This window comes from Bos indicus x Bos taurus, chromosome 29 (genome assembly GCF_003369695.1).
Source record: "Bos indicus x Bos taurus breed Angus x Brahman F1 hybrid chromosome 29, Bos_hybrid_MaternalHap_v2.0, whole genome shotgun sequence".
NCBI classification, from domain to species: domain Eukaryota; kingdom Metazoa; phylum Chordata; class Mammalia; order Artiodactyla; family Bovidae; genus Bos; species Bos indicus x Bos taurus.
Window position 1 is genome coordinate 48,339,627 of NC_040104.1, and position 72,089 is coordinate 48,411,715.

A 72,089-nucleotide genomic window follows, 5' to 3' on the forward strand; every position below is an offset into this window, starting at 1 on the left:
GACTGGTTGGATCTCCTTGCAGTCCAAGGGACTCTCAAGAGTCTTCTCCAACACCACAGTTCAAAAGCATCAGTTTTCTGGCGCTCTTCTTTAACACTAACTTTGCCTGGGAGGCACAGACAAAATCAAGGTGACTGAACTGCCTAGAAAAATGCTACACACAGCACCCTGTTGACTAAAATGAGTAACTTTACCACAACTTGATTCTGCCTCTAAAATCCCCACTCTGTATAAGATTTAAAGAGATCCTCCATCATAAGTATGACCTTGTTTTTTGACAGCATCCAATTTAGGAAAAATTCCTGCTTCTTTAGACCTTCCCCCTAAATCCCTCAATTAGATCCTCAGTTCAGTCAGTTCAGTCTCTCACTCATGTCCAAATCTTTGTGACCCCATGGACTGCAGCATTCCAGGCTTCTGTACTTTACCAACACTTGGAGCTTGCCCAAATTCATGTCCATTGAGTTGGTGATACCATCCAACCATCTCATCTTCTGTCATCCCCTTCTCCTCCCACCGTCAAACTTTCCCAGAATCAGGGTCTTTTCCAGTGAGTCAATTATTTGCATCAGGTGGCCAAAATATTGGAGTTTTAACTTCAGTATCAGTCCTTCCAATGAATATTCAGGACTGATTTCCTTTAGGAGGGACTGGATGGATCTCCTTGCAGCCCAAGGGACTCTCAAGAGTCTTCAACACCACAGTTCAAAAGCATCAATTCTTCGGCACTAAACTTTCTTTATAGTCCAACTCTCACATCCATACATGACTACTGGAAAAACCATAGCTTTGACTAGATGGACCTCTGTTGGCAAAGTAATGTCTCTGCTTTTTAATATGCTGTCTAGGTTGGTCATAGCTTTTCTTCCAAGGAGAAAACATCTTTTAATTTCATGGCTGCAGTCACCATCTGCAGTGATTTGGAGCCCCCAAAATAAAGTCTGTCACTGTTTCCATTGTTTCCCCATCTATTGGCCATAAAGTGATGGGACCAGATGCCATGATCTTAGTTTTCTGAATGTTGAGTTTTAAGCCAACTTTTTCACTCTCCTCTTTCACTCTCATCAAGACGCTCTTTAGTTTGTCTTCACTTTCTGCCATAAGGGCGATGTCATCTGCATATCTGAGGTTATTGGTACTTCTCCTGGCAATCTTGATTTCAGCTTGTGCTTCATCCAGCCCAGCATTTCACATGATGTACTCTGCATATAATTTAAATAAGCAGGGTGACAATACACAGCCTTGACGTACTCCTTTCCTGATTTGGAACCCGTCTGTTGTTCCATGTCCAGTTCTAACTGTTGCTTCTTGACTGGCATACAGATTTCTCAGGAGTCAGGTCAGGCAACCTGGTATTCCCATTTCTTTCAGAATTTTCCAGTTTGTTGTGATACACACAGTCAAAGGCTTTGGTGTGTCAATAAAGCAGATGTTTTCCTGGAACTCTTGCTCTTTCAATGATCATATAGATGTTGGCAATCTGATCTCTGATTCCTCTGCTTTTTCTAATCCAGCTTGAACATCTGGAAGTTCACAATTCACGTACTGTTGAAGCCTGGCTTGGAGAATTTTGAGCAATTAGATCCTAAATACTTTATAAGTACTTTCTAACATCCTATAATTGAGACACCCCACCGTTCCCTTCTCCTGTTCCCCTGTGTTCTCCCTCTAGATAACTTTAATAAACTCCACTTGGTCAATTTTGGGGTTCATGAGGATTTTGACTGAAATGCATTGATGATAGATTAAAGAGAGAGAATAATTCTCACTGGCATGTAGTAAGCATCTGAGTAGTCTTTCCTATCAGGATTATTATACGTACCTTGGGAGTATTAAGCACAGGACAGAGAAATCACGTGAGAAATAAGAACTGAGAAGGAGATCCAGAAGGTCAGACCTATCAGCCAAACAATAAGAATAAAGTATGTGTCTAGGACAGAAAGTCAGTCTGGAAATAATGAGATAACCATTGAAGAGCTCACGTGAATTTGAGGTCAGTAAACAAGACATATTAAAATCATTAGCACAATGCTTAGGAAACATGCAAAAATGTATCTATATTTTTCGTCATCATCAAATGCTTCAGAAGCCACCTGCCAATAAGATGATGCCTGTTCTCTTTGTACAGTGTGAGTCCATGGTGGACAAGAACACTCCTACTCTGAAATAGCACATGACAAAGTACTCAGAGCTTCTACATTCTTGCTGAAAGCTCTTGGCATTCTGTCTGTAACTGGAAAGCACAAATATGTTTTTTCACAGCCATCATGTCAGCATCATTTGCCACTTGGTAGTACGGCCCCGTGACAGTCATTTGCAGTGTAAATTCGAGTCACATCCCAGCAATTTTGCTATCATTCTTACTGTGAAGTCACCTTGTAGGTTTCTTCTATGAGGCTGTGATTATTTTTCAACTTTATTGCTATGCTGATTTGTTTTCCACTTGCTTATTGATGAATTTTGCTGTTAACCAGAAATATGTGTTCAGTGGCTAGTAGCATGCCCAGGGAAACTTACAGGACAAATCTTACAAGCTGGCAGGAATAATAGGGGAAACTAATGTGGATCTAGCTCACACAGTTTATTCTACAACCTGGGTTCCAGGAATTTCTCAGTTTATCCCACTGATAAGAACAGCATGCTCACAACAAAGTCACAGAGAGACCAAACAGTATATCTGCGTCCATTATTTATTCATGCCCAAGTCACATAGACAAAAAGTACTAACTGCTAAGACCAAAACTAACCAAATACTAACCGCTAAGACCAAATACTAACGCTAAGACCAGATAGAAGGAGAAATGTCAATAACCTCAGTTATGCAGATGACACCACCTTTATGGCAGAAAGCGAAGAAGAACCAAGGAGCCTCTTGATGAAAGTAAAAGAGGAGAGTGAAAAAGTTGGATTAAAACTCAACATTCAGAAAACTAAGGTCATGACATCCGGTTCCATCACTTCATGGCAAATAGATGGGGTAACAATGGAAACAGTGACAGACTATGTTTTGGAGCTCCAAAATCACTGCAAATGGTGACTGCATCCATGAAATGAAAAGATGTTTCCTCCGTGGAAGAAAAACTATGACTAACCTAGACAATATATTAAAAAGCAGAGACATTACTTTGTCAACAAAGGTCCATCTAGTCAGGGCTATGTTTTTTTCCAGTAGTCATGTATGGATGTGAAAGTTGGACCATACAGAAAGCTGAGTGCCAAAGAATTGATGCTTTTAAACTGTGGTGTTGGAGAAGACTCTTGAGAGTCTCTTGGACTGCAAGGAGATCCAACCAGTCCATCCTAAAGGAAATCAGTCCTGAATATACATTGGAAGGACTGATGCTAAAACTGAAACTCCAATACTTTGGCCACCTGATGAGAAGAACTGACTCATTGGAAAAGACCCTGATTCTGGGAAAGATTGAAGGCGGGAGGAGAAGGGGATGACAGAAGATGAGATGGTTGGATGGCATCACCCACTCAATGGGCATGAGTTTGAGTAAACTCCGGAAGTTGGTGAGGGACAAGGAGGCCTGGCATGCTGCAGTCGATGGTGTCACAAAGAACTGAACATGACTAAGCAGTTGAACTGACTGAAGACCAGAATAGCAATCCTTTATCTTATTTGTACTATATCTTTCTTTATGTTCACCCCCGTGCTGTGTTACATGCAGCAAAGGGGAGTTTGGTAATTAGTTCTGAGTGACCCCTCCTCCAGAGGATGTGGGTATCAGAGCATGTAGCACCAGACTTCCGATGTCCATCTAGTTGAGCCTAACACGTACAGAGTACAAGTCAGTCCAAACACCTTGCCACGGTTTATATCCTAGATTTGTAAAGTTATGTGTCATTCTAATGTGACATAGTATATTGAGAAAACAAAGTAGAAAAACATTAATTGTTTTATTGTTTCACATTATTCCAAAAAATAGTCATCATTAATATCTTAATGTATGTTGCCTTTTTCTAATGCCCAGGGTTTGTTTTACACATATACATAAAACTACACATGTATATGTATGTTTGTATGTTTACATATGTGTAGGAAATGGCAACCCACTCCAGTATTCTTGCCTGGAGTACAGAGTCAGACACGACTGTAGCAACTTAGCACAGTTGTCTTCATAAGTAACCACGTAAGTGTTAGTGGCCCATAAACTGTAGCTCACCAAGCTCCTCTGTCCATGGGATTCTCCAGGCAAGAATACGAGAGTGGGTAGCCATTCCTTTCGTCAGGGGATCTTCCAGACTCAGGGATCGAACCTGGGTCTCCTGCATTACAGGCAGATTCTTTAGCATTTGAGCCACCAGAGAAGCCCAGTTGCCTTTATGTTGTTACTGAATTCAAGTTTGTGTGCCTGATGCACAGTGAGGCCAGACAATACACTGAGACATCACAGTTTGAAGCAAAAAAAAGTTTATTGCCAGACCATAAACCCTGCACTCCCTAAAGGAGCGCCAAAGGGTTTTAAAGGCGAGATGACAGAGGGCTGGCAAGGTGACCAACGTTGCTGCGAACTCCCTGCTGTCAGAATCATCGGTTCTTGCAGCTGTCCACGGAGGTCAGGTCATGATGTTCCTAAACCTTCCATAAGACAAGTGTTAGTCTGTATTCTGCAACTTTTATCGCTATTTAATGGAAAAGTGTTACACCCTTAAAGATGAGAGCCTTGAGAATGGGCTGTCATGTATGTTTCAGGTCATTCTTAAAGCAAAAGCCATAGAATACCAAAGTTAAAGAAACAGATCTAATATGGATTCAGATTTGTTTTTTCATATTATGATATTATACATACAATTTTAAGAAAAAAAAAATATGGTCTGGCGTATTCTGGTCATACCTTTCAAGTGTTTGACTGGAGATGCAGGGGATATCAGTATTCAACCCAGATCTTTTTTAAATTAAAAAAAATTTTTCTTCATGTTTATTCTTATTATTATATAAATAATGCAATAGAATTTTACTATGTCCCTTTAATATTCTGTTATGTCCCCCAAACACATGTTGTCTTGTTTTTTAAAAAACAGACATAATTCTCACATTGCTTTTATGTCCTGTTTCTCCAAAAGCATTAACAACATTATGGGGGGATTATTCATATAATTTTCTACACAGCAGTGGTAATTTCAACACTGAAATTTTGTACTTCTGTGTGCCATAGTTGAAAGGCAGCAAGTGTTGTCTAAGTCTCTGCATGGGTAGGCACTCCCAAGACTTCAGAGCTCCTGTGACAAACACGTGGAGAATCACTTGTATCATTAAGCTAGAGATCATACGGCAGATGACGCCCAAAGAACAGGGGAGAGTGCAAAGAAAAAGGTATAACCAAAGAATCATTTCTCAAAAAGAAATCCATCCACCCAAAGGAGTGCTGTAGCTTGTCACACAGCTTCCCAGGGCTGGAAAGGATTAGAAAAGTTTCTGTATAATGAGGGGGCAATTACAGTGAGTTGAAAGCAGCCTTGTTATTTATGATGGAGCAAGGTCAACGTGATTAAGTCTCTTCCATTATTTATAAGTTTGTTTGTAATTACTCTAAATCCTAGATGTTTCATATGATATAATAGAACTCATGGTAATGTTATTTCAGGTTGTCTTGATGCGTGCATCTGTTTCCCCCAAATTTCAGTCATTAAACCAAAAATGCACACAGTATACTCTGACATTAATCAAGAGGAAAAGCAAAATAATTTTTGACACACTGAAATTTTGTTTAAATAACGTAGAATCATGAAAAGCATAGTCATTTTATTTCCTAGCATTTGCTTATGGAAAGCAATTTTAAAAAGAGTTTATATCACACTATTGGCTTAAATCATTTTTTAAAATGTCTTTTGGTAGCCACTTATAGTTAAACACACAACTCTTATGAGTAATGTCAGTGTTTGTGGTTAAATGAGTCAATTGTTAAATCAGCTATAGCCCTGAAATGCAGGAATGAACAATGAGGGAACTCTGTCCTCTAAATTTGCATGACTAACATTTCCACTTTGATGGGGGAGTTGGCTTATAGCATCTGTTTCAGACACATGAAAATTCAATTAAACTATCAGCTCTCAGAATTACCGTGGAGCAAATATCAACATAGGAAACCATGACCTAATTATATTATGAATTTTAAGCTGGAGATAAAAGCTACATTCCAAGTTAGTCACATTGACTGATTCATTCTCCAGAAAGCTAATAAATATATATTTTTTAATAAGATATAAAGGCAAAGGAGAAATCTCTTATTTATTACTCATTTTTGTCAGATGCTTCTAAAATGCAATTTAATGATAACTCAAAATATGAAAGTTTAGTAAAAGAAGATGTGACTTAGAATAAGAGACAGAAATTTACTTCAGAAGGTAGGACTGAAGTTTCTTCAGTTCTGCCCTAGGAAATAAGCAGGAAGTTGAGTGAAAAATGTCATAGCCTTGGAACTCTATTCCCACTTGCTCTCTGATGACCAAGGAGAGAAGTGCTCTGTGATTGGAACAGAGATCAGGTCAGAGAAAAAGTAGGTTCTGCCATGAGGGACTCTGCCCGTGCAGAGCTAAAGGCAGACAGCCAGTGAGAAGACATGCCACGACATCAGGAGCTTCTCTCGCTGGAACTGAACAAAAGAATGTCTGAGTAGGACCCTGTGGGGCTCCTGGGCACAAAAACCTTTATGGTTACAAGAAATAGCCTTCATTCAGCTTCCACAAACTTCTCTGAGTTCCAACAGGCAGGTTCAAAGAGTTGCTAATCAGGGAAGGGAGGGGATACAGAAACCAGGGAAGAATAATCAAGAAACGCTAGTGCAGCCTTGGGGCAAGGTCCCAGTGTCCCATCAAGGGACACACTCAACAGAATTTTTGAGTGTTTTGCAGATACTGAAACCCCCACCAGGTGGGAGAAATTACCTGTATGCTGCTCAGAAGCCTGCAGACGCCAAATCACTTGAAAACAAAAGGTTGAGATTGCTGACTCCCACTTACTACACCATCAACCAATCAGAAGAATGTCCATGAGCTGATCACACCCTCACTGAACCGTTACTATGACTCTTCATTACCCATCCAGGTCAGGACCCCTCATTTGGAGGGTATTAGCTTGCTCTGGCCCCCTTTGCCGGGCAATGGAACAAAGCTGTTCTTTTCTACTTCACCCAAAACTCTGAGATTTAATTCAGTGTTGGAGTACAGAGGCTGGATTTGGCTTCAAAGGATATTAAAAAGAGGTCATCTGTCACTCTTCCTATTTAAATTTTAAACTTGTAGTCATGGTCACAGAGGCATGGAGAAACTCTGGGAGATGAAAGTGTCATGCCAAGGCAGAGCCCCAGAAGCCAGCTGCCATCTTTAGAGAATATGCCAAGGAGGATGGCTCCTCCCAATCCTCAGGTATGACGTCCTTTCATTCTGCCTGACCCATAGAACTGATGAATTCTATCTTCTTTGCTAATTGATGCTCAGAGTTGATTAGCCTCTTATTAAAGAAACGACCAAAATAGTTAACTGAAGACAAAACCTTTGATGAAGTGATGTCTCGTGTGTCTCGGTTCAGTACTAATCCAGCAATAAGACGATAAGCCTCACTGCATGCACGTCCATCCTGCACACCCACTGTCCCAGCACATATGTCTGGCGCCACCTCCAAGCCTCTGTTCGTGCTTGCTGTCAGTCCCATCGCCACATGTGCTATGACTCTTGTCCATCTGGTCAACTACTAGCCTTGCTTGGATATCTAGTTCAAATGTCTGATGGTATTTGTTGCCTTCCTTTATGTCCCCACAGCCTTTTCACATACAAACTCAATCACAGTTTTTAACACAATATATTCCAACTTACATATGCATCCCTGGGCTCTTTTGCTTATGAACTTGATGACAAAAAAGACCGACACACAAAGATGAGTCAGTTACTGTAATAAGGTTCCCAACAGAGGTACCTTGAACTGCTCTGGCCTTTAATTAGAGGAGGTATATCTGAGGGAAGGAAAAGAAATTTCTATATCCTTGCTGAGATCCTTTGCTTGGGCCTGAGTAGATCAAGCTGCCATTCTAGCATGGAATGGAAGTGAACCCACAGGACAGTCCACTAAATGGACTAGACACACTTGGGGGCAATACTCACAGAGGCACTCATGTGTTCAATTTACTTCCAAGGACCCTACACAGTAGAAATAGCGAGTTTCAGACTAATGCCCGATCATTCACTATGGGCAGCTACTTAGAGCTATAAGAGATTGATACTTATAGCACTAATCTAAGGAAGAGATCCCATCCTTGGGTCAAATAGAATCTCTTAACTTTGTGACCATGACACAGACAGCAGGCTAATGAAAAGCATGCCTATTTCAGAACTGCCACAATAGCTAATGAAACTCAGGGCATTTTTCCATTCTTACACTGGTCCATAACGTCCTCTTTAAGCCCAATAAGCATAACAGGAGCCTTTTATTTAATGTGAAAGATATTAAAATAGCTGAACTGACACTGAACAAAGCAGTTAGATACCAGATTTCAGGGGAAATAGACTAGGAAAACCAGGAGACCCACAGTCTTCATGAAGACACTTGATATATTTCTGCCAATATGTTCATGGCAAATGCCATTTAAAATAAAATTCTTCTAACCAGCAAGCTTGTAGGTGGGTTGTAGTATTCTTAGCAACCATTAAAACCCATATGCTTCTTCACTGCTGCTCACGTACATTGTATTTTTGTTACTAGGGAATTGTTTTCATTGAAAAAAGAGTGATTCTAGTTCCATGGAACATTTAATATGTAAAAACTCAGAAAAATATCATTCAGAATTGGGTCAAAAATGCTTTTAAATACATGCTACAAGGATTATAGAAAGTGGTCTACACTTCCGGTCTAAAGTTCCTTTTTTCCCAGTCTCTCTTCAACCCACTCTACTCAGAGTCTTGTTCTGTCTTCCTTCATTCCTCCCAAACTCACCAGTGACTCCACACTGCTAACCTAATGGTAAGTTCTCAGCCTTCATCCCATGGCTCTACAAACAATACACATATTAAGCACAGAAAATCACTTGCTGCTCCTCAGTACACTTTCTTCACTTGAATTCCCAGACACCACTCTCTCCTGGTGGTTCCTACTCCCTCACTGGTGCTCCCATCTCACTCTCTTTGGCTGTTTCCTCCTCCCCTACCTTTAACATCGGAACATTCCCAACTCCCTCCTTATTCCTCTCCCCTTCTCTATCTACCCTCATTTGCTTGGGTGATCTTACCTAGAGCTGCAGGTATCATTTGTATGCCTGTGAGTCTCAAACATGTAGAATGTTGTACTCAAGGCACAGATTTATTTCCCAAAATCCAGACTCATCTATCCCCTGCCTACTCAACATCTCCATTTGCATGTATCTTAGCATAACTGCAGCTGAATTTCTGATCTTCTCCCCCAAATCTGTTTTATCTTCAGCCTTTTTTCTCCCTTTGGTTAGCAAATGCCATCTGTCCATTTGCTCAGGCCAGAACTTATAGGCATCTTTGACTGATTTCTTTTTTCTCTGACACCCACATCCAATTAATCAGCCAATCCCTTTGGCTCTAATTTCAAAGTATTAAACCAGAGAACCAACCATTCCAAAAATATTGATAGATTAAAAAAAAAAATAATACAGTTCAAGTTCCTGAAAGATAATTTAAGTATTGCCCCATGCCAATCCTCACATGGAGTTCTGTACAATGTCACAAACCTACTAAACAATCAGCATATGTCATCTGAAACTATGTTTTTGAGTTTCTTCTCTGAACATATTAAACAAAATAAAATTATGTTTTGGTTTAATCTCAGCTTTATTTTTTTCTAAATCTCTTTCTCCACAGATGCTGATGTCTCACAGCTAGTTCATTATTAGAAAGTAGCTATTTTTCCCCCAGAAGCACATAAGAGAGCCCTCCAGAGAGCCTATTAATACAATTCAAGGATGTACCATTTTTAGCTTACTGTGCCTGTATGGTAATTAGTGAAAAAAGAAATCATTTGTTTATTACCATCTCTTAATACTCACATATTTCTCTCTTCTGTTTCTGTTTCCTATTTTATCTGTATGTATAAAATGCATTTTACAGGAGACGGTATAAAATTGAAAACAGTACAAAGTAGCACAGTCACCTTCATGTTCTATAGATAAAGAATGAAGGAGCCTAGTGGGCTTGCCTGGTGGCTCAGTGGTAAAGATTCTGCCTGCAAATGCAGGAGACATGGGCCCAGTCCCTAGTCTGGGAAGATCCCTCATGCCCCAGAGCAGCACAGGCTGTGATCCAGAGCCCAGGAGCCCCCACGGGCCTTGACTACTGAGGCACGCGCCCTCTAGAGCTTGAACTCTGGAGCGAAAAGCAGCCCCCCGTCACTGCAACAAGAGAAAAGCCCATGCAGCCACAAGGACCCAGCAGAGCCAAAATTTAATTAATCATTTTTTTTTAAAAAAAGAACCTAGCAACATCCTCCCCTCTAGTGCATGTATTAATATGTTTCACAAATATACATAGCATGCCAGGCACTTTGCTAGGGACTAGTGATTCCACAATGGTCAAGACGAATGTAGCTCCTATCCTTTGTACAGTCTAGGGATTGTTATAGATAAAGAAGTGGGCTATTGCCCTCCAATGTAAAGCCTGCTGAGATAGGTGAGGAAGAGAGGGCCACAACAACACTAAATTCAGCACATCGGCAATGGCTTACTAGAGAAAACAAGTTGCAAGGTCTGGCCTAGGATGAGTAGGAAGAGTCAGTTTGTCAGGGAAGAGAGACTAGCATTTTGTAGAGAAAGAATGTCACATGAAATAGGTGAGAGAACATCTGAAAATTTCTAGAAGTTCAAAGTGTTCAAAGAGGAAAGGAGGAGTGAGGAAATGAAGCTTGAGAAGTAACCTGGAGCCAATGTTTTTTGTGGTTTTTTAGTACTTTCCTTGTCTTAGCTGGGGCACACGGGATCCTCACAGTGCTCAGGGTGGGCCCCGATCTGTGGCACAGGCTCTGGAGAGCGCAGGTCCAGTGGCTGTGGCAGAGGAGCTTAGTTATCCAGAGGCACTTGGTTTCTTGCTCAGGGATTGAACTGTGTCCCCTGCACTGGTGTGTGGATTCTTAACCACTGGACTGCCAAAGAAGTCCCTGGAGCTAATTCTAAGCGATGGCAAAGAACCTGCAGCTTTTAGTAAGGGAAGTAGAGGAAGAAAGCCGTAGACTGAGCGGCCTGAACACCAGCGTCTACTCCTCACAGCTCTAGAGGCTGGAGCAGACTCTGTGTTTGGGGACGGCCCGGTTCCTGTTCCATAGATGACCCTCTTCCTTGTGTGACCTCACGTGGCAGAAGAGGTGGAGGAGTTCCTTGGGTGCCTTTGATAAGGGCACTAACCCCACTCGTGAAGGTTCCATCCTCCAGCCCTAATCACCTCCTGGAGGCCCCAGATCCAAATAACATCACACTGGGTTTAGGACTTCAACATACAGAGTGGGGGGTCGGGTGGGGGAGGGAGAGAGAAATTCAGTCTATGGCAAAAACTTCAATCTTGAAAGTGACAATCAAGTGCGTGCTTCAGAAAAATCACTCTTACTGTGCTGTGGAAAAGATATAAACAGAGGGGTAAGATCAGAAGTAGGAAAACAGGCAAGTTGACATAATCATGGAGTGTGATGATAGTGATTTGAACTAAAAGAATGAGAAGAGAAATAGAGCGAACAATTTTATTTGTATGGTTGCCAAATAAAATTTTGGCTGCACAGAAGATTTTACATTCTACTGCACTCATTGAACAGTACTTGCTGATCTTCTGTTATCAAAGAATTCGAACCAACATCTGAAAACTAAGACCCAAAGAAGTTAATTTAATTAATTAAGGTCACAGGTAATTACTGATACAACTGAGTCTTCCAGTCCAGCATTAGTTATAGCTCAATGTTTTACACAGAAGGACGTTCTAGTTATCTCAGTAAAATGAATTCAGACTCATCCCTCTAAAATGCTACAAAAATAAGGCTATGGACTACAGTGTTTAAAATGAGCTTAATTCTGATCCTTAAAATTCACACTGTAGAAACGTAATTTGCTTGAGCACCTTCCCTCGAATAGTTTAGGTCCCCTTGAATTAGTCTGTACTTAAAATTGCATCACCAACCAAGAGCCTAATACTGTTTGCCAGAGACTGCTGTAGCCATGCCAGTCAATTGTTAGAGCCATTGGCAGAGAAAGTTACCATATGCATTAACCTGAAGCCTTTGAGTGGAAGGTTACTGGAAATAATGACTGGGAGTATCAAAATCATGAATAAAATATGGGGATCAGGGCTGCAAGTTATAAAGCTCTCTTATCAAGGCTGCAGACCAAGTGCTCGCAGAGGCAGTTCTCCCACCTTGGGTGACACAGATGAATGATGATGCTGATTAAAAAAAGGAGGCAAGAGCAAATTAGCACCTGAGGATGAATTCTGTTGACGTTGTTATCAGTAGGATCCAAATAAAATGTGTTAATTTTTCTGTGTTTTCTCAGAGTTCAGCTGTGAAAATAGAGGTGTCTCTTGGAGTAGAAGATAAGAAAAAAGTGAAGATAAAGTAGGTCCTTTCAAGAGATAATAAGAAGTATGGCAAGAGCCAAAGGAGACAATATTTTGATTAAAATCAAATACTTCTTAGGACTAAGATATATTCTCAGTTTGCTTAGGGAGAGTGAGGAACGGAAATTCCAAGGTACTTTGTTGGAATTACACGTGGTGAGTGGAGGAAAAGCGTAGCATAGGCCTATAAAAAGGGCAGGGATTTGTGTCAAGTTTAACATATAGAATATGTGTTGAGACTCCTGGGATGAATGATCAAGGCAATCCTTGATGAAGCCGTCAGTATTTTTGAGTGGTTCTGATAAATCTCTCCAAATTTAAGTGATTTAAACACAGAGAAGCTAGCGATTTCAAAAAGGCGCCAAGTATTACTGAAAAAGTTCCAAGTAGAAGGTAGTGTCCGGGTTTTCCGGGTGGTGCTAATGGTAAAAAACCCACCTGCCAATGCAGGAGACCTAAAAGGTGCTGGTTCGATCCCTAGGTTGGGAAGACCCCCTGGAAAAGGGAATGGCTACCCACTCCAGTGTTTCTAGTTTGGAGAATCCCATGGACAGAGGAGCCTGGTGGACTGGGTCCACTGGGTCGCAAAGAGTCAGACACAAGTGAAGTGAGTGAGCACATGGGCAGAGGGTACAGTCCAGGGGTCTCACATATCACAAGTCTTACTTCAGATGAAAACGTCACCAGAGGGCTGGCTTGCGAGTAACTCAGGTGATCCGTGGTTCTTCGTCGGGTATCTGGGTGAACTTGTGTTTACACAGGGAGGAAAAATTCACTAATTCTTTACTTATTTTGAAAATGGGATTATTCATCTTTGAATTGGTATGTTTGTACTTAGCAAAGAAAAGAAGCAGACAGGTAAAATAATCATGCACATAAAATAGTGAGGAAGAACTTTTCTATTTCTTTGGGGAACTAACTGCTTGAAAGCACTTTAAAAGCACCAATTGTGCATGAACATAAGAATATCAGAGTGGTTGTAGCCAATCAGAGGACTGCACAGTCTCACTCCTCATTAGATTCCTGACAATAGATAGCAAAAGAACTTGCTCCTTCTGCCATGTACCTCAACATTATCAATTAAGAACAAAATGTCCTAGCAAGCCTTTTTTCATCAGTCAGAATGTATTTCAGCCCTTTAAGAGTCTTACTATACACCCACCTATCACTTATCTTTTATCTATATCATTTAATCTTTACAGCAACCCTAGGAAGTAGGGATTACTTATTCTTGGGCTAGGAAACCAGTTAACTTCATCTGGGACTTTACTCATCCAATAGCTTTTTATTCATCTGCTTTGCTGGAGGTCAAGCAATGAATCATTGGTGGCACTGGAATTATTGCCAAATCTGGTTTGGGAGTCAGACTTGTGGTAGAATCTCCATGGCTTACTGATTCTATGAATTGGGCAAATTTCCCCAATTCATTGAAGTTCAGTTTGCTGCTGCTGCTGCTAAGTCACTTCAGTCACGTCCAACTCTGTGCGACCCCATAGATGGCAGCCCACCAGGCTCCCCCATCCCTGGGATTCTCCAGGCAAGAACACTGGAGTGGGTTGCCATTTCCTTCTCCAATGCATGAAAGTAAAAAGTGAAAGTGAAGTCGCTCAGTCCTGTCCGACTCTGTGCGACCCCATGGACTGCAGCCTACCCGGCTCCTCCGTTCATGGGATTTTCCAGGCAAGAGTACTGGAGTGGGGTGCCATTGCCTTCTCCGTAAATGTTGTCACTTAGTAGAATTAAACGATCCTTGTTCCTAGTAGGAATTCATTCTCTTCTCTAGCTTTTCCATTGCATCTGAGTGGGAAGAATATCCAGGGCTTATTAGCTTTTGTTCTCTTTCTCTCTGTCTGTCCCTCTGTCTGTCTTGCTCTCTCTCCCCAGCACGGCAGGGCAGAGGAAACAAGCCTGGGCCACTTCAGCCCACACACGAGGGAAGCCACCTCACCCTTCTGTCCTAGCTCCCCTTGCTGTCTCTGATTTGCTTCGGATGGCTTCTTTTCCCACTAAGAGGAAAGATGGAAAACTCCTCTTTGGACTTAAAAAGTAGCAAGACTAGGTCTTACATTTCACTTTCTGTGTACTTTTAATCCTAAATATCTTAGGAAAAAGAAACCCTCCTTATGGTCCCAGCTTAACTTACTGGACCAAAATCCTAAGTAATAAAGGGTAGCGTCCCCTGCAAGAGGGGACACGCCCTTTGTACATGGACCTCCCCCAGAGACTTCCAACCAAGGAAACAAAGCTGGGCCAAGACCGGACTCGTGCGATCCTTAGTGCTTGGCCTAAGACCACTGTGATACTTTCTCCCTATAATTTTGATATCTGTTATCAGGTTAATCAACTATTCCTCCCTTATTTTTAATTTCTATGAAATGTGGGGAAACTCAGTAGTTTAGCTTAGAATTTTAGTGACTGCTCTCACTTATAGGACCAACGTTGCATAAAATCAATTTTAATTCCAACTCCCTCTGTCTTATTATCAAATAATTTGCCAAGTAGAACACATCAAGGAAGATTTTCTCTGCATAATTTTATGTCACTGGAAATAATAATCTTGTACTTTTGTAATACATATTCAGATTTCACTAATTTACACAGACCTTTCCCCTTCATTAATCCAAAATAATATTGTATGGACGCCTGGGCTTCTCTTTGACCTATACTCATTTTAGTCTCAGTCTTATTTTTCTTTTACCCCTAAAGTAGAAATAATGGAGCAATGTACATTTCCCCATCCTTGGAATTCACTAAATTTTTTAAATCCTGTGTTTGAGTAAGATGTTTTACAGTAAGGCTTTAATGTGATTGAATGAAGCATGAAGAAATGGTCACACACTTAGACCTCAAGTAAACAAAACAATGTAGACATTTCAGTTCAAATCACCTTCTCATCAGAGAAACTCTGCTGACACAAGCTCTGTTCCAATTGTAGCAAACGTGATTTTATAATCGAGTATGAGCCGTATGGGTTTTCCAAGAAAGCTGCAGGCTTTCACAGTACCACTTTTGGCTATATAATCAAATGGCTATAACCCAAGACAGTCAAGCGGTTTGAAATGACATTCTTAATACAAAGTCTTTCTAAATTATTGTTTTCTAAGCAGATAACAGCTCTGGAAATGAAGGAGACTCGGGAGATAAGATCTAATCTGATGGTGAAGAAATTCAAATGCCATCATAAAGATAAAGTCATTGAGGTGCTTGGCATATAGCAGTGGGGTTCTGAGATTGAGACATCCTTTAACATAGCAAGCATTTAGGAAGTGCCCATAACATGGCAAACCAGAACTGAGCTAAAGATACAAGAATAAATTGACTATGACTCTAGCCCCTCAGGATTCCCAGTCTGGTGGACAGAGCTGGCTGATCATTCACTCGCTCCTTGTGAGGGTAGAGGATAAACTGGGCCCAGTTCAGAAGGATTTTTTTCTATCTTGAGTCAAATATTTCCAAACATGCTTTCCTGGGGAGCAAAAGAACTGCTGTGAAACTAAGTAATTGCTTGAGGTGTGGGTGATGAACATTTATTTCCTTTATCGCATTAATCCTCCCACCTGACCTCAGGGGCAAAGTTTACCCTTTTTTACAGAGGAAGTAATCCCTGTGGCTGAGAGATTGTCCTTCATCGCTGACTAACATGTGGCAAGCCTAAGATGCATTCTCAGATATGTAGGCTTTCTGTCACACCACATTGCCTAATAAGGGTGTGAATATCCAATATCCCGTGATTTGATTACTTAGTAAAGGACCCTGCAGTGTGAGGTATATGAAGGAGGTTGGCTGATAACAGATGGACCATGTGTACTGAATCATTATCCCTCCTTGTGCAGAGTGTTGCAATTTTGTGTGTGTGTCTGTGCTCAGTTGTGTCTGGCGCTTTGCGACCTCACAGACCATAGCCCGCCAGGCTCCTCGGTCCTTGGGATTCTCCAGGCCAGAATACTGGAGTTGGGTTGCAGTGCCCTCCTCCAGGGGAACTTCCCAACCCAGGGACGGAACACACGTCTCTCGCGTTTCTTGCACTGGAAAGTGGATTCTTCACCACTGAGCTCTCTGGGAAGCGTAACTCACTGAAGAACTCTAATTATACACAGAAGCAGAGCAATGACAGTCACTGTGCCCAAGACTGTCATCACGTGAGTGAGGACAGATGAAAGGCAGTGATGCTTTGTATCTCAACAGACACACCTGTATTCAAGTCCTTCCCAGGTTTGTATCTGGTTCAATGGTGTCAGCTCACCACTTAACATAGACTCTCAATTCAATAAAGAAATGAATGAATAGGGACTTCCCTGGCGGTTCAGTGGTTAAGACTTTGCGCTACCAATGCAGAGGGCCTGGGTTCAGTCCCTGGTCAGGGAACTAGATCCTGCATGCCATGGCACAACCAAATACTCTACTGAAAAAAGAGAAATGAATGAACGACAAAATAAATAAACGAATGACCACGGCATCTACCTCATTGCAAGTTACAAGCCACACTTTTCTCAGTCTGATGATGTGAGGCCAGAAGATAGGCCTGAGTGTGAGCCCTGGACACTGATGGAGAAGCTCCTATTTACCACCTGGGACCTATTTACCACCTGTTCACAGGGCAGCCTGATGCTTGCCTCAGAATTTAAATGCCCAGTGGAGTACACTCTGCAAGCTTAGCTGGGTTTTATTACAAGGAGTCCCCACTTTGTCTCAATGCACATCTAGCTTAGAGATCAGCGTAGATGAATCGATGGTGTAGTGCATTAGGGCAGTGATTCGGAACCTCCGTCAGCACGTACTGATCTGGAACCTCCAGCTTCGTCAGTTCCTAAGAATCAGTCTATCATGGTGAAGAATCACAGGATAATTGTAGGGCCCACCCGATGTGAAAGATGACGGGGATGCAGTCTGCGGGTGTTATACACAGGGTGTGGCGGGGGAGAGGTATGCAGGGGCACTGGGGAGTGTGCATTGGCCTCTGTGTGGTCAGGAGAGGTAACAATGTGAAAACAAACATTTCAAGATGCTAGTGTGATAGGGGAGAGCACAGACCTTGGTGACCAACAGACTTCAGTTTCCGTCTTCCACTCACATCGAGTATGTCGTATGACCTTGGGCTTGTGGCTTCACTTCTCTGTGCTTAAGTGAACTTCTCAGTGAAACAGAACAGTCCCATGTACCTTCATGCTGATGGTGAGATTTAACAGAGAGAATCACGCAAATCAAATGGCAAGGTACTTGACCTACAGCCAGCACCTCACAAACTTTAGTGTCTTTTCTCTTTCTCCCTTCTGAAGGGGGAAGCATCTCTCAGAAGTATACTCCTTAGTTTGAGAGACCTCTCCCCATTCACCCAAGGCCACTTTGCCATTACAGTCATTAAGAACCCAAACAGCCAGGGTTAGTTATTAGGAATGTCACCATCTAGCTGAGATTGTTTCAGAGATACTGACACAGCCCTTACCATAAAGCAATGTCATTATCATTTAGATTGTCAGATACCTTTGTGTGGATCTGGTCATGACAGTGTGTCTTCCCTGTACAGAGCACCAATGATGGAGGAAGAATTTTAGAGAAATTGGGTATGTGGATTTTGAAGTCAGAAATCTATAAAATTTCACTCCACTACCTTTCAATTATATGCTACACTGGGAAATTCATTTAATCCTTTTAAGCTTTGGTTAGGATATCTATGACTATCAATTTTGCAGGGTTGTTGTGAAGATTAAGTGAGATACTTATATAAGTCAACAATCAGAGTAGTACTTGCCCATAGTAAGGGCCGGTATGTGCCAACTCTGTGACCCCATGGACTGTAGCCCACCAGCGCCTTTGTCCATGGGACTCTCCAGGCAAGAATCCTGGAGTGGGTTGCCATTTCCTACTCCAGGGGATCTTGCTGACCCAGGGATGGAACCCTGGTCTCACGTCTCCCGTCTCCCGCATCGGCAGGCAGGTTCTTTACTACTAGTACCACCTGGGGAGCCCAGTGAGGGCCCAGCTTTTGCTACTTTTTATTGCTATCTAGCTGCTGTCATGGAGACTTTTCTAATGGAATCTTTCCAGCCCAGTGCAGCTGAGGCAGTGGAAATTCAGAGAGGTTAAGGAACTGTCCTAGGTTCCCATACCATCTTCATTTCTTTATGGATTGCGTGCCCCTCTAAGAAATTTCTTCAAAACTACCTGTAGGTGGGAGGTTCCCACAGAGTGGAAAGGGCACGAGATTGGAGCTGTAAGAGCAAGTTTAAGCAGGGGCAGCTCCACTTATCAGCTGCATAAAAGGGCAACTCACCTCCCCACGCTGTGAAGGAGGAGGTTTGACAGGGTGTCTGCTGGGGTCACTCTGGGCGCTGACACCTGGGTTCCGTGTGACAGGCTCGGAGGCCTAGACCCGCGCGTGCATCTCCTGGGACCTCTGTGGACCTACGCGATAGTGCTGGCGTTACCGGGGTCGCCACCCTGCTTCCTTACTTTTCCATTCACAAGGCGTGGAATGGGGTTCTCTTCATAATTGAGCGTCCTTATCTGCAAATGAATATTCCCAAACACCAGTCACGGCTCCAAACATACAAAGACCAGTTCATTTCCTCTTTTCCCTTCCTTTGATTTGTCATCTTCAGTCTGGGGTTGTCGCAAGATAGACTTCCTCAGCTGCTTTTCAGGCTGTTAAAAATGATCACAAGAGTCATGGGCATAAATATTGAAATCATAAATAGAGTTCTTAAGTTCTCTTTGTTTTCTTTTTTCTTGACATATAGTTGATATATAATGTTATGACAATCTATGCTGTACAGCAAGGTGATTCACTTAGACATGTACATGCACTCTTTTTTATATTCTTTTCCACTGTGGCTTATCCCAGGATACTGGATGCATTTCCCTGTGCTGCAGAGTAGAAGCGTGTTGTTAATCCTTTCTACATCCAGCGGTTTGCATCGCTCCTCCCAGACGCTCAGTCCTCCCCGCGTCCACTCCTGGCTCAGCCTGGGCAACCACACATCTCTTCTTTGTGTCTGTGAGGCTGTTTCTGTTCCCTGGATAGGTCCTTTTATGATAAATATCCTACTGAATCCTCATTCTAAGGGCAGACTTTGGTTGCATTCATTCTGGGGAGAGAAGTTTTCTACTTTTTGACTGAGATTACATGTGTAAAGATAGTATTAAGAGTAGATAAATTCTATTTAAATTTAAAATGCTGATAAGCTCATCACACTAGCACAACTATACTTCTTGCCTTGCAATATTTATTATGTGCTGGTCTTTTGTTATGTGTCAGACACTGGGCTTAGACCTTTATAGAACTTATCTCATTTAATCTTTAGAGCACCCTGAAGATATTAAAACTATCATTAACTCCATTTTACAAACTGGAAAACTGAGGCTTAGCATGGTCAAGGAAAAAGTCCTCAAGATCACGTACAGATGAGATGGGTCAAGTTTTGAACCCAGACGTGTCAGACTTACAGGCAAGTCTATATGGCCAAACTATTCTGCCTCCATTTGTAGTCATTTTTGTGACTTTTCAACAGTAGTGGACATCACCTTTTACTATTTTTGCTTAACAATTTTGTAAATATCTTCTGGAATCACTTGAAAGAGTTTTTAAAAATAAAAGGAACAATCAACAGCAACAGTCCCAGGTGCCGTGGCTAAGTGCATAAACATTACTCTTTCCTTTGACCTTCAAAATAATCCTATATGGTAAGGAATTACAAACATCTTCATTTTGCACACAAAGGCACAAGTTCAGGAAGGTTAAACAACTTACCATGGTCACAGAATCCAGACTTGGCAGAGCCACACTTTAATCTCAGATCTGCCTGAATATAGAGTCCAAGCTGTTAACTAAAGAGATGCACTGAGTACCAGCCTGATAAAACTGAAACATTCTCAGTTTTCTCAAGGAGATGACAAGAAGTAGCAGGACTCTTCAGAAGTAGCATTTCTTTCCATTGTCACCTCATTATTCAGAGACTCTGAGCTTTCAGTAAAAGCCCAGGTTCTCTGCAAAGCTACAGATGAGATATTGAGCAGCCATGGTTGGAAAGGGGGCTTCCCAGCTGGCACAGTGGTAAAGAATCTACCTGCCAATGCAGGAGACACAAAGACATGGGTTCAATCCCTGGGTCGGGAAGATCTCCTGGAGAAGGTAATGGTAACCCACTCCAGTATTCTTGCTTGGAAAAGTCCATGGACACAGGAATATAGTGAGCTACAGACCATGGGGTCACAAAGAGTCAGACATGACTAAGCGACTGAACACACACACACACACACACACACACACACAGTTGGAAAGAGGTTTGTGACGAAACCACTTCCAGCAATGCTCCAAACAAGTCCACCACCAACCATCCACATGGAAGCCCCTGGTAGGTGGGAAAATGTGTGATTCCTTTAGTTTGGGCCCCCAGTGACATCAGTTCAGTTCAGTTCAGTTCAGTCGCTCAGTCGTGTCCGACTCTTTGCGACCCCATGAATTGCAGCACACCAAGCCTCCCTGTCCATCACCAACTCCCGGAGTTCACTCAAACTCACGTCCATCATCTACCCCCAAGCCAGCAGCTGCTCCATGAATCGCCACGTGGTCTTTTCACATGTACCGGTTCTCTTCATTGGTGGAGATGGCGTTCCAATCCCTCGCTCTAGCAGTTTGACAGAAGAAAAAGGTCAACAGGGATCATCTCACACCTGTCAGAATGACTGTCATCAAAAACACAAATAACAAATATTGACAAAGACGTGGAGAAAAGGGAACCCTCATACACTACTGGTGTGAGTGCAAATTGGTGCAATCACTGCAGAAAACAGTACGGAGGTTTCTCAGAAAAGTAAGAGTAGAGCTACCACATGACCCAGTACTCCACTCCAAGTTATGTGTCAAGAAAAAGAAGAAAACACTACTTCAAAAATATAACACACCCCAATGTTCATACGACATTATTTACAATAGCAAGATATGGGAGAAACCTAAATGTCCATCCACAGATGTGTAGATAAAGAAGTCGTTGTATAGATACACAATGGAATACTACTCAAGCATAAAAAGAATGAACAATTTGTAGCAACATGGATGGAATTGAAGGGCATTTTGCGAAGTGAAATAAATCAGACAGAGAAAGACAAATACTGTACAATAATTTCATTTATATGTGAAATTCTAAAAATAACAATAGAGAATATAACAAAAAAGAAGCAGACTCACAGATACAGATATAGAGAATCATGTAGTAGACCAAAAAAAGTCAGCATATGTGCATTGGTGGAGTCTTGAGTTCCACAAGCGATATGTAAAGGAAACTTATGAAGTTATAAGGTCTTCAGTATCTGCCATAACACTTCCTAGGCATGTCACTTCATCCTTTGACCGTCAGTTTTGTCATCTATAAATCTGGGCAACAATGCCTCTCTTGAAGGTGGCTCAGACACTAAATAATCTCGCTGCAATGCAGGAGACCTGGGTTCGATCCCTAGGTTGGGAAGAGCCCCTGAAGGAGGGTATGGCAACCCCCTTTAGTATTCTTGCCTGGAGAATCCCCATGGACAGAGGAGCCTGGCGGGCTACAGTCCCCTGGGGTCACAGAGTCAGACACAACTGAGTGAGTAAGCACACGTGCATACAAGACTCTGTAGGGATTATTTGAGATAACCTAAAACAGACAACTGGACCACTCTGTGTCCGTGATGCGTAAGGAAAACAAATTCTAGACCTTTGTGCTATACCTGCCCTTCCTTGTGGACACACACCCTTGTAATTAGAAGACTTCCTAATCCAAATTGACCACAAAAGCTGACTCAGAGCTTTGAAAGCCACTGAGATATCCAGCAGTGCTAACCAGCCTATACAATATTATTGCAAGAAGCATGGCCACATTCTTTGTAAAATCAGCCGTCTAGGGTCTCTTTCCTAGCTCCTATTAATTTTCTTGGGCAGATGATAAAACTTCAAGAAAGAAAGCTCAGTAGTACCAGGGCTTCAGACAGTAAAAGCCAAAAGGCAAACTCCCTCTCAGCTGAATTCACTTACACACAGATTATGCTTAAACACTGGTCATTACACAGGCCTAGATAATATTTCCAGATGTGCACATTTGGGAGACCAATCCTGTGTGTGAGAAGACGGAAGTGAATTGTGTTTTCACTGATGATGAATGGTCTGTTCGCCCATGGAATAACTTTCAGGAAAGATAAAGATGAGCATGTCTGGTCTCCCCACGGCTAATCCCCTGTTTTTAGCCACACATGAGCCTCCTACCCTGGCTAAGGCAAGACCCCCATCCATCAGTGAGGGAAAACCTGTGCTCTTTAATACTTCGAGACACTTCCAAGGCTTGGCATGCAGACCTCAGAGGTGGGACACTAGAATTCTGCATCAGACCCTAATGTTCCCTTTCCTTGGGCAGACTCTGAATCATTCCAGAAACAAAACCCTACCCTTTATCTCCTCTGCTACTTTTTAATCCTGCTAATAAAACTGGAGTTGTAACAGTGATACCTGTGTCTAATCATAGCAAGGGAGAGGATTATGTAGCACAGTTCAGTGAAGATGGTAAAAGCACTTTTCAAAATACAGCCTAGCCATTCTCTCAAGTTTCTTCCATTCTCATAAGCCAGCTCCTGAATGCTAAAATTATTTTAACAGGCACAGCACATGATACATTAATAAATGATCAAAGGGTGTGCATTTGCTAATGTCCCTTTGGCCTTGATAAAGCAACCAGCAAATATTCCATTAACCACAACCCATGAAGTCATTTTTTTAGACTTGAAATATATTTTCCGCATCTCATGCTGGAGGTGGGTCACCAGGATTGCTTAGTTTATGCACTTGAAAACTGAATCCTTAAAGAAAAATGTTGAGATGGATTATTTATGAACATGCCTAAATTATGTAGTGATTTCATTGAGATTTCTGGGACTTGTATGAAGTAGAATGTCCCCTGAGGTGGCCACATCTCATTTAATCTGTCCGTTTCATCTTTTCCTCCACTTCAGAGACTTCCCATATTTTGAGGTTCACTTTGAAACAATAGCTCATTTTGAAATGTAATTTAGAAATATATTTATTATGTATTGCAGTGTAGCACAAAATATTGCCTTATAAAAAAAGAAAGCAAGCCACAGGACACAGACAAACAGAAAAGAAATTATACTTTAGAGTCACCACTCATTCATAAGATGGGAGGGGCCGCAAAAATACCCCAAAATTACAGTATAAAAGAACAATAAGAAAAATTTTAAAAATAATAATCATGAAAACTCTATGTAGCAACATACTCCTCTGTGCTTTAATACACTCTCCTGTCTTCCACAAAAGTTGGAGACAAGTATATTAGTAGTTCCATTGTATGAGTAAAACATTGAGAAACATAAAGTTATGTTCCTTACTAATCTTGCACAAATGAATCACTTACAAATCACCACCAGGAATCTGCAAGGAAGTATTATTTTCATCTGAGCTACAAAATTGGAAATATGTATCATCAGGGGCCCCTTTTGGTCAATGTTCCAAAACACTCATCAGTGTAAACAAGAGAAGATTTTAAACTGTACTTGCATGGTTAAACTCTATTTTCATATGTATATGTATGTACCCAGCACACAAAAATATCTAAATAGGTATAGCAAAAGTATGTGGATAAAATTTGTATTACAATTTTTAGAAAAGCTTCAATGTTTAATAATAAAGGATTTAATATTTAATAAAAAGGATTATATCCACACAATAAAATAGTTTTAAAAAGTAGAAATTTTAAAATAGCATTATAGCCAAATCTCTATTGACATGGAAAAAATGTTTTTGTTATATTGCTAAGAGAAAAATAAAACAGACTACAGGACAATTCTTAAATCATAGTACTTACACAGAGAAAAGTTATGGAAAATCCTGATAGATCATGAAGCAAATTTTAACATTTCAAGTATCTTTGTGGTAGAATTGTAGCTAATTTTTGTTTTCTTTCTCTGTGAATTTCCATGCTTTCTATGTATAATTTTACATATTGAACTTTCCAATCATTGTAATTAGGGGAAAATGCAAACCACAATTTTTACAAGTAAAAATAAAAAATACTTTACAGTCTACACTTTATAGTACTTACTGGTAAATATAAGGATTCTGGGGATTCTAGTCTAGAATCTGTTGAATTTTGAACCAGATACTTTGTTCTACGTACTTTGATGTCTTGTTCGTCAAGTTGAAAATGGAAAGATCAGCATCTGAAAAGACATCCTCCTTAATTTTCAAAATACACATAGAATCCAACAGAAAGAAAATTTAATGGAGATCTATCTGTGGTTCTATAACTTAAAAGAGTTCAGTTCTGAAACATTTGAGGAGACACGGCACAAGGTCTCGAGGTTATCACTTAGTATTTAAACTGAATCAATAGTTTAGTTTAATCCAGCTAGTATTTGTTGTATATACAGTATATGCCAGGCACTCCACTGAGTGAAACGCAAACAAAGATGAGTAAGACATAGTCCTTGAAACTCACAATCCAATGTAGAAGGCTGTGTGTGATACAAGACAGCTTGGGACATTTTGCTGAAACAGAGAATAAAGATCCAAATCATTTGGATTAGGATTAGGAGACTGAAGATTCTTGAAGAACATGAGGCTGAACTATGTGAAGAATCAACAGAAAATGAAGCAGGTAAAGAAAGAAAGGAAGAGGGCTCTAGGCATAGGCGCACAAGAAAAGAGAGAGAGGGAATTTTAAAATTCTCAAATAAGTGAGTCCTCCTAGAACAAACTTCACGAAGCAGGGAGTGGTGGGAGAGAAGGATGGGCAGGCAGGCAGAGGCCAGATTTCGCAGCTGTTGGGTTATGAGGGAGAAAGAGAGGCTTGGGGAAGATGGGGAAACTCGTGATGGCCTTTGATATTCAGGCTGGAGTATGTGGTCCCGGGATACCACTAGGCAAGACAAGAATCAGTCAGTTCAGTTCAGTCGCTCAGTCGTGTCTGACTCTGCGACCCCATGAATTGCAGCACACCAGGCCTCCCTGTCCATCACCAACTCCCGGAGTTCACTCAAACTCACGTCCATCGAGTCAGTGATGCCATCCAGCCATCTCATCCTCTGTGGTCCCCTTTTCCTCTTGCCCCCAATCCCTCCCAGCATCAGAGTTTTTTCCAATGAGTCAACTCTTTGCATGAGGTGGCCAAAGTACTGGAGTTTCAGCTTTAGCATCATTCCTTCCAAAGAACACCCAGGACTGATCTCCTTCAGAATGGACTGGTTGGATCTCCTTGCAGTCCAAAGGACTCTCAAGAGTCTTCTCCAACACCACAGTTCAAAAGCATCAATTCTTCGGCACTCAGCTTTCTTCACAGTCCAACTCTCACATCTATACACGACCACTGGAAAAACCATAGCCTTGACTAGATGGACCTTTGTTGGCAAAGTAATGTCTCTGCTTTTCAATATGCTATCCAGGTTTGTCATAACTTTCCTTCCAAGGAGTAAGTGTCTTTTAATTTCATGGCTGCAGTCACCATCTGCAGTGATTTTGGAGCCCAGAAAAATAAAGTCTGACACTGTTTCCACTGTTTCCCCATCTATTTCCCATGAAGTGATGGGACCAGATGCCATGATCTTTGTTATCTGAATGTTGAGCTTTAAGCCAACTTTTTCACTCTCCTCTTTCACTTTCATCAAGAGGCTTTTTAGTTCCTCTTGACTTTCTGCCATAAGGGTGATGTCATCTGCATATCTGAGGTTATTGATATTTCTCCTGGCAATCTTGATTCCAGCTTGTGCTTCTTCCAGTCCAGCGCTTCTCATGATGTACTCTGCATATAAGTTAAATAAACAGGGTGACAATATACAGCCTTGACGTACTGCTTTTCCTATTTGGAACCAGTCTGTTGTTCCATGTCCAGTTCTAACTGTTGCTTCCTGACCTGCATACAAATTTCTCAAGAGGCAGGTCAGGTGGCCCTGGTATTCCCATCTCTTGAAGAATTTTCCACAGTTTATTGTGATCCACACAGTCAAAGGCTTTGGAATAATAACACAGTAAATCCCCTACATGCCTACCCTCAAGTTTCAAACTCTCACAGATGCGAACAGGCATCACTGGATTGTTTTTCCAGAGTCTCGGTAGAATGGAGACCAGCAAGCCACGGGAGCCTGCGCCATTACCAGGCGCGAGTGAAACTGCAGCAGCGCTCCGCCTCCTACCGCGACGATCCTCCAGCTTCACCCTGCTCCAGGCGGTACCTCTTCTTGCCTGTTCGCTCAGTGCTGGCTGCTATACTCTTAACTTTTTTTATGTACTGTTCTGTAAGAACTAAAATGTTTTCTTTATTTTTTGTTTGTTTTTTTCTGTATTATCTGTTGGAAAAGTATTATAAGCCTACTAGGGTACAGGACTATATAGTCAATTGTGTTAGTTTTTACCTAGGCTAACTTCGTTGGACTTTTACAAACAAATTGGACTTATGAACATCCTCTCAGGACAGAAATTGTTCGTAGGTAGGGGATTTACTTCCCTCATAGCTCAGCTGGTAAAGAATCCACCTGCAATGCAGGAGACCTGGGTTCCATCCCTGGATTGGGAAGATCCCCTGGAGAAGGGAAAGCTCCCCACTCCAGTATTCTTGCCTGGAGAATTCCATGGCCTGTATGGTCCATGGGGTCACAAAGAGTCAGACATGACTGAGCGACCTTCACTTTCACTTTCAGGGGACTTGCTGTAGCAATAACAGACCACATCTGTTCAGATGCAAATATATGCCAGGCCCTGTGATAAACACGATCACATAGACTCACTTTACGCCCACTAGAAGCCTGTGAGCCAGAGAGTGACACTGAGAAGTTAGGAGATGGTGAATAAAGGGAGGTGAAGAGGCTGGGGTCAGAGGAGCAGACAGTGAAATCAATTTTTTCAGTTAATCTATTAATTTTCGGCTGTGCTGGGTTTTCGCTGTGCGCGCAGGCTTTCTCTAGTGGTGGCGGCGGCAGCTCCTCTTCGCTTTGGTGCATGAGGCTTCACTCCAGCAGCTTCTCTTGCAGAGGAGCATGGGCTCTCGGTGCACAGGCTCAGTGGCTGTGGCGCAGGGGCCCAGCTGCTCTCTGACATGGGGAATCTCCCAGGCCAGGGGTCAAACCAGGGTCCCTTGAATTACCAGGTGGACTCCCAACTGCTGGACCACCAGGGAAGGCCCCAGTTTTAAACGTGTTGAATTCAGAGAAACCTGCAGGCGCCAAATGGAGATTCATCATCAGAAAGGAGCTGGAGTCTTCAGGTAAGAGGAGAGATCAGGGGCAGTGATGTAGACTTGGGAATCATTTGCATACAAGAATTTTTTTCAAACTCATGCCCCAGTTGCTGCTACTTCAGGATTAATAGGTAGTATGAAGAAAGGTGGGTTACAGACAGAGCCTTGCTGGGGATGGGGGCATCAACCCTGGAGGGAATGAGAAGAGTGTCCTGGAAGGTATTGTGCAGGAGGGGTAAGGAGCTGGGGAAAAGAAGGTGCCACAAAAATCAAGACGAAAAGAGTTCTAGAAGATCAGCACAGTGTGCCAATGCTGCAAGAAGTCCAATGAGATGAGGATCAAAATGCGCCTGTTACATTTGACAACGTGAAGTCACTGTTGACTGCATTGTCAGTTCACAATGTTGCTGATGACTTAGGGTTGGAAACAAAAGGACGAAGTGAAACTAACAAGGTTTATAGAGATTCACACTTCCGAAATGCTTGCTTAAGGAATACGGAGTGAGATAAACTGGTAGAGACAGGCTAGCAGTAGCTAAGTTAAAGACAGAGAGCAAGGGTTTGCTTGTCTGTCTTACTAGACAAGCAGAAAACTGAAGAGGTTCTTGTTGGGAAGAGCTAGTATAGACACACAGAGTGGAGGCCGAAATGAAGTAATGTTTTAACAGATTTTATTTTTCAGTTTTAGGTTCACAGCCATACTGAGCAGAAGTACAGCACATTCCCGTATATTCCTGGCCACCACATGTACAAAGCCTCCCTCAATATCAAAATCCCAAGCCAGAACAGTTCATTTGTTATAATTGGTGAAACCACACATCATTATCACTCCAAAGTCCATAGTTGGTGTTGCATATGCTATCGGTTTTCATAAATGTATAATGACATATATCTATCATTATAGATACCTTTTTTTGAATATTCATTTATTTGGCACTCGGCTTTAGTTGCCCCAAAGCATGTGGGATCTTAGTTCCCTGACCATGGATCAGCCCTGCCACCCCTTCACTGGAAGGCGGATTCTCAACCACCGGACCACCAGGGAAGTCCCCTATCGTTATAGCATCTTACACAGTAGTTAAAAGTCCCCTGTGAAACAAAGTGTGAGGAATTCTCAGAAACACGTGGAGTTCCATATAGATAGTCACCACCAGACGTGACTTAAGGAATGACTGTAGAAAAGGCAAAAAACATTCATGAACATAATGAGCTTGTTTCCTCACAATAATAAGATATTTTGAAGAATGTGTGCTTTAGAAACATGATTTTGTTACAAAGAATAGAATGGAGGAAAACCTGGCATGTAGGCCTTTGTAAATATTTAATACAATAATCCAGTTGGTTAATAAAGCTTGACCTAGAGCAAGAAAGATGACCTAAGGTGGAAATGAGCAAAAGTAGACAAATGGGACCTAAACAAACTTATAACCTTTTGCACAGAAAGGGAAACCATAAACCAAATGAAAAGACAACCTTTGGAATGGGAGAATATATTTGCAAACAATGCAATTGTTAAGGTCTTAATTTCAAAGATATAAAAACCGCTCATACAACTCAATAACAAAAAAACCAACCATCCAGTCAAAAACAAAAAACAAAAAGGACAGAAAACCTAAATAGACATTTCTCCAAAGAAGACATACAGATGCCATCACCAAAAAGTCTACAAAATGAATGCTGGAGATGATGTGGAATAAAGGGAGTTCCTTTTCCACAAAGAAATGGGGTACAAGGTAGATTAACTGAGATTGAAGAATAACTAAGTGAGGAAGTAAAGACAACTTAGAAGTCAAGGGGAATATAAAAGGCAAGAGATGGAGATCTCTGTTAAAAGGTGAAGGATTTTCTAATGATATTATTTTATATTAATGGAAGGAAATGAACATTTTTTAGGCAGAGAGATAGGCAGTGGCCGAGCTTGAAGAAACAGGACAGAGGAATAGCTGATGAGTTGAGTCTCTGGGGAATAGAAGTGCCAGAGCCCAGATGGGCTTCACGGGTTGAGAAGCGGTAAAGAATCTCCCTGCCAATGCAAGAGATGCAGGTTCGATCCCTGAGTCCGGAAGATCCCCTGGGGGAAGAAATGGCAACCCACTGCAGTGTTCTTGCCTGGAAAATCCCATGGACAGAAGAGTCTGGTGGGATACAGTTCATGGGGTCGCAGGGTCAGACACGACTGGGCACACACAGACGGCAGATTTAATTAACCTCCACCTCTTGGAGCCACTGCTCATCTACCAAGATGAGAATGAGGTAAAGAAAGGGGAGGTGGCATGTGAGACTTTCCCCCCAGTTTACAAGTTAATCACTCTACATGCTGCATGGATTATGCCATGCTCACCAGACCCTGTGGGCTTTATAATTACTTTAAAATGAAAAGAGGTCTCAGCATTATATTTCTTAAAGGCTTTAACATGTTTAAATGAATTTATTAAACTACTTCCCCACCGCAGTGTATTATTTTAATTGCTAATAGTCTAAGGAAAAAAAAAAAGTCAACAAGTCAACATATCAAGTCTCTCATGAACCCTGCTGATCTTTATAAAACAGACACTTTCTGAGGCCAAAACAATAATTAAAATCATAAATATGTATTGCTACATCAAGTGAAACAATTGGAAAATGCAAGCTCATTAAGAATATTTTAATCATCTCATTACTTCTGTGGCATGGTTGTAGATAAATAATTTTAATTGTCCTACAGTTTAAGTAAAACATTTGAAAAGACAAGTTATTTTTGTGTGTCTTCTTTCCCCAAGGCAAAATCAGAACTTGACTGAAACTGGGCTACTTCCTATGGGATAAACCTTTCAACAAGAAAATAAGATATGGAAAGGCATATGGATCTAGTGACATTTTGGTTTAATTATTGAGACCACTGTACAAACAAGTGTTGTGAATAACAAAACAAGTCTAATTCCAGGTTGCTGTAAACAAAGAAATGAAAAACCCCATCCACAGATGATACCTCTAATATGAGATGCTGAAAGTGGCCTCCTCAGAATACACAATTAAACTGGTTAAGGAAGATTCTCTTACAGAAGACTCACAAGCCTCCAGGAAAGGAGTGGAAAATAGACTCATTCATCCAAACTGCATCAGAACCAGGAGATGGATCAAGGCATATATATACACCCCGACTATCTCTCTTCTCCCTCCTCATCACCGCACTTTCAGTTGATCATCAGTCTTGCTTTCCAGCCTCGGCCACAGGAAAAAGGAGCAGCTTTGCAAAATGCAAATAAATATTCATGTTAGAGTGTCAGTGTTTAACGTTGGAAGATGCTGGTTATTTTGCATTATTGGCCTCCAGTCTGGTGCGACAAGAAGCATGTTCAGAGCTGGTAGGCAACAGCAGTACTGGGAACAAGAGGCTTGCCTGGTGGTCCGATGGTTAGGAGTCCGCCTTGCAATGCAGGGGTCATGAGTTGGATCCCTGGTCCAGGAAGATCTCACACGCCAAGCCTGAGCACAACTGCTGAAGCGCATGCGCTCAGGGCGCCTGCTCCGCAACAAGGGAAGCCGCCACAGTGAGAAGCCTGCGCGTTGCCCGTAGCGAGGAGTGCCTGTTCTTCGCAACTAGAGATAGTCCACAGCCAGCAACAGAGACACAGCGAAGCTAAATAAATAGGTAAAAGACTGGGAGCAAGGCCTTGCTTCACACTTAACCAGGGAAACGAGCAAGATTCTTTGCGAACCCAACAGTGCCGTTGTCACAAAGCAGCAGGCTCTCAGTCTGTGCCAAGTGAGGCATTCATTCATAGGTGACGAGAGGTCAATATTTCACAGGACACATTGCCAACCCAGGTGAAGGCTGCTTCCTCTCATTTATGTAATCAGAAAAATTTAAAAAAAAATTTAAGCTATTCTCCTGAGCAGCCCAAGGACTGTTTAACAAATAAGCATATTTTAAATTTGCAGATTATAGGCTTAGAGAATGGGCCCCCAGGTGGCAGTAAAGAACCCACCTGCCAATGCAGGAGACATAAGAGGTACCAGTTCAGTCCCTTGTTCCAGAAGATACCCTGGAGGAGGGTATGGCAACCCACTCCAGTATTCTTGCGTGGAGAATCCCAAGAACAGAGGAGCCTGGCGAGCCACAGTCCATGGGCTTCCAAAGACTGAGAAACTGAGCACAAGCCTAGAGAATGAATTCTTTGTACATTGAGAACATAGTTGACCATCCCAATGATCATACCTATTACTAACAAGCCAAAAGAAACACAAAGGCTACCAAATTTCTGACCAGACTATGGAAAGTTGTTTGGCATAGAAAAATGTGTTCAAAAATGAAGGATCTCTACTTCCTAGGGAAAAAGAAAAAAAGAAAGATGATGAAATAGGATTTTAGCTTCAAGTGATGAAAACAGACTGCATGTGTCAAGTGGAGAGCAAAGGGACTTTTCCTTATGGCTAAAGTCACTGCAATGCTTGAGGTAAAGATGGCAGCTCTGCCCTGAAATGACTTTCAGTTCAGTTCAGCCGCTCAGTCATGTCTGACTCTGCAACCCCATGTACTGCATGCAGCATGCCAGGCCTCCCTGTCCATCACCAACTCCCGGAGTTTACTCGAACTCATGTCCATTGAGTCGGTGATGCCATCCAACCATCTCATCCTCTGTCGTCTCCTTCTCCTCCCGCCTTCAATCTTTCCCAGGGTCTTTTCTAATGAGTCAGACTTTAGGCCCAACTTTAATAGAAGCCCAGGCCCTCTGCCCATCCCTTCCCAAGCCTGTCTCTCCCTTTGTCCTACCATCAGAGGACACTCACTGATCAGCCTTAGACAACCTGCCCAGCAAGGGCTCATCACTCCTGAGACAGGTGAAAGTCACCATCATGTCCATCATTTTTTAAGAAAAGCCAGAAAAAACCTAGCCAGTGCCTAACACTTGTTCATTCATTCCATCAGCCAGTCAGCAGAAAACTGGTTTGAAAATATTTACCAAATACTTACATGCTTGGCTCTGTGCTGAGAAGTGATGGGAAAAAATGGACACAACTGCCTCCTTGATAGGGCTCAGAGTTTAGTGGGATTCACAGGAACTAAAGCAATAAAATAATCCAGGGGTTTCGAGTGCTTACTCTGTGGGCTCTGCTTTAATCTAGGATGAAGTGTCAGTGGTTGTAGCTTTGAAAGTGCTAAATTTGAACTGCAGTCTCAACAATGAACAGGAGTGAACTAGAATAAGTGTTCCAGGCTGAGGACAGAAAATATGGAAAAGCCTTGAGACAGGAGGGAGCAGGCAACAGTCAAAGAAATAACCCAAGTGACTGGAGAGCAGAAGGGCAGAAAGGGATCTAGACCAGACAGTCGGTAAATCTTTCTTATGAACAAATAATGGATGAGTGAACACGCGAGTGAACAAGTGTCCGGTTCCATAACCATCCAGCATTCCAGCCATGCATTCACAGAAGGATACTCAGAAAAAGCCCACTTCTTCATTCCTTATGCTTTCTCCCAGTTTACTATTTTACAATTCAAGTTTAGCAAAAGAGAAGACATGAGAGGAAAGTAAAACCCCAGAGTCATCCTCTCCAGGAATTTCAAACTGAGATCCAAGGCTTCCTGAATGGCCTTCATTACAGTATGAGAGAGACGTGCCCCCCAGCATTCATGAGGGGGTCCTGTATGCTTATCTTGTTTAACCCATACACTAGCCCTCTAAGGTAGCTAGTATCAGTTCTATTTTTTGAAGATAAATATCAGAAAGATTCAGCTACCTCTCCAACATCCTGAAACCTAGATCCTGCCTAAGCACTTGCTCTAAACTCTCGGCCAGTGATTCTCAGCCAGGACTAATGTTGCTCCAGGGAAATATTTGGCTGTGTTTGGAGACACTTTTGGATGTCACAGTTGGAGGGGTTCTCTTGACACATAGCGAATGGAAGCCAGAGATGCTGATAAACATCCCGCAACGCTTGGGACAGCCACTCACAATATAGATTCATCAGATGAGGAATACCAAGTTTAAAAGTTTAAAAGCTCTGCTTTATATCACTCTGTCTTTGAAAATACATATTCTTTTGTATATCTACTGAAGCATTTATCAGTGTCCGTGGGGAATTGTGAAACCTTTGAATGGTAGTTTGGTGTCAGACCTCTTACTCTCTCCAGGAATAGATATATTACATGGCACAAAGTAGACACTCACTTATCATATGTTCTTATTGCTATTGAAATTAGACAGTGCAAATGTGACAAAGAGAACTGGAGAGTTCCCAGTGGAGGAAGAATACGGGAAATAATTTCAAGGTTGAGTGGCGTGCAGTAGCCGAAGGCCTTGTCTCACTCTCTGGCTTAGGTCTTTTCTCAATATAATCGGACTGCCTATAAATGTTTATGAGGGGGACTCTGCCAAGGCAGAGGGAAGAGAGCCAGAATGGGTGAGGTTTAATACCCTCAAAATGTGATGGATTTTTTAAAAAGACACAGTTCTAGGACAACATGGTCTCCAGGGCAGAATAAACTTCTTCATCTACACAGGAGATTAAAAAGACATTATGTATTTATGTAAAATGGTGCAGTCACTTCGATGAAAACAGTTTGTCAGTTTCTCAAAAGGTTAAACATAGAGTTATCATGTGACCCAATAATATCACTTCTAGATATATATATGTATATACACCCAAGAGAATTGAAAACTTATATATGCACAAAAACTTGTACATAAATGTCCACAGCAGCTCCACTCAAATAGCCAAAAAAGTAGAAGCAAAAAAACAAGGTTTCCATTAACTGGTGAATGGATTTTTTGAAATATCATATATCCACATAACTAAATATTTTTAGCCATATAAAGGGAAAATGTACTGTGTATGCTACAACATTGATGAACCTTGAAAATATTATGCTAATTGAAAAAAGCCAGACACAAAAGGCCAGGGATTGTATGGCTCCATTTATATGAAATGTCTGGAATAGGTATATCCACAAAGACAGAAAATAGGTTTGTGGCTGCCAGGCACTGGCAGCAGACAAGATGAGGAACAACTGAACGTGGCTGTGCGTTTCCTTTCGGGGATGAGTGAAACTGTTCTAAAATTAGGTAGTGCCGGTGGTTGTACAACTTTGTGAATACACCAAAACACACTGAATCGTACACTTTTAAAGGGTAAATTTTGTTGTATGTGAATTATATATCATTAAAGCTGTTATTTTTAAAAAGACACTTTAAAATGTTTGACTTTCTTCAGTGGTGAGATCCACTAACTTTATTATTCACATCATTCTTGGTCCTGGATCTTAAAAGTGCTATTGCAAATACTTTGAGACTGAATTCATTTAGAGATTTCATTCCTTCTGAAGATGACCTTGCCTGACACTTAGGTCTGCAAATCCTGCAAAAACTTCTCTCACTGCCATGTATGGAATTAAGTATTCACTTGCTTTCTTCAGGAAGTTCACATCTCCAGTGATATTACCCATCATGAACTGGCCTGGGGATGTTACAGGATCAGAGCAGATAGAACAGAAAGCTGAACAACGGAGGATTTTATGTTATTTGATCAAATGTCATTGCATTTTGCCTGCTTGAGAGTACCTTCGCCTACAGTAAGAGTTTCTCTTTTATTTTCTGGTAACATCAATGCTCAAATCCTTTCAGGATCACCAGAAAGATTGTATTATGAGAAAAAGCCCATCTAGTCTCAATTTCAAACCAGCTCTAATTTCTTGATGTTCCCATCTTAGTTTTTCTTAACTATATCAGTGAGGAGAGCTTTAAAGATTAAAATTTGAAGGATGCTAGGATCCTTCCAATCTTCACTCTTCCTCAGGACCAGAGCTCTCCCTTAATTTTCCTCCCCTTACATTTGTCAGCTGAAGCCTGCCAGGAAGGGTAGAAAGAAGAAAGAGACTCTGCAACATTCCCTTAGGTCCTTACGTGGGCCCAGAAGGTTCGATCCTTTTACCCATAGAGAAGTCGATTTTGACATTTCCATAGCCAAGAGAGTTCCAAATAGGAGGTTCCAAATAGGAAAAGGAGTACATCAAGGCTGTATATTGTCACCCTGCTTATTTAAATTATGTGCAGAGTACATCATGAGAAACACTGGGCTGGAAGAAGCACAAGCTGGAATCAAGATTGCCGGGAGAAATATCAATAACCTCAGATATGCAAATGACACCACCCTTATGGCAGAAAGTGAAGAGGAACTCAAAAGCCTCTTGATGAAAGTGAAAGAGGAGAGTGAAAAAGTTGGCTTAAAGCTCAACACTCAGAAAACGAAGATCATGGCATCTGGTCCCATCACTTCATGGCAGATAGATGGGGAAACAGTGGAAACAGTGGCTGACTTAATTTTTCTGGGCTCCAAAATCACTGCAGATGGTGACTGCAGCCATGAAATTAAAAGGCACTTACTCCTTGGAAGGAAAGTTATGACCAACCTAGACAGCATATTAAAAAGCAGAGACATTACTTTGCCAACAAAGGTCCATCTAGTCAAGGCTGTGGTTTTTCCAGTGGTCATTCATGGTTGTGAGAGGGACTATAAAGAAAGCTGAGTGCCGAAGAATTGATGTTTTTGAACTGTGGTTTTGGAGAAGACTCTTGAGAGTCCCTTGGACTGCAAGGAGATCCAACCAGTCCATCCTAAAGGAGATCAGTCCTGGGTGTTCATTGGAAGGACTGATGTTGAAGCTGAAACTCCAATACTTTGGCCACCTGGTGTGAAGAGCTGACTCATTTCAAAAGACCCTGATGCTGGGAAAGATTGAGGGCAAGAGGAAAAGGGGATGACAAAGGATGAGATAGTTGGATGGCATCATCGACTCAATGGACATGGGTTTGGGTGGACTCCGGGAGTTGGTGATGGACAAGGAGGCCTGTAGTGCTGCGATTCATGGGGTCGCAGAGAGTCAGGCATGACTGAGCGACTGGACTGAACTGAACTGATAGCCAAGAGAATGACCATGGATAGACATCACGGGCAGTGGGAGTTGCAGTCCCTTGGGCAGCTCCGTGCTACCACCTGGACCTCTGGAGTCCTTATCACACCTGTGGTCTCACAGACGTCTGCAGATGTAGGGGCTCGTGAGAGTTGTGGTCATCTCTTCATGAAAATACAGACTCTCACAACTGAGATAAAACTAATTATGAGATTCCATTGTGTCTCCTCCAAAAGTCTTTGCCATGTGCATGCCACCATTAATGAGGAGCTCATTACATGGAAAACAATGACTTGAATTTTATACCGTATTTCAGGATCAATGCAACCAAAATACAGAGCCTGTTTTGGCATAGACTTTAATGGCAGTTTTATCTTTTACCAACTGTGACATTGACGTCACTATTATAATTCTCTGCCCTCTCTTCCCATCTTTACCCCCATCCTCGCTCTCAGCAAAACATCAGGAACCAGAGAGAAGAGACAGAAAGGCTGTTAGACTCACCTCTCCCCTCACATGCAGGATGCATCAGCTCTCTTATATACAAGCCTTCTGGTTGTGAACCTTCAAACATGTGAACATGCAGCTGATTCTAGCACGGGGCCAGAACCTGTGCCATCAGTGTCAGGCGTGAGTGAAGCTGCAGCTCAGCCCCGTCTCCTGTCGCTGACGACTCCCGGTTCCATGAGCTCCCACGTCCGCTCCCTCCTCCATCGGTCACTCTTCTCGCCTGTTCTCTCAATGCCTGCCCTGTGTGCCAGCTGTTGCACTGGGCTACTGTACTTTTCAAGGCCCTGCACTGTAAAATTAAAAATGTTTTCTTTATTTTTTGTGGTTTTTTGTTTTTTATGTATTATTTGTGTTAAAATATTATAAGCCTATTACAGTACAGTATAAGATAGCTGATTGCGTTAGTTGGGTACCTAGGCTAATTTTGTTGGCCTTACAAACAAACAGGGACTTCCAAACGTACTCTTGGAACAGAACTCATCTGTATTTAAGGGACTTACTGTAACAGAGCAGAGCAGCTGATCAGCAAACACTAGAGAGAAACACACATCCCGAAGAAAACCAAGCAGGGAATTTTCTCCCACCTAAAACATATCCAGGAAATTCAAGTCACCAGGCTAATGTTGCCTGGTAGTTTGCGGGCCACTCTTCAGAAGCCAGAATGCGATCCAGCCATCGACCTTGAGAAGGAGGCCTTGAGTGGATATGGAGCAGACGATGCTTGAGGCTGTAGAGCGGACCTGAAGTATGGCAGCAGCACATTCCAACCACTGTGTCTCAAGATTTCATGCATGTTTTTGGAGAGGGAGATTATTCTTTAACTATATATACTGTTAATATGCAACTAGTCCTAAACTGGTTGAGTGGGGGGAAAGGAAAGAGAAATCAATCTCAGTTTTATTGAGAAACTATGATATTCAAGACCCGATGCCAGACACACCACTATTTAGTGCTTACAAAGACAATGACGAAACCTATCAGGTGAAACGGGAGCCTGGGCATGGAGCCCAAAGCCAGGAGTCTGCTCAGTTCCTGAAGAGCTCCCCAGTGCTCACTGCCCCCAGAGGGACCGCCACCCCGTGGCTCCCTCAAGGTTTCTGGTTGTAGAGCCCATTGCAAGCAAAATGACTTATGCAAGCCACCTAACAAGAGCTCTAATTCTGAGATGAAGAAACCCAAGAGGAATTCATTCCACTTGCTCATAACACTGAAATGAGGCACAGAACCCAAAACAAGCCACATCTTGAATCAGCGAAAAAAACACCACATTGAAAACCACTGTTCTGTCTGCAGGACACGCTGTGCTCGTGAAGTCATTCCGTTAACATCTACTGAGCCCCAGTATGTGACAGGTCATCTACTGATAAATAACTGTTAGTCAGTGTCTTAAGGAATTCATATCCTTTGAAGGAAGGTAGGAACATACAGCTAGCTATGTGTGTTGAGAGGTCGCTGGGTACTGTAATAGAATATAAATGAGGTGTTGGAAGGATGGATGAGATCAATTCTGTTGAGGCATTTCAGAAAGCCTCCACAGATCTGACCACTAAAAAGACCAAAGATCTTGAAGCAGTGTAGAACATTCCATGTGTAAGGAAAGCACAGAAGTACACAGCATGCTTGGGAAATCATGTGGATGACTTGGTTATAAAGGACTGCAGCCTGCCAGGCTCCTCTGTCCATGGGATTTCCCAGGTAAGAATCCTGGAGTGGGTTGCCATTTCCTTCTCCAGGGGATTTTCCTGATCCAGAGATCAAACCCAAGTACCCTGCACTGCACTGAGCCACCAGGGAAGTCTGATTATAAAGGGCATGTCTGTTAAAATGTTTAGACTTGATTCACCAGGGAAGGAAAACCCAACAAAGTTCTTGAACAGTATTTTAACATGATCAATACTATATCCAAAAAAGAGTGATGAGGCAGCAGAATCAGGGAGGGCTTACCAGAAGAGGTGACATTTCAGCTAGGTCTTGAATACTATTTCAGGAAATAAGAATACTAGTCAAAGGAAAAGTAAAGATCGTTTTCCCTCAAAGATGTCTAAAGACACAAAGGCAGCAGAACCCAGGAAACATTTACATAACATCCTGGAATATGGTTTATCCAGAAACTAGGCAGTACAAATCATAAAATGGTTAGAAACAGGTCATGATACACCTTGAATATAAAAGCAAAGTATTCAGAGTTTCTCAAGAGATGCTGAAAAGCTAACAAATGTTTTCTTAGATTTTGTTCAGTAAAATTTTGCTTAATGAGATTGAAACTGACAGCCAGAGATAAGAGAGCTTAGAAAAAGACAAAGAAAGAGAGGAGCTCAATGGAATTTTAAAATAACAATAGCTAACTTTTTTTGAGTACATAATTCCTTTTATGTGCATTATTTCATTCACTATTCACCTATGAGCTCAAAACTTATTTTATCTGAGTTGAGGAAGCAGAGCATTTGAGAGATTAAATAATTTTTACTAAAGCTCACAACCAGAAAACAGCAAAGCTGATATACGATCTCATTCCCTCTGAAACTGTATCCCTAGGACTTAGGATAGCCCCTGACGTCTGGTAAGGATATAATGGAAAACACTTGAGCTACTTTTGCTGAATCATCTTAACTCTGGCCTGAACTCAGCATCATCTTCTCAAAGAATATTTTCCTGACACTTTCAGCTCAAAACTGATTTATTTTTCTGCATCCCAAATTCTATGGAATATATTCATTTAGGAGTATTCTGTATTCCAAATTTTGGGAGGAAGTCAGGGAATGCATCTCATTTATCCTGTTATCTCTCACAAGATGTCCAGCAAAGCATCTACCACATGAGATGAATGAATGGATGAATAAATGAGTTATATTTTCTAAGCGGTCTCTTCTCCATTTCAGCACAGGTAAATTTCAGTGACTTCTCGTGGAACACACAAGGCATGTAATTGACTCAGAGTTCTCAATCAGATAACTCCTTCCATTTTCTTTTCTGATGAGAATCTTTATTGGCTGTGACTTAATTTAATCATTGCATTCATATTCTCTTTAGAGAAGCCCAGGAGCTCTAAGGTGGTGGGTTCTGTTTAATTAAATTTGATCAAATAATAATGATCTTTAATTTCCTAAAACTCAGGATCATTGAGGATATGAGAGGCATTATTTAATGCACTATTATGATAATGTTCTTATTTCTGTGTTAACAGAAACACAGATGGACTAGGTGTGACATTTAGTGAAACTGGAGTGTCTCCTGACTTAAAAATAATTCTCACAGTAATTCTCACTCCAGTCTGCCTTCCTCTCTAAAACTCCATGGTCAATATTTTATTCCTTTTGGTTTACAAGGGATCCCTTTTAAAATGCAAATAATTTGCATCAAGATAAGAGAAACATTTGTGTATAAGAGATTCATTGCATCTCTTATACACAAAGAAAAAATAATCAATATTTACTGAGCAACAGCTATATACTAGGCATTGTAGTAGGAATTTTGCACTCATTATTTAATTTAACATTCACAGCTCTGTGAAATATTCCTTCTGGTGTGTGTAGTATATCTTTATCTACAGATGAGAAACCCCAAAAGTCAAAGGAGATAAGCAAGTGAACAAAATCAAACAGGAAAGAGCAGAGTTGAAACTCAGGCTTTGGTTTCTCCGATTAAGTTGCTCTTTCTGCGTTTTTATGTAGAAAATGGAGCTGTGAGGGTAGATGGGGTATCTAATGCTGGAATACAAAGAAGACGTTGCACACCGAAATGAGTGTCAGGGCGGCATGAGAGACTCTGATTGCCACTGGACAACTGTGGGAATTAATGGGATTCTATGAGAATGGGGAGTGGCCATAGGACTCACTGGCCTTAGACCTACTCTAGTGCAGCTGATTTTATAGGCTGGCTAATGGACTGTTAACTTTTACACATGCAAAAAAAAAAAATCATAAATTGGAAAAATACATTTAGTAAGGCACTTTAGCCATTTAATCTCTGTTTTTGAAGCCATATACTGAGAGATTTTCCAACATTGTTAACATGTTTGCCATCATCCATGATGAAATAAGTGTATGGGGGAGAAAAAAATCTTTAGAGATTCACAGTGTAGATTGTGAAAAGACACAACTCTAAACTCTCCAGCCATATGAAAAAGTCACCGTGCTTTTGACTTGACTCAGAGTCATGGACCTCTTAACCTGTTTCTGAAAGATTATGACATTTGGTCTGAGTCTTACAGATTAAACATGACCCCCAAAAGACTGGCCTGGGTAAAGCTCATAAGATGTTATAACTCTGTGTTCTCTTTAATGCCTGTAGAGCCATGAGTTAAATCAGTCTACATTTCTACCAATTGCAATTTCTTGGTGGCTTTTCACCTTTCATTTTAGAAAAAGTCACTTTGGAAAAGCTGTGATTTTATTTTTCAGTGTAAATTAATTCTTCACTCTTAATTTTTATACTCACCAATAATTGTTGTAGGACTTTTGGGAGGGATTGTTAAGAAACTAGTGAAATCAGCAAATTTAAAAGAAAAGGAGAGCATGGATAAAATGCAGAATAATCTCATCCTTGACTTACATTCTACATCCGAATGGATTGCCTCAGCTCAAGCCCTCCTACAACCTGGCCCACTGAGTGGGAGAGGGCTCTGCTGAAAAAGCACGTCCATCATTTGGTGGCAAATGCACTGTGAGCTCTTGCTTATAGAAACACCACAGGATCGATGCAACAGGGCACCCCATGTACTGTAGTATTGTTAACATCCTGCTGGCTAGAATTCAGATTTCCATTTAATTGTGTTCTTATTTAAACTGTCTGCTGCACCTGCAGTCAACACGATCAGTATTAGCTATTTGTCTGGTGTCAAGTACATTTATGAACAATGAAAACTTTAGAAAAAAATGGCAGCCGAGATGCATAGTTCACAAATAACAAGATGATAATATCTCACATGGAAAAAAAAAGGCTCACATGAAAACAGCCCCAGTGACATAAATATTGAGTTTACCAGCAACGCCATTTCCTTACAGAGGCCGGACAATAGGCCATTTCTTAAATGGCAAAAGGGATGAGCTCTCTTCTTTATCTGTATTCACTTTTCCTTTTATTTCATTCCTGGGAAAGAGAAATGCCAGAGGAGAAGCTTAAAACAGATTAGGCTGTGAGTACCGTATATAGGCTATTACATCATAACTGTCTTTGAAAACTCTCAAACAGCTGACCTGTTTATATTACAAGACAGGGTCAATTTCCATTCTAGCGACTCTTTTGATGTTTGTGAATACTAATGCTCTCCCCAGAATGCTGGCTTTAGGATAGCAGCAATTGAACCATTCAGCCTTCTCTGATGCAATCTTTCTGCAGCTAGATAGGATTCTATACATGGATTTCATTGAGCCACACAGCTTGGCATGATCAAAAGCTTTGCCGGAGCCGTCAGTAAATGATGTTTCAAATAATAGAGTCACGTTAATACCTACAGTTTCTACACTAGTCACTGTGGCTGTGTGTATGAATGTGTGTGTGTGTGTGTGTGTGTGTGTGGATATATGTAACACAAGCCACAGTTTTCCTTCCATTGGAACTCAGAATGGTTAAACATCAAAATGAAATAACAGGGTCATTTTAAAGGCAAACGTCTGAGAAAACAAGAAAGGATGCTACATCCACATGGAATACCAAAGAATCTGGAGGCTTTGGTATGAGAAAGACATAGTCAAACACTTTCATTGCTACATCTTTCTAACTACAGGAACTCAAGCAGTTTATTTGACATAGAGGCCTCTACTGCCTTATTTTTTAAAAGGTGATAACATCATTAAGCTCACAAGGTTATAACATAGAATAAGTTTATATATAATAACAGCAACAATAATAATAGTTAGCACTTATTAGTGAATTATGATGTGCCAGGTTCTGAACACTTGACATGTGTCATCTCAAATTCCCAATCGCCTTTTGAAGGATGCACAGTGGTTTTCCCATTCTATGTATAAAGAATCTGAGATTTAGAAAGCAGATTTTTAGAAAGGAGTAAAACGGCTTTAATGGCCTTCCCCAATGGCTCAGCAGTAAAGAATCTGCCTGCAATGCAGGACCCACAGGAGACATGAGTTTGATCCCTAGGTCGAGAAGATCCCCTGGAGGAGGAAATGGCAACCCACTCCAGTGTTCTTACCTGGAGAATCCCTTGGAGACAGGAGCCTAGTGGGCTACAGTGCACAAGGTCACAAGGAGTCAGACACAACTGAAGCGACTTAGTACAACACAGCACAGAAGGTCTTTAATATATTGGAGGAGGCAATGGCATCCCACTCCTGTACTCTTGCCTGGAAAATCCCATGGACGGAGGAGCCTGGTGGGCTGCAGTCCACGGGGTCGCTAAGAGTCGGACACGACTGAGCGACTTCACTTTCACTTTTCACTTTCATGCATTGGAGAAGGAAATGGCAACCCACTCCAGTGTTCTTGCCTGGAGAATCCCAGGGACGGGGAGTCTGGCGGGCTGCCATCTCTGGGGTCGCACAGAGTCGGACACGACTGAAGAGACTTAGCAGCAGCAGCAGCAGTTACTCTTGAGACAAGTTAAATGAGTAAGCCATTGCGTTCTGCTTAAATGGATTCAATCCTGTCTATTTTAAATGGAAAGACAATTCCTATCAACATGTTATCTTTGAACATTAACAATAGAAGAGACCTTAAATTTGGGATAGTCCAAGAAATGGCAACTCCAGTGTTCTTGCCTGGAGAATTCCACGGACAGAGGAGCCTGGCAGTTTGCAGTCCATGGGGTCGCAAAGAGTTGGACACGGCTGAGAGACTAACACAGTGACACCACACGCTGGAAAGCAAGATTCAGACATCAACACCGCTGGTCCCCACCTTTAGCCCACGGAGCCCCACGTCACTGACCAGCCCGTTTCATGCTTGGGTAACGCTCCTTGTTACTAAGGGTTTTTAACTGCTTTCCTTTTACAGTCTCCTCACGGGCCCTCTGAAGGTAAATATTTACCCTTCAGATACTAAAAAATCATTTATTTCCTCTGAGCCCTCCTCAGGCTGATCATCACCAGCTCCTCAGCTGTGACTCTTACAACAGGGTCTTCACAACCCTAAAATGTTGCTCTGGTTTGTCAATACCATGCTGAAACTATGGTAACCAATTTCTAGTCTCAATACAAACTGCATTCTCTGCGCACTTTAATTTTAAGTTAAAGCCGTTTGTAAGCCGTTAGTTTAGAGATTTAGAAAGGAAAGATATCAGGTCCCCTTGTCTGCCAGTCTACTTGGAAAATCAGATTCCAAATAGTCTTCCTCTCCTAACTCAACCTTCTATTGAAGACTGTGCCACTACTTCTTGCACTATAGAAGCTTTGCTATTCAGAGGGAGGCAAATTATGAATTATTTAAATTTTATTTAAATACCTTTCCGGAGTTTAATCTTCCTCAGCCAGCTGGGCACCAAATGTTTGATAGCTTCAGTTATGTACTGGCAGGTGAATCAGACACAGAGTCTTCCAATGGAAATACTGACTCTAAAAGCTTAATCACTGAAATTATAATTTGCTCCCTTTAGGGCAGTAAGGGGATTTGAATTAAAAACATTTCTTCCTGCAAGGTAAGGGATTCTTTTTAATGGCAGTGGTTCCAGGGTTCAAATTGATTAAATTTTTATAATTTTTCTTCCACTTCGATATAGTAAAAGAATACTCCAACTCTATTGTTAACTGGATATATTATTTTGAACACCTCTGTGTGTCAATTCCTCATCTGTGAAATGGACATAATATGTATATAACCAAGCATGGTCCGATGATTAAACAAAATATTGTATATGAGAACACAAATGTTTTAGCATAATACCACTGGAAAGGAAAAGGAACCGTGAAGTGGGCAAAAGAGGAGGAAGAGATTAACACTCAGGAAAAGGGAAAAGCAGTTCTTTCTTTGCAAAAAGTCATGAAGTTCATTTCTTCCTTAACAATGAGTTATATTTGTAGAGTTGTTTTGCTTTCACCCACTTCTCTCACTGAACCTTAAAACAGTCCAGGGGATGGGTTTAAATCAAGAGCCACTGCTACCACACTTGACACATGAGGAAAGGGAAAATGTGGGAGGCTGGGACCAAACCTCTAAGATCCCTTTACCCAAAGAGATAAGGTTGGACTAAAGAGGCTTTCTGACTCAGAAAGAGTCAGCATTGCAGAGCAGAGAGCAAGATCTGTTTACCGACCTGGTCTAACACTTACCTCCTGGGTGTTCTGAGATCAGTTACTTGCTAACCTTGTCTATTTTCCATAAAATACTAATGATTGCTACCTTTTCCAGTCAGGGTGCTCCAGAGAAATAGAACCAACAATATAATGTTACAGGGTGTGTGTGTGTGTGTGTGAGTGTGTACACTGAAAGGCAGAGATAGAAAAAGATTTATTTATGACCTGGCTCATAAAACTGTGGGGGCCAGCACGTCTTACAGCCACAGGGCAGTTCAGTGTGCTGGAAATTCAGAATTTTTATATTATACTCTTTTTGCTTATTTTAACCATTTAAAAATCAAAATATAGTTAATTTACCATGTTCTGTTAATTTTAGGTGTATGGTCAAGTGATTCAATTATATGTATATATATCAGTCAGTTCAGTTCAGTCACTCAGCCATGTCGGACTCTTTGAGACCCCATGCACACCAGGTTTCCTGTCCATCACCAACTCCCAGAGCTCACTCAAACTCATGTCCATCCAGTTGGTGATGCCATCCAGCCATCTCATCCTCTGTTGTCCCCTTCCCCTCCTGCCTTCAATCTTTCCCAGTATCAGGTATGTATGTATATATCTAGATATAGATACATGAATAGTGAGAAAGCCAGTCACTCAGTCATGTCCAGCTCTTTGCGATCCCATGGACTGTAAGTCGCCAGACTCCTCTATCCGTGGAATTCTCCAGGCAAGAATACTGGAGTGGGTAGCCCTTCCCTTCTTCAGGGGATCTTCCTGACCCAGAGACTGAACCCCAGTCTTCTGCAGATTCTTTACCATCTGAGCCACATGGCAAGCTATTTATCTTTTATTTATATATATTATTTTTAAGATTCTTTTGCATTCTAGGTTATTCCAAGATACTGAATATAGTACCCTGTGCTATACAGTAGCTTATATTACACTTGAGGCAGAATTCCTTCATAGCCAGAAAACCTTACTTTTGCCTTGAAAATATTCAGCTGATTACATGAGGTCCACTTACATTAATCTCCTTTACTTAAAGACAAGTGATCATAGATACTAATCACATCTACAATGTACCTTCACAGTGACATTCAGGTTAACATTGAGCAAACGACTAGGCGCCACATCCCAGCGAAGTTGACACATAAAATTGTGTATCGCACCACCTCATAGAATTGTTGTAAGCTTTAGGAGAAAAAGTATGCATCTGGTTTGGAGTGGTGAGCTCTAGAAATCAGCGCAGGACAATTTGGAAATCAAGAGTGCTCAACCTGGGCTTAAGAGCCCCTCTCCCCCAAGTCCTGACAGGAATGAATCCAGTTAGAAATGAGACCCAAAGCTTCTGTAATTTGGATGTCCTTCTTTCTTTAATAAAAGGAAGCATTCAAAATTTAGGTATATTTTTATAATTTCAAGATACTTTATTTTTTTAAAGATGAGTTGCATTACTAAGTTTCTGGCCCATTCTCCCAATAGACAAGCTGTGAGTGTGCTTCCTTGCTTGGCAGTTGAGGGGCGCTCTTTAGCAGCAGGTTTGAAAAGTGAGTGAAAATCCATATAAAACAAACATTCAAATAATTTCTATGGAAACACAGTTAAGTGTGACCGCATCTCCCAGTCTTCCACATTGTTGCATCTGGGCCAATCCTACGCACATAGGCATATCAAAACTCGCAGTAATTAAGTGGTCTCCCCAAAACCCTACTGCTGTGAATAAAAGCATTCAAAATTAGATATTTTTTCTTTCTTCTCTACAATGAGAAAAACATCACAATCATTAAAAATTTAAATCAAGTGAAAAATTACAGTCTGGTCAACACGGAAGCATACCTTCTTTGTTGTCTTATATTTACTTATTAACAATTGGAGAAAAAATCAAATTAAAAGTTAATGAAATATGAAAGGAAAGCAAACAAGATAAGCACTGAAATCAATAGAAACTGTTTTGACATGAAGAGGAAAATTGTAAAAATAATTTTGTCAAATCGTACCCAAGGTAATAATTTATGGAAAGGATGAGATGGATTTTGAATAGCGTTAATAAATAGACTTCGGTGTTGTTTGGTAATCCAGTTAATGAAGAGGAGTGAATCATATAAAAACATTGCAAGTGAGTTTAATTTCTTGCTGACTTGATGCTTAAATAATAAAACAATCATGTTATTCTTCCTGATTTTGAAATGCTTGAGCTATTTGTCAACTTTTAATCATATGCATTTAGATTTGTATACACTGTATTAAGAAATGAGTATCCCCCTGATGGAAGAGTATTTCTCTTTTGACCAGGTATCAGTGAGAATGGAATCCAGGGCTTGCAATTCCATGTCTTAGATTGAGAAGAATTTTCCACAGATCAGCTCCTGGCCCCATGTATATTAAACATGCTTCTCTCTAACTGCTAATGAACTTCCAGTGCAAGCTATCTCACAACTTCAAGTTCTGAACTTTTGTTTCGCGACTTTGGTTGAGTCAGGACAGTGGGTAGCAGGAGTATTCCTGGAAACCATTCCCACACCAGGGTGACTAGCAATAATTTAACTGGAATCCATGTTCACATGACCCACTAATGTCAAATCAAAAGCCTCCTCTTAGAGGATACCATAAAGGTCATGACGCCTCCAACACCACGCAACAGGAGGGGAGGAACAATGGGGGAGAAACCGGAGCAGAAAGAAACATGAGCTGTGAGGATGAAAAATGTCACCTGCCACGTCAATAAACAAAGGATGCTGCCGTCATCAAGCCAACGATACTGTAGCCTCTGCCAACATTGAGCCCTGAGGGGGCCCAGGACGGAAAACAACAGGATGGGACACTGGGCCTCGAAGGTTACGGTGTCTCAAAAGAATGATTTCAACGAGCCCAAACTCTTCCCGCACAGAAAAAAGCACTGAAATCCTTAACTTGAGATATCTGGTTTTCCTTAATTAACAGTAACCTTCTGATGTTCCAACCACCTGGTTTTTGTTGCAAAAACTGTGTATCCTAACGCCTTTCTTACCTCATCAGAGCAGTCCCTCAGAGCTATCTGAGAGGCTGTCTTCCAGGCTTACATGCTCGGAAAGTCCGTGGAATAAAGCACACTTCTCAGCTTTTAAGTTGTACATCTTTTTTTCAGTTAGCAATTTCAAATGCTTTCAGCTAAAATATCTTACTTTTGCAAATTATACTGTGTATATATATATACATAAATATAGGCATATATACATACGTACATAGTTATATATATATATATATATTTTTTTTTTTTCCCCAAAGGGAGAAGAATAGCTTGGTAAATGGATGGCATCTTTGTACCACGTGGCTCTTCTTTATATACCTGTAAGCCTGTCATCCCAGGTAGGCTCCAAGTGTCATGACATCAGGGACTGTTTTTGTTTCTTCATACCCCTTGCAATTAGATCAGTTTGGGCAATGAGTAGGCACTCAATAAATATTTTATTTATTAACAAAGTGATTAAAGCTAAACGTTCTAAGCAAAATGGAATAAAACACTTTTAAAAACAGCTGCCATGATAATCTTATATCAAAGCACCTGGGGCTCCACAGATGTTCTAGTTTTTATAGCTGAAAACAAAATTCCCCTAAACTTAGCAGCATAAAGCAACAATAATCATTTCTTTTCATTCATGATTACTGTGGGCTGGCAAGCTGTGTAGACCAGCTCCGTGGTTCTGTTCTCTCATAAGGCTGCAGTCAGCGATGGTGGCTGGGGGTCATTTCAGAGTCTTCTTATCTCGAGTGTCTGGGGCCTGAAGTGGAAGGTTCCAGTAGCAAGGGTTGAAACAGCTCAGACTCAGGTCTGTCCACATCATCTCTCCAATAGGCAGCTTCTGGAGGGCTAGACTTCTAATATTAGATGAGATTCTCAAGATGCATGTGCCGAGAGGGGGAGTATTTTGCCTTTTATCACCCAGTCTGGGGGGGAAAAATGCAGCATCACTTCCACTGTGCCCTATTGGGTGAGGCAGTTACAAAGTCCCTCCCCAAGTTTTAAGGGGTAGACTCTACCTCCTTATGGAGGAGTATCACGATTACACGGTAAGTAGGTCATCTGAGATAAGATATACATTAGTGTGGCCATCTTACTATAGGAGATAGAGGTTTCTAAATTTATAAGCATTTGTTTAAATAATGTACAATATAATTCTTGCTCCTGCTAGTAGCTCCCAGCTACTGTTCTTCATGTGCCAGACCACTAAGTTCCCCTGCTAAGGAAATGAACGTCACACTTGAATACCTGTAATGGCCTTGCCTTCAGAAACACATTGGTAGATGATTTTGTTTCTCAGAGGATCTAACACATGTCAGCTTTTGTGATTTTGAAAGTGCCTTCTAGAGTTCCACTCAGCAGTCCGTCTTCCTGTTGCCACCACTATTCAATCCAGGATGGATGAAATTTACTAACTAATATCAGTACAGCCCACCTATTATAGACCGTACTGTATTTTGTGTGTCCCCAAATTCGTATGTTGAAATCCAGTCCCCAGTGTGACGGTGTTGGGCTGTGGGGCCATGAGAGGTGATTAAGTCATGAGGCTGAGCTCTTATAAATGGGATTAGAGCCTGTTTAGAGACCCCAGAGAGTTCCCTTGTCTCTTCTGCCTTGTGAGCCGACAAGAAGACGACCATCCTCTATGAAGCAGGAGATGAACCCTTACCAAACTGAATCTACTGAAGCTTTGATCTTGGGCTTCTCAACCTTAAAAAAAGCTATGAACAGATAACAAAGCTGTCAACAGGTAACAGTACTCTTGCCGGGAATATCCTATGGATGGAGGAGCCTGGTAGGCTGCAGTCCATAGGGTCGTCAAGAGTCGGACACGACTGAGTGACTTCACTTTAACTTTTCACTTTCCACTTTCATGCATTGGAGAAGGAAATGGCAACCCACTCCAGTGTTCTTGCCTGGAGAATCCCAGGGACAGGGGAGCCTGGTGGGCTGCCATCTATGGGGTCACACAGAGTTGGACACGACTGAAGCGACTTAGCAGCAGCAGCAGCAACAGCCTATTCTGTCGGCAATAGGAATAGCAGCCCATACTAAGCAAGCCCTGTTGCCCTCTGTGGATGTAACAGGCCCATCTGGAGACCCTCCCCAGACCCCTGGACCCCTGGCTGCTTTACCCTCACTTGGGACAGCCAGGGCAGAGACCGCTGTGTGGGCCTTGGAGATGCTGCCTCCACAAACTGACGAGTCGCATTCCTGTAGCTGCTCGCTCTTCCACCACTTCTGCTTCCAGATTCTGCTATGCTGCCAAGTGAAAGAAGGTGAGCTCTGATTCTCTGAGCAGCTGTCAGAGTTCGCTCCCTGTGGGATAAGGTGTGGCCAGCTGCAGACAAGCTACCTCTCTCCCTCCTCTCACCGATGGCAGGTCTGGAAGCACAGTGCTGTTTGTCTGGAGACGTCCTACAAGGCACACCTTCCAAGTGACTGGCTGGGTCTGTGTTGATCATGCCAGAGGGGCGGGCATACTGCTTCACCCTGTTGCCTATTTTAATTTCACTTTCTTACCTGCTATACTTCTTTTTTCACTGGGAGTGCCCTGGGATGGCATCAAGCAATTAATCCTTTACTCAGGCTCTGCATTTTAAAGCACCGAGGCTAAACCTGAAACCATCCATACTGTCATCACTACCTTCATTTTAAACATGAGGAAACCAAGATTCACAGGTTTCCAACTTCTTACAGATTCCTAAAAAACCTAAATTTGCAAACAAGGATTATTTTTTTTTTCTCAGCTACAGTGCCTACATTTTTTCCTTCTCTCCACACTACTTTCTCAAGAAATATAGGATTCAGGAAAGCTGGAAACAGGGTTGTAGTCTTACCACCACCAGTGGATTAAATAAACCTTGAAAGTTAAGAAATATAATAACAGCTAATATTTGTTGATTCCTTACTATGTGCCAGGCTCTGTTCAAAGTAATTTATATGTAATTTCTTTAATGAATTGCATAAATTCCCTTCTGATTTAATAGTATCCTCATCACTACTTTATAAATAAAGAAACTGAGCCATAGGTTTATAGCCAAAAGTTCCACAGGTACTATGTGGTGGAGTCTATTTCTTTTTCTCTTTTTCTTAAATTAAATATACTTAAATTAAATTTTTTCTTGGGAAGGTATTTTATTTTGAATACAGTGGTGTGTACATGTCAATCCCAAACTCCCAATCTATCCTTCCCTCCCCATTAATAACCATATGTTCACTCTCTAAATCTGTGTCTCTGTTTCTGGCTTGTAAATTAAGTTCATTTGTATCATTTGCTTTTTAGATTCCAAGTTTACAATAGCCAAGACACAGAAACAACCTAAATGTCCATTAAAGATGAATGGATAAAGAAGATGTGGTACATATATTCAATGGAATATTATTCAGTTATTAAAATGAATGAAAAATGCCATTTGCTGCAATATGAATGGACCTGGAGATGATCATACTCAGAGAAGTAAGTCAGATAGAGAAAGGCAAATATCATATGATGCCATTTATATGTGGAATCCTTGTCTCCTAAATGTATATAACTCTGTGTCTACCTCACAGTATTCTCATAAAGACTGATGATGATATAAAATGCTCAGAAAAGAGCAAGTGTGAAGTATCTTTAATATTATATCTGCCTTTTTGATAAATGAAGGGAAAACCAAGTCAATACATATGCAGCATTGGAAAAAACATCCTAAAACATGAGCCTCAGCAAAAGACAGGCTCTAGCAATGACAGCTACACGCTTAGTGGTCCAGATGCCCATGCCTGTGATGAGGACAGGGTCACTACCCTCCTTTCCACCTTCAGATCACACATACTTGGGCAGCAGAACTCTTGAGCCTTCTGCTCCTTCTCCAGCTCATCCTACCCATTTCCTGAGATTTTTAGGTATTCTAAAAATTATCTTATATTCTTGGAGTAGGAAATGGCAACCCACTCTGGTAGTCTTGACTGGAGAATTCGATGGACAGAAGAGTCTGACGGGCTACAGTCCATGGGGTTGAATAGAGTCAAACACGACTGAGCAACCAACACTTTTCTAACTCCCCTTGATCTGATGTCATCATTATCCTGTTTTCCCAGCTTTGCAAGTTAATTATTTCTTAATTATGCTCACTGTAATTTCTATGAGAACAAGAAAGTCTTGTTTTGTCCTACCTATGCTTTTACAAAACACCTGAATATGTCTGATACTCAAAAAATCACTTCTCTAAACCTTAGAAATCACTGAAAATCTCATTGCGCCATGTTTCACATGGAATTTCCCTATTAGGTGCATCACCCAAGAGCACTCAGGGCGATGATTAGTTCACATTAAAATAAATACGTGGGCTGATTATATAAGAAAAGAAATTAACTTGAAATCACTGCTTAGTTGCATCTCCAAGTCCATGATCTGGCTTTGGTGGCAGTTAACTACAGTTTTCCATTCAAAAATTGAAAATATAACATTCTAACAAACATGAAAATTGTTATTTACATTATTGTAAGCCTTTGTGTGGATCAAAATAAACTGTGGAAAATTCTGAAAGAGGTGGGAATACCAGATCACCTGACCCGCCTCTTGAGAAATCTGTATGCAGGTCAGGAAGCAACAGTTAGAACTGGACATGGAACAACAGACTGGTTCCAAATAGGAAAAGGAGTACGTCAAGGCTGTATATTGTCACCCTGCTTATTTAACTTATATGCAGAGTACATCATGAGAAACGCTGGACTGGAAGAAGCACAAGCTGGAATCAAGATTGCCGGGAGAAATATCAATAACCTCAGATATGCAGATGACATCACCCTTATGGCAGAAAGTCAAGAGGAACTCAAAAGCCTCTTGATGAAAGTGAAAGAGGAGAGTGAAAAAGTTGGCTTAAAGCTCAACATTAAGAAAACTAAGATCATGGCATCTGGTCCCATCACTTCATGGGAAATAGATGGGGAAACAGTGGAAACAGTGTCAGACTTTATTTTGGGGGGCTCCAAAATCACTGCAGGTGGTGACTGCAGCCATGAAATTAAAAGACGCTTACTCCTTGGAAGGAAAGTTATGACCAACCTAGATAGCATATTCAAAAGCAGAGACATTACTTTGCCAACAAAGTTCCGTCTAGTCAAGGCTATGGTTTTTCCAGTGGTCATGTATGGATGTGAGAGTTGGACTGTGAAGAAATCTGAGCACCGAAGAATTGATGCTTTTGAACTGTGGTGTTGGAGAAGACTCTTGAGAGTCCCTTGGACTGCAAGGAGATCCAACCAGTCCATTCTGAAGGAGATCAGCCCCGGGATTTCTCTGGAAGGAATGATGCTAAAGCTGAAACTCCAGTACTTTGGCCACCTCATTCGAAGAGTTGACTCATTGGAAAAGACTCTGATGCTGGGAGGGATTGGGGGCAGGAGGAGAAGGGGACGACAGAGGATGAGATGGCTGGATGGCATCACTGACTCAATGGACGTGAGTCTGAGTGAACTCCGGGAGTTGGTGATGGACAGGGAGGCCTGGCGTGCTGCGATTTATGGGGTTGCAAAGAGTCGGATAGGACTGAGTGACTGAACTGAACTGAACTGAATCGAACTGTTATTACATTGCAGAGACTGTTTCTCTACTCTAAAATCTACTTTATCTAATATTGGAACCTCTCCTGATTCTTTTTTAAATTATGGTTTGCATAGTGTTAATTTTTCCATTCTTTCACTTTCAATACACCACTGTTGTCATATTTGAAGTGAATTTCTTGTGGACAGTATATTCTTGGATCTTGTTGCTGTTTTTGGTTGTTTTTTTGTTTTTTTTTTTTGTCCACCTGGCTATTTTTTTCTTGTATTTTAATTAATTCAGAAACTTTTATGGTCATTATTAAAAAGCAGAGATATTATACTACTTGGCCAACAAAGGTCCAACTAGTCAAAGCTATGGTTTTTCCAGTAGTCATGTATGGATGTGAGAGTTGGACTATAAGGAAAGCTGAGTGCCAAACAATTGATGCTTTTGAACTGTGGTGTTGGAGAAGACTCTTGACAGTCAAGGAGATCCAACCAGTCCATCCTAAAGGAAATCAGTCCTGAATATTCATTGGAAGGACTGATGCTGAAACTCCAATACTTTGGCCACCTGATGCGAAGAACCAACTCATTGGAAAACACCCTAATACTGGGAAGAATTGAAGGTGGGAGGAGTAGGGGATGACAGAGGATGAGATGGTTGGATGGCATCACCAATTCAATGGACATGAGTTTGAGTAAACTCCAGAGATTGGTGATGGATGGGGAGGCCTGGCGTGCTGCAGCCCATGGGGTCCCAAAGAATCAGACACAACTGAGCAACTGAACTGAAACTGAAACTGATAGGGTCTGACGGTCATTATTGATACAGCAAGGTTTAAGTCTACTGTTTTATGTTGGATGGTTTGTTTCCTCTGTTTCCTCCATTCCCCATTCTTGCTTCCTGTTTCTACCTTCCTAGGAGTTATTTGAACATTTTTCACTACGTTTTGATTTATTTTTAGTGTTTTTGAGGATATCACTTTGTATAGTTTTCTTAGTGGTTGTTCTAGGTACTTCAATATACATACATATATATTGCTGTCTGTGACAGTGATATCAGTGCTTCAGCACTTCAAGTAAACTGTGGAAACCTGTTCCCATATAGGTGTCTTTACATTTCCTACTTTTAACATATAATTATCCTCAGTATTTCCTCTCCATACATTGAAAGCCACAACAGATGTTTATAATTTTTGCTTCAGTCATCAAATGTTCATTTAAGAAACTCTCGCAAGAAGTAAGATGACCTGTTACATTTTTGCCTGTGTGTACCCATTATGGTGTTCTTTTTTTCTTTCTGAAATTTCAAGCCTCTTTCTGCTATCATTTTCTTTCTGCTCAGAGAATTTTCTTTAACTATTCTTCAGAACAGGTTTCCTAGCAACTAATTCTCTGTGTTTCTCTTCATCTGAAAGATGTCTTTTCCCTCCCCTTCATACCTGAAGGCTATTTTCGCTGAATACGGAACTCAGACATGACCGTGCCTTTTCCATCGGTCCTCAAAGAATGCTGCGCCCCTTCCTACTGGGTCAAGGTAAGAATCATGGGTCGAGATAAGAAATGTACTTCCATTCTAATTGGTGTTCTCCTAAAAAGGAATGCATCACTTCTATTTCTTTTTTTTTTTTTTTTTGGTTTCAGAAGCTCAATTTTGATGTGCCTTTCAAGGATTTCATGCTTTGACAAACTCGGAAAGTTTTCGGTCATTATTTCTTCACATACTTCTTAAGTACCACTCTTTCCTCTCCTTCAAGCTCTCCAATGGTGAATGTTAGCAATTTTTTTATGGCCTCACAGGTCCCTGAGACTGTTCATTTTTGTTTCAATCTGTTTTCTCTCTCATATATATTCAGAATGGGTAAATTGTATTGATCTATCTTCAAGTTCACTGCTTCTATCTCTTTCATCTCCATTCTATTTTGTGAGCTCATTCAGTGAGGTTTTATTTTTTTACTTCAAATATTGTACATTTCAATTAAATTATTTATATCTGGTTCTTTATAACATTCATTTCTTTGCTTAGATTTTCTAATTTTTATTCTGTTCCAAGATCACTGTTGAATCATTTCTATGATAACTGCTTTAAAATACTTGTCTGATAATTTTGACTTCTGATTCGGATTGTCATTGCTTTCTGTTTATTATCTCCTATCATTCTTGTGGTTTTCCTCACCCTTGGTGTAATAAGTGATTTACCTGAGCATATGAGATATTATGAGACTGGACCTTATTTAATCTTTTCCTTGTTTTATCAGTTTGCCCTTCTACTGAGCTGTTGCATGAGGGCCAGGAGGCCCACAGCACCATCCAGCAACAGAGGAGTGCTGACTCACCCCGCCCACTTCAGGGTGGAGAAGACATTCAGCCCCCTCTTTGCTCCTCTTTTAAAAACACGGCATCGATGATCATACTCCCTTGTTGTCTCCAAGGAGGAGTGAAATTTAGGTCCTGCCTCTGGGCTGCATACAGGACAAGCAGAGGGTTGACTCCCAACACTTGGTTGCTGCAGGTCAGGCTTGGAGGCTCAGGTCCCCAGCAGGCCCCACTGACATGGGCTGGGAGTGGGGAAATCAAGTGGCTACTCTCCACTTTGACCACCTTGTCAGCTTTGTTGACGCCAGGTAGGGGTGGAGGCTCAGCTCACCAACAGACAGGCAACAACACTAAGCTGGTGCGAGAGTCAGATACTGCCAGGTCTGCTGGGATGTGGATGGAGGGCCAGCTTCCCACTCAGCCTGCCAGTGTCAGCTGGTGGGGAAGCTGGGCTGTTGCCACCAGCTTCTGGCAAACAGGAAATGGAGAGGCAGGTCCCTGCCCCACCTGTGACATCAGCCAGTGGGGGATTGGGGCACACCTTCTACTCCCAGAGGATAAGGACTAAGAGGGAGCATTAAAGATCAGCTCTTGGCTGGCCAGCAGAAGTGGAGGGAAAGCATGACAGGATTTTTTTGTTAGTATTTGACTGGACTAATGTCGATATTGCCACAAGGCTTTCTATTGTTAGGACACTTTTTCCCCTGTCCTTTGACTAAAGGGAATAAGACTTTCTTAGAGAATTTTATTTGTGCTTGTTGATGTATCTGGAACAGAGGCTTCTTCAAAACTCTGTTGGGGATATATTGGAGGCAATAAGGAAACCTTAGGAACTTATCATTGTGCTCCTTCCCAAATCCCAATATTAATATGCAGGTCACCTTTTTCTTTCAATCTTTCAGAATCTCCCTGGTCTTTTTGTTGTTTTATAACCTGGGAGGACTAGGGTTACTCCATCTTGACAGAACCCAGGAAACTATTCACTATTCTGTGGGTTTTCCTATCTTTTATGAAAGTGCCTGGTACAGATAGTTTAAAACTATCCAAGGCAATCTGTAGATTCAATGAAATCCCTATAAAAATACCAACAGCATTTTTCACATAACTAGAACAAATAATCCTAAATTTTGTACAGAAACACAAAAGACTCAGAATAGCCAAAGTAATCCTGAGAAAAACAGAGCTGAAGATATCACATTCCTTGACTTCAAACTGTACTACAAAGCTACAGTAATCAAAGCAATATTGTACTGGCACAAAAACAGACACATAGATCAACAGAACAAAACAGAGCCCATAAATAAACCCATGCTTATAGATCAATTAAGCTATCACAAAGTAGGCAAGAATTTACAGTGGACAAAAGACAGCCTCCTCAGTAAATGGTGTTGGTAATATTGGACAGCTACCCTCAAAAGAATGAAACTGGACCACTTCCTCATACCAGACACAAAAATAAATTCAGGATGGAGAAATGCAAACCTTGAAACAATAAAACTTTTAGAAGAAAGCATAGGCAATACCTCTTTGACATTAGAAACAGCATTTTGGATATGTTTCCTCAGTCAAGTGAAACAAAAGCAAAAATAAGCAAATGGTACTATATCAAACTAAAAAGCTTTTCTACAGAGAAGGAAACTATCAGCAAAACAAGAAGACAACCTGCTGAATGGAGAAGATACCCAATGAAGTGCTAATATTCTAAATATACAAAGAACTCGTACAACTCAATAGCATAAAAGCAAAGAAACTGATTAAAAATCGGGCAATGGAATATTATGGGGCCATAAAAATGATGAGATCTTACCTTTTGTCACTATATAGATGAATTCAGGATGTATTATAGTAAATGAAATAAGTCAGAGATAGACAAATACAGTAGGATTTCACTTAAACTGTGGAATCTAAAAAATGCAGCAAAACAAAATGAAAACACAATCATAAATACAGAGAACAAATGAGTGGTTGCTAAGGAGAAGGGGGCGGGGGGGTTGTGTGAAATATGAGAAGAGAATTAGGATGTTCCCACTTCCAATTAGAAATCGAATGTCTTAGGGATGCATCATACAGTATAAGCAATGCCATCAGTAATACTGTGAGAACTCTGTGTGGGGACAGGCGATTGATGACTAGACTTATGGTAATACTTTCATACTTTATTTAAATGTTGAATCACTATGCTATACACTTGAAATCAATATGATATTGTTTATCAACTATATTTCAATTTTTTATAAACTTCATGTAGCTATATTTTGGGTTTCTTGAATACCATTATGAATAAGAACTGTCAACTCCAATCCAAATTAACTATACCTTTCAAAAATGTAATAATATTTCAGATATTTTTCATGGCCTCTCTTCTACTAAACAGTAGATAGTTATTACAATGTGTGCCTGTCTGATGTTCTGAATATACAGACTTTGGGCAAAAGTATATGTGTTGTTTTTCTTTTTAACTTTATTTATTTCCTCATCCCCACTTGCTTTCAGAATGAGGATATCAAATGACACTAAAGTTCTTAGTAAATGACAAAGGAGTTGATAAGCAATCTTCAAATCTTCCATTTGTCCTCATGCTAACAGATCTAGAGTACCCCAAGATTGAGTATTTTAGTCAGAAGATAATGTTATCAGCTTCTTCCTACTCCTCCCACTCCAATTCACCCGATCCTCTCCATCTACTTCCTATTTATCTCCTTAAAAGAAGGTTGCGCTGTTTTCTAAAGCTCTGCTTTCCAATACAGTAGACTCAGGTCACAAACGTCTATTTAAATTTAAACTAGTTAAGGCACTTCCCTGGTTGTGCACTGGTTAAAACCTTGCCTTCTGATATAGGCGATGCAATTTCAATCCCTGGTCGAGGATCTAAGATCCCACTGGCCTCGCAGCCAAATAACCAAAACATGAAACAGCAATATGGTAACAAATGCAATAAAGACTTTAAAATACTAAAAAAAAAAAAACTGAAAAATAAACATTAAAAATTTAGTTCAGTTCAGTCACTCAGTCATGTCTGACTCTTTGGGGCCCCATGGACTGCAGCACGCCAGGCCTCCCTGTCCATCACCAACTCCAGGAGTTTACTCAAACTCATGTCCATCGAGTCTGTGATGCCACCCAACCATCTCATCCTCTGTCGTCCCCTTCTCCTCCTGCCATCAATCTTTCCCAGCATCAGGGTCTTTTCAAATGAGTCAGCTGTCTGCATCAGGTGGCCAAAGTATTGGAGTTTCAGCTTCAGCATCAGTCCTTCCAATGAATATTCAGGACTGATCTCCTTTAGGATGGACTGGTTGGATCTTTTTGCTGTTCAAGGGACTCTCAAGAGTCTTCTCCACCACCACAGTTCAAAGTCACCATTAAATAAAAATTAGTGCCTCCTTCCCACCTACCACATATCTACTGCCCCCTGGCCACACATGGCCCTGTTGATTATAGTGGACTGCACAAACAAAGAACATCATCCTCACAGAAAGTGCTCTTGCACAGTGCTGGTCGAAAGGCCTTCTGCCCCCACCTCCAAAGGCAACAACTTCCTCTAGAGTCTGATTCAAGCTTCCTTCCGCATGCATCTATGTTTTAAAATTCACCAACAGGAAGGCAACAATCTTTTCAGAATAAGCAACAGGCAGGCACGGAGCTGGTGGGAAATGTCCGGTTATCTATTGTCAAAGGCGCAGACTGATGAACGCGTCTGGAGTGTGGCTGTGCTCCACATGAAAATCAGTTCTCTAGGACCGGTGTTATTGGAGCAATTACACGTCCAGGGTTGGATGATTTGCATTCTGATGGGGTTGAGAGGTCAGGTCAAAGAACAGTGCATCTCTCCATTCTTCTCCTAGATAAGAGGGATTTGTGTGTGAATCATTTATATACTCTCCATAAATATTCATGGAAGATTATATGTGTGTATGGATGTGTGTATATATTTATTCTATGCATACGGTTAAAATTCATCTACATTAGACTCGAAAGACCCAATGTTTGCCATCCTAGAACAACTGTTATGCAACTAGAAATCACTCTGAAGACAGGAGGGCAGGGAGGCTGCGTTTGCTGAGGCAGAGAGGACAAGGGTGGGCAGCTTGGGAGCAAGATGCCTTTTCCCAGCCATTTTTTTCCCATCCTGCCACTGCTGATATAAGGACTCGCTGCCTTAACATTATGAATGTGGCTGACAACTCCATCAGGGGCTCTCTCTGGTGGTCAGGCTGTTCCCTCCCATCCCTTCCCACTGTGGGAATGAACCACACCACTTCTTTCTATCCACTCATTTAAACATTGCTGCAATGAAAAAAAAAATTCTTTGTTAAAATGGACTGTTTCCAACATGCTTTTGTCTCCAATTGAAACTCTGCTTCATTAGTATTAATGTATCAAATGATTACTGTAAACTAAGCTTACTATACCCATTAGTTTATTTGATCATAACAATATTCCATGAGGGCTGGATCAGTAAGAGACCCATTTTAGAGATGAAGATACTGAAGGTAAGTTCAGCTTTTTCCAAGAGCACACACACAGAAGGTAAGTTTTAAGAATCTGATTCACCATGAAATCCATCATTTCAAAGAAGTTGGGGAAGTGGATGAGTTAGGATGGAGAGATGATCTGCTGTTGTGTATCTTAGTGATTTATGTTTGCAACAGAATTGCCCCTGTCTCGGGACACCTGCCTAATGTGGTAAGGCCATCTTTGCCTTAAACTTGACACTCAGTAGTGTGCTTTCCTGCTGTGTTATTCCCCCAAAGACATGTTCATTTTCCAAACATGGTCTTCCTTCTTTGCTCTAAAATTGGGACTACACAGTAGCAGAGCAGGACACCAGGTTTTTAGATTGGTGAATTCCCTGTGGGCATCCCTTAATTTCCTCAGCCTTCATTTTCAACATCCCTAGAAAGAGGCGCTGACAGATACCCAGACAGAGCAACCAAGAACAGGACCGTCTCTGGTTTCAGATAAGATTATTCACAAAGACAAAAGCCTGGAACATTTAACAAATGCAAGTGCAAGCAGGCAGTTCAGCCTACCAGGGGCAGAGAAAATAGATTGCAGTGTCAACTTAATCAATGGTTCATCGCTGTACTTTTTCAGTGCTTGAACCTTATTAGGATTGAGGCTGTACTGCTCGGCTGAAAATCAATCTGGAGTTTTTCAAACAGCTGCAAAATGCAGAAATACAATTGCAAATAATATTATGAGTCTTCCAACTGCCTTGGAAAAACCCATGCAGAGCTAAGTGGGGCTGGTACACGGATGTGCTTCTGGCTGGAGATCAGGGTCCAAAAAAGAGGATGAGGAAGAGAGGCGAGGGCATAGGAGAGTTTCAAATCCAGGGTGGACTGACTGAACTCATGTCTCAGGTTGGTTTTGAAGATGCAGTGACTGAATACAGCAGTATGAGAATTAGGCTTTCTTCATACAAAAACTAACTTCAGGCTAAAGTTGGAGTCCAGGCAAGATTCATTGAGTTTCTCTTTGACACCTGACCTAGCATTTAGAAATGGCTTCAGGGATGATATGGATTACCAAGACAAAGGGAAGGTGAGTAGAGAGGCTGACGGATGAGCTGACCTAAAGAAGGAGCAAGATAGACTCTTAAAGAACTTAATCAGGCAACAGATAATCTGTGTACCTGACCTCTGTTAGGTTGTGGCTGAATATATGATGGAATAATTCTCAAGGCAGACATTAGAAAAAGAGTTCTTTAAGTTTTAAGACAAGGAATCCCAAAATGGTTTATAAGGTTGTTGTTTTTGCTGTTGTTTAAAGAAAAAATGCTTGCATTTGAGGTTAAAACCTACAAATTAGTGAGGGCTTAGTTAAATACTGGCTTTACCATTAGTATAGGGCCTCGTATGAGGTATTCAACAGCTTTAACAATGTGAGTGTTTCCCATCTCTCAGGTTTATTGAGAAGAAGTGTATGTGTGTGTGTGTGTGTGTGTGTGCGCGCGCACATGCGCACGTGCATGCGTACATATGTTCAGTCATGTCTGACTCTTTGTGACCCCATGGACTGCAGTACTCCAGGCTCCTCTGTCCATGGGATTCTCCAGGCAAGAATACTGGAGTGGGCTGCCATTTCCTCCTCCAGGAGATCTTCCTGACCCCGGAAGTGAACCCACATCTCCTGTCTCCTGCATTGCAGGCAAATTCTTTACCACTGAGCCATGAGGGAAGACCCTGATTTTCAGTATAGATATAATGCAAAAAAATATGATTTAGTATTTTGTATTAATCAGTTCAGGCTGCTGAAACGAATACAGATTAGACAGCCTAAAAACACAGAAATTTATTTTGTCACAGTTTTGGAGGCTGGAAGTCTGAGATCAGGGTATCAATACAGTCAGGTCCTGGTGAAGGCTCTGTGACTTTCACGTGTCTGCCTTCTTGTTGGGACTTCACATGGTCTTTTCCCAGTGCCATGGGGGTGGAGGAGAAGAGGAGGGAGGGGCGGGGAGGAGAAGAAGAAGAAGAGAGAGAGCTCTGTGCTGCTAAGTCACTTCAGTCGTGTCCGACTCTGTGTGACCCCATAGACAGCAGCCCACCAGGCTTCTCTGTCCCTGGGATTCTCCAGGCAAGAACACTGGAGTGGGTTGCCATTTCCTCTCTTCTTATAAGGGCACTAATCTCATCAGACTAGGGCTCCACCCTCATGACCTCATTTCACCTTAATTACCTTCCAGAGGTCCCATCTCCAAATGCCATCACACTGAGGCCTAGGGCTTTAGAATTCGTGTGTGTGTGGAGGGGAGAGGTCAGAAAACATTCAGTCCATAACATATTGTATTAAACCAGCAACCTATATATAATTTACTTTCTCCCTGGAATAGCAGATCAAATAACTTGGGACATAGGGGAAAGGGACAGGATGTGTCCAGTGATTAGTAGAGTCTGTGCCCTCAAGTGTCTTTCAGACTCACAAAAGGGAGGGATGGTCAACAGGACACTACAGAGTAACATGGCAGTCATACTGCTGGAGGTGAGCCCAAGGCAGCAGAGGAGGTTCAGGGGAATCTGCAGATGACGGAGGAGTCAGGGGAAGGGGCTGTGTGCTCCTTCTGTTTCATCCATGGGAAAGGCTGTCAAATTTCAACAGCTATGACGTGTACTTAATACTCGTGCTCAAGAATGAATGAATAGATTAACCATATTGCCATTAATAAGAACACCCAAATTCCTTCTCATGGTCAAGGATTCTTTGTGTTAGAATGCCATTATAAAACTCGAAAATGTAAGTTGAGGTATTGTAAAGGAAAAAACATTAAATTAGGAGTCTAAAGAAAGAAAAGAATTTTAGAAATCTAAAATCTAACTGCTTTCAGCCCTAGGACCTTGGGTAAGAGAGGAAGAAGACATTTAAGAGTTAAGGGGGTTTGTCTGGCCCCTGTCAACTCTCAAACTATTATTCTGGGATTCCCTCCTTGGATTTCATCTAAGGAACATTATTAATAACATCTGGAGTGCTAAAAGGAACTCATTACACTGTGTAAGGTGGTAACCTCTGAAAAAAGCCTCAATAATCCAAATAATAGCCATGAAATGAACATATGTTTAAGGTGTAAGTAGTATAATGTAGCAGCTCTAAGTGGATTTTATTCATTCATTCAAAAGGGTTTATTCAACTACTACTAAATGTCAGGCTAGGGGCAAGTTAATGATACATTCATCTATATCTCAAGAAGTGTATATATACATATATTTATATACATTTTTAAACACTAAAATCTATTTCTCCCAAGTAACTTTCTAAAACGCTCTTTAAACTTTTCAACCTAAGTGCTCTGTTGCCATAATCTCATGTTAGCAAAGCTCTGTGGAAAGGAATTCCCCCTAATGCTTTTAGTGCTTGGCTCTTATAGCTGAACCATGTGGTTATTGCACTTGACAAAAGCCAAAAATAGCTTTATAAAGTGCAGCCTCTTTATTCCCCTTAGAATTTGAAAAGTATTAATAAAGTTTATACTTCACTTCCAGTTTGAGGGGAAAGTAGGTGTAATCTGCAATTCTTTCTGAATTCAAGTCCACTTCTGTATCATTCCAGGTTCCTTTCCCAGACGTTCCTACATCCTAAAGAGATAATAGAATATCATTTTATCAAGGTAATATCAGGCCAGGCCTTGCCTCCTCTCTGCCCTAGCCTTCAGTTCCAAAGAATCATAGACCATTGGCGATTGAATGACCATAGGACTGATTTGATCCAGCTCCTTCATTTTGCAGATAAGGAAGTTTGCCTAGAGGAACAGAGTGATTACCCAAGGTCATTCAGCTAACTGCTAGAGAGAGTGAGACTGTCACCCAGGTCTCCTGACTTTAAGTTCATAGCCTCTCCACTAACCCACGCAGTGCAATGACTTTGTTTCTCTTTTCTCCTTCATGTACCTTTGCTTACAGATGTAGACATTCTGAGATGTACATCATGCACCCAACTGGCTCATATCTGTTTATATCAGGAGACAGCCAACTCTTTATATAAAAGGCAAGATATCAAATCTGGCTTTATGTCTTTTGCGGCAATGACACAACTCTCATTGTAATGTAAAAGCAGCCATAGGCAATGTGGAAATGAACAATCATGCCTGTGGTCTGATAAAACTTTATTTACAAAATCTGGAAGTGGAGTGATTGGCCAGTGGACTGGAGTTTGCCAAGCCCTGGTTTAGATCTGCATTCACTATCCTGATACCAGGAGCCCTCTTCCTCACATTATCAGGGTTGTGAATAAAAGATACCATCTTTCCTCCCTTATTGTAACAATAGGAGCTTGTAAATTTTATATACTCAGTCAACAGAAATCTACTGAATACTCACTTTATGGAAAAAGAACAAGGGATTAAATACACTGTAATAACAATCAGCTTCCTTGGTAGCTCAGATGGTAAAAAAAAAAAAAAAATCTGCCTGCAATGCAGAAGACCAGAATTCAATCCCTGGGTTGGGAAGATTCCCTGGAGAAAGGAATAGCAACCCACTCTGGCATTCTTGTCTGGAGAATTCCATGGACAGAGGAGCCTGGCGGGCTACAGTCCATGGGGTCACAAAGAGTTGGACATGACTGAGTGACTAAGACTTTCACTTTCAATAATAATAATAATAGGGTATGTTATTTACTGAGTACTTACTATGTCCCAGTTGCCAAGCAAAGTAATTTTATGTACATGTTTCTCATTATCCTTACAAAATCTTATTTTACAGCTAAGGAACGTAAGGCCAAGCAGGAGTGGGAAACTCTTTCAAGTATAAAGTTCTAGAAGCAAGGTTTGAATCCAGATCTGCCATCTGCAATCTCTTATCACTGCCATGCTTCTTGAGGTCATGAAGGTCTGGTCTCATGTTACAGAGGAAGTGTAGCTCTAATCCTGGGCCTTCACTGGGGACCCTTCCATCTGTTCCTCCACCCCAGTTCTCTTATTTAACAATAATTCGTGTCCACATAGATAACTGTGAATGTTGTGAGTTACTGAGTAAAAAGAGCAGAGAATTACACAGAAAAATTAGTCTGGGTTTCCAAAGAAGGGTAAAGGCCAGGCTAAAGACTAGATAAAAAGATAGACAAGGATCCAGGTCTCAGTCTTGTGGGGTTTTGATATGTGTGGTTGGCCTGCTGTGATCAGCACAGCACCAGGCACTGCTGTTCACCAGGCAGTGTTTCGGAGTCCTGAGACTAGGGCTGACTCTTCAGCTCCTTACCCAAGAGAAGTTGGGCCATCACCTCACACTGTGGTCCTGATATCCCCTTTAATAAAATAAGAGACTTATTTAACACTCACTCTGAAACTCCAGTACTTTGGCTACCTCATGCGAAGAGTTGACTCATTGGAAAAGAATCTGATGCTGAGATGGATTGGGGGCAGGAGGAGAAGGGGACAACAGAGGATGAGATGGCTGGATGGCATCACCTACTTGATGGACGTGAGTTTGAGTGAACTCCGAGAGCTGGTGATGGACAGGGAGGCCTGGCGTGCTGCGATTCATGGGGTTGCAAAGAGTCGGACACGACTGAGCAACTGAACTGAACTGAATAACCCTTCTGGCCTGGACAGTCTAGTTAAGGAGTCTGCAAGGAAGGTGAATTACCACATAAACATCCCTCCTGGGGTCTGTGAGCTCTGAGGAACTATATCTGCTCCATGAGGCTCGTGTGAAAGACATTTCTAGGGACTGAAATTTAACAAGGAGCACCTGACTTGATGGAAAGATAAACAACATGGTGTGAGCACACGAATGTACATTTTTGGCCCAACACTATAAATGTCATGGTTGGGAGTCCAGGCTTGGGACTTCAAACAACCCTGGGATCCCATCTTGGTTTTATCACTTGTTAATGACACGGTCCCTCACAAAGGGAGGGTTAAAGTGAACTGGATAACAGATCTTCTCTAGAGAAGATTTAAGAAGGGGGAGGAAAGAAGATGAGGAAACTGGGGGCTCCATGGAGCAATAAATCAAAACACTGATAACTCCTGGGGAGAGGTGATATAATAAATTAAAAAAGGAATGCAGTGACTAGGAAGGTAGTGAGCTCCTTGATTCAAATAATAGCGGGACAGTAAATTCTGAGACCTTAATGCTGGGAAAGATTGAAGGCAGGAGGAGACGGGGGCGACAGAGGATGAGACGGTTGCATGGCATCACTGGACATGAGTTTAAACGAACTCCAGGAGACAGTGAAGGACAGGAAAAGCTGGTGTGCTGCAGTCCCTGGTGTGGCAAAGAGTTGGACATGACTTAGTGGCTGAAAAAAACAACAACTTCTTGAAAATTATAAAAAGGAATTTCAGGTACCAGACAAGAGTACGGCCAGAAAGTCTCCAAGAGTCTTTCTGATTCTAAAATTCTGTGACCCTAGGAAATGTGAAAGAGATCTGTTTGCTTATCTTCTGCCAAGTGTAAAGGGAACCCCAAGGTCCTCAGACTTAAGCTCCTGCTCTCTCAAAGCATCACAGAGAACACTTAGCATAGCCTTTCAGTATTCCCAAAGGGGATATTCTTCCTTCCACAGAGCCTATACATCCCCTCATGTCATTTATTTGCTCAGCATCTGTGCAGTGACCTTGAATTCACTGTTTTTTCAGGTACGATAAACTGCTCAAGAGCTGCCCAGGTGGAACCATGAAGTCTACACCTCAGTGTTCCCTCGCCTTCATGGTCACAATCCCCCAAAACTTGAAAGGCTATTTGGAGTTTGCAATCAGAATCCTCAGTGGAATAAACTGCCCCTAGAAGCTGTGGGCCTTTGACATTGAAGCATAGCTGTTGGATTAAATAGTCTTTCATTTATTTAACAAATCATACTATTGCACTTTCTACATGACAGGCACAGTACAAACCACTGGAAATACAGGAGCGACCTGTAATTTGCCTTTTCTACTCTTAGTTCCCGACACTAGTGTTGTGAGAATATCCTGTATCTAGATCTCTGTGGACAATGCCAGCACCGAGACGCTGGTCCTGAGTGTGGCAGGGAGAAGCCTGACTGCCGGAGGCAAATGTGATGAGATGACATGGGATGTAGCATCAGCAATAAAAGCCCCAGAGATGATGTTCTCTACAGGATAATCTCTGTTTCTGACATTTTTATCAGTTTTGAGAGGCTTAGCAATATATTGCCCAAGAACATCCATAACAAGGCTTTTGGCATGTCTTCATTAGACAACCATGTCAGCTCTATTTCTGAGCTTGCTCATTCCTCTCTGCAGATCAGCCAACTATGTAACCACTCAGAATCCTCTAGGAAGGTTCTGGTGCTCACTTCCAATTATCACATCCTCTGACTTCCATCTCAGATTTCCCTTTACATGACTTCTAACACATTAAAACTGGAGAAGCAATCATTTTAAAAACACCAACACCACCACCACCACCAACAACAACAACAAAAAAAAACTGTGGCATTTATTATCTATTGATCCTTAGCACCATCCATGCATTTCTTAGCACCCCTGTATTGCAAGGACTGAAAACTTAGAAGCTATGATTTTTCATGATTCTTCCTTCAAGATTTATACTCTTCCAGTGAGGTACTTGCATAAGATTCATAAAAGAGAAAAGAAAAAAGTCATTTTTTCAGCTATATATGGGCATATGGGCATTGAGAAGTAGAGCACTTTTCCAGAAACTTCTTAGCAAACACCTGACAGTCACTGTCACCCACTTCCTTGAGGCTGGCTTCCACAGGCGGTGGCTGCTCTGTGGTTCCTAAACATCAGTGTGTTCTGAAATTTAGCAGTAGCAGCTAAATCTTCTTGCCCCAGGTCCTTCAACGTGGTAAAAGCCTCTTTCTCACTGTGTCAAATTTCCTTCTGCTTGAAATTCCTAAGGTGGCTTTTGTTCTCCTGACAGACCCGCACCATATATTGTAACAACTAATTCACAAGAATAATTCCCACTATTGAGTGATGCTATGTTAGGCACCTTTCTGGAAGCTTTATGAATATTTTCTTGTTTATTCTCCATAAATTGTCAGTCCTACTTATTCTTTAGATGAGGAAATGGGGAACTGAGATGTTGAGTAACATTCACAAGATCATATAAAACTGAGTGAAAAAGCCAAGGAGGGACAAAGGGTTTCTGAAATCTAAGCAGCACCCATAGGGATGAGCCAGTCCTTGGACAAGGTGCCTGTAGGGAGCCCAGGCAGGCAGGTGGGACACAGGACCCAGAAAAATATGCTGTAGTGATAGGATGGTCTAAGAAGTGGCACAAGGGCTAGTTTCAGAGGAGGTGAAACGAGAGATCCAGGCACACAGCAGTTAGCATCAGTGCAGCTGTGTGTCATGAAGACAGACATCACAGCTCAAATAGGATTCAAAGCCAGGGCTGTGGAAGCAAGCAGGACTCATCTAAACTATGGCACTTCTCAGTCTTGAGGGAACATAAGTACCAGGCAAGGTAGAAAAGCAGGAACTTAAGTTTGAGCGGTGAGACTCAGATACAGTGATTTGAAGTAGAAGGTGAGGAACCCTCAAAATGTGAAATATGATGGCATGCCTTAGTAGCTTCTTAACTATCCCTCCTTAAGCCATTCTAGAATTAAACCAGGTTGTTCTGAGAGACTAGTAAGGAAATGAGTTTAGAGGTGGGTGTCAAGAGGCCTCAGTTTGGGAGTTTGTAAAAGTGAAAAGATGGAAAATTTATTATGACCATATCATGCTTTACTTTTCCCCTTATATTTTAGCACAAAGAGTTCCCATTCTTTTGTATTTGATTAGCCAAATATTTCCTTTGATTTTTAAGTAAAAATAAAAGACACATTTTTCATTTTTACCAAGAACTTTATTGAACAGCATATTCACCATTTTGTTCCAATACTTTCTGCCATTTTCCAGGCAACTTCATAATTTCATCTTCCCAAAACTTTTTGTCTTTTTGAGCAAAGAAATATTCCAGATGCCTTTTACAGTCTTTCAGGGAATTGATTGTCTTTCCATTAAAAGAATTTTGTAAAGGCCAAAATAAATGGACATCCAAATGTGCAATGTCTGTCTGAAGGTGCAATGTCTGGTGAATATGGCAGATGAATCAGAACTTCTCAGCCAGGTTGTAACAGTTTTTTCCTGGTAATCAAAGAAACATGTGGTCTTGTCTTATCCTGATGGAAAATTATATGTTTTCCTTTGACAAATTCTGGGTGCTTTGCATTGAATGCTGCCTTCAATTGGGAGCAATACTTTTTGGGATTAATTTTTTGGTTTTCCAGAATAAATTCATAATAAGAGACTGCCTTCCAATTCAACCATACACAGAACATCACTTGATTAGGATGAAGACTGGACTTTGGTGTGATTGGTTACGATTCATTTTGCTTACCCCATGGTCTCTTCCATTCCACAGTATTGTACAATACCCACTTTTCATCACCCATCACAGCTTGTTTTAAAAATGGAACATTTTCATTACCTTTAAGTAGGGAATCATATGTAGAAACATGGTCAAGAAGATTTTTTTGCATAACTTATATGGAACCAAACATCAAAGTGATTAATATAATCAAGCTGGTACAAATGATTTTTAATGCCTGATTTGGATATTTTGAATATATGCACATGGCAGAACGTTGACTGTTCTCAGTTAATGTCTCCATTTGATCGCTATCAACTCCAAATGGTCCACCCCACTGTGGAGCATCATTCAAAGAAATCTCCAGCATGAAACATCACAAACTACTTTTGACATGTTCGATCAGTCATAGCACCTTCTCCACTCTTCTGCACAAATCTGTCAGGTGGAGGGGGAGGGGTGGGTTACAGTTTCAGTTGAACTTGTACTTTTCTTGAAGAAAGTGTACTATGCCAAAACGTTGCTTTTTACTTCCATCTTCAATATTAAAATGGCTACACAAAAATTAACTAATTTTGATAAGTTTTTTTTTAAATGCATGTTGATATGAGGCTGTCATAATATAATCTAACAAAGTCATGTCAAATGGAGTTAAAGACAACTAAGTGCTTCTAGAGCCACCTTATGAGAAAACACACACACACACACACACACACACACACACACACACACTTTGGCCAGCCCAATACAATGAACAAGGAGTGAAAGTTATAGGACGTGCTGCTGCTGCTGCTAAGTCGCTTCAGTCGTGTCCGATTCTGTGCGACCCCATAGACAGCAGCCCACCAGGCTTCCCCATCCCTGGGATTCTCCAGGCAAGAACACTAGAGTGGGTTGCCATTTCCTTCTGCAATAGGATGTGTTAGGGTCCCCCAAAAATATATTCAAGTGATTTATTCAAGAAGTATTTTCAGGACAGGGAGCAGACTGTGGCTCAGATCATGAACTCCTTATTGCTAAATTCAGGCTTAAATTGAAGAAAGTAGGGAAAATCACTAGACCATTCAAATATGACCTAAATCAAATCCCTTATGATTATACAGTGGAAATGACAAATAGATCCAAGGGATTAGATATGATAGACTGCCTGAAGAACTTTGGACAGAGGTTAGTAACATTGATGAGGTGGTGATCAAAACCATCCCCAGGAAAAAGAAATGCAAAAAGGCAAAATGGTTGTCTGAGACCTAAAAATTAGCTAAGAAAATAATAGAAGTGAGGGCAAAGGAGAAAAGGAAAGATATAAGCATCTGAATGCAGATTTCCACAGAACAGCAAGGAGAGATAAGAAAGCTTTTTTAAGTGAACAATGCAAAGAAATAGAGGAAAACAATATAATGGGAAAGGCTAGAGATCACTTCAAGAAAATTAAAGCTACCAAGGGAAAAGTTCATGCAATGATAAGTACAATAAAGGACAGAAATGGTATGGACCTAACAGAAGCAGAGGATATTAAGAAGAGGTGACAAGAAAACACAGAAGAATTATACAAAAAAAGATCTTCATGACCCAGATAATTACGATGGTGTGCTCACTCACCTAGAGCCAGACATCCTGGAATGCAAAGCCAAGTGGGCCTGAGGAAGCATCATTATGAACAAAGCTAGTGGAGGTGATGGAATTCCAGTTGAGCTACTTCAAATCCTAAAAGATGATGCTGTGAAAGTGCTGCACTCAATATGTCAGCAAATTTGGAAAGCTCAGCAGTGGCCAAAGGACTGGAAAAGGACAGTTTTCATTCCAATCCCAAAGAAGGGCAATGCCAAAGAAAGTTCAAATTACTGAACAATTGCACTCATTTCACCTGCTAGTAAAGTAACACTCACAATTCTTCAAACTAGGCTTCAACAGTTTGTGAACCATGAACTTCCAGATGTTCGAGCTGGATTTAGAAAAGGCAGAGGAACCAGAGATCAAATTGCCAACATCTGTTGGATTATAGAAAAAGCTAGGGAGTTCCAGAAAAACATCTACTTCTGCTTCATTGACTATACTAAAGCCTTTGACTGTGTAGATCACAACTGTGGAAAATTCTTCAAGAGATGGAAATACCAG